This window comes from Setaria italica, chromosome IV (assembly GCF_000263155.2).
Source record: "Setaria italica strain Yugu1 chromosome IV, Setaria_italica_v2.0, whole genome shotgun sequence".
Lineage (NCBI taxonomy): Eukaryota > Viridiplantae > Streptophyta > Magnoliopsida > Poales > Poaceae > Setaria > Setaria italica.
The window spans coordinates 3,044,517-3,106,965 of NC_028453.1; the positions used below are offsets into that span (position 1 = coordinate 3,044,517).

Sequence of the window (62,449 nt, forward strand, 5' to 3'; positions counted from 1 at the left end):
TGATCTTGTGGTGGTAACTAAGATGCCAATTGAGTTCCAGCAGACTTTTGCGAAGTTGCATATGAGGAAAAGGTATCTCACTCGTTCTATCTTTTGTAGAATGCATAATTCACATGTGTATGATTCCAGGTCCATTTGCCTCCTTCTCAACAGATCACGTGTGCTGAGTCTATCCTTAAGCAGTAGCCAAAAGAATACCTTGTGCTTCATCTAACACCTAGATCTCCATAGCCACGAAAAAATTGGATGAACATTCATATGTCCAATCATAGCTTTATATGCCTTGGATGTAGAGAATGCAAGGTTGCCCCAAATGTAGGCCCATCTATTATCTCCTTAGAGGACCGTCATTTGTTCAATGGATTGTTGCAGGGGGATTAGCTGATTGTGCGCCTGTATTGAAATGGGCAGGTTGAAGTTTTGGCAAAGGAGAAGAGGTGAGGGCATGCTTGTGATTGTACGGAACTATTTCATAGGTCATGCCAGAAAAGCATCATGGATCCATCAGCAATTATAGGAGAGGCGATTCCTTTGTATGTATCCAACAATTTAACTGTGTCCCTCCACCAAAAGGAGCCCTTCCTTTGTTGTCCTGGCAGTTTGCCATTGTCATAGTAATTATCCCACACAAGCTTCACCCAGGGAATGTCTGCTTTGGTTTAAAATTTGTGTAGGAATTTGAGGAGCATGGCATCATTGTGTGTGGATAGGTTGGTAACTCTCAGTCCACCTTGTTTCTTTGGAACCGAAACCATGGTCCAGGCTACCTTGTGTGGTTTCTTAGAATGCAAGTCTGCTCCTCTCCACAAATAGTGTTTCCTATATTTATCGAATTGATGTATCACCCCCTTGTGGAGTTTTAATGTGGTTGCATAAAAGACTGCTGATGAGGAGAACACTAAATTAACCATCTCCAGTTTTCCCCCTTGACTTAGGAAGATTGAGGTGCTAGCAAGCCTTTTCTCTATCTTGTGAATAAGGGACAGAAAGTCAGCAATGTTGGGTTTAGTGGTGCCCAAGGGAAGGCCAACATAAGTGAAAGGTAGGGAACCTTTTTGGCATTCAAAGGCTGTGGCCAGGTGTTGCAGGGTTTCTTCAGAGATGTTTATGGGCACCATAACTGATTTGCTATAATTAACTTTCAACCCAGTGGAGGCTGCAAAAGTGTTCAGGAGGCCTTTGAGGTGCAGGAGCTGAGTTGGACAAGCCTCCATCACTAGGAGGGTGTCAACTGCATACTGGATGATTGGGAAGTTGGTTACTGCTCTTTCTGGAATTGGTAATTTAAGAAGACCTTGATCCTTGGCATTGTTAATGATGGATTGCAGTAGGTCGGCTACCAGAACAAATAAGAGGGGAGAGAGTGGATCCCCTTGTCTCACTCCTCTTCTGCAATAGAACACTTACCTGGCACTCCATTTAGAAGAATTGATGATGTCCCAGATCCTAAGATTGCCTGAATCCATTTGATCCATCTCTCTCCAAAGCCCTTGTGCTTTAGGATCTACAGAATGGCGTGGTGCTCAATTTTGTCAAAAGCCTTTTCAAAATTGAGTTTAAGGATCACAAGTTCCTTCCTAGTTGTTTTACAGATGTGCAGGTACTCAAATGCCCATGCTAGACAGTCATGAATAGATCTTGTTTTGATGAAGCCGTACTGGTTTATGTGAATGAGCCTCAGAATTACCTGCTGCAATTTGTCGGCTAGAATTTTGGTAATAAGCTTGATTATAGAGTTAAGAAGGGAGATTGGCCTGTAATCCCCTACCATTGCGGGGCAATCCTTTTTAGGGATGAGGGTGATGAACGAGGCATTAATACTGCTGAGATATATGTTTCCTTCATAGAAGTCTTCATAGAGTGTATAAAAGTCCTGACAAATTAAACTCCAACATTTTTTGAGGAATTCTCCATTAAAACCATCTGGCCCTGATGATTTGTTATTTGGAAGTTCTGCTATTATTCTTTCTATCTCCTCTTTGGTGAAAGGGCTCTCCAGCCACTCCAGATTGTTATCAATCCTCAGCAAAGAATCGAGGTCAAAGTACATATGTGTGAAATCTGAGACTCCCATTCTCTCTTTGTAGCTATTCCAGAGGAGTGTAGCTTTAGTGTCATGGTCAAAGATTTCTGTTCCAAAAGTGTCAATAAGTGAAGTGATTGTGTTCCTCCTATTTTTCATATAAGCATTAGCATGGAAGAATTGGGTGCACTCATCTCCCAATTTTACCCATTTGATTGTCCCCCTCTGTTTTTAGTAGATTCTTTGTTGGTGTAATAGGTTTTGGAGATTTGTTGTGACTATTTGTCTGAAATTCCATTCTTCTAGCATCAGATCCCTAGTTTCTTCCATAATATCAAGGAGTTGTATCAAATCCTTACAATTTCTGATTGTAGCAGCCAGGTTTGGTAGTTGTGCCTTCCAAGCATTTAAAACCCTTCGCAGATTCTTGAATTTTGCAGTTATTCTCTTAGCACTGTCCTTATGCAAATTTGGTAGATTCCATGCATGGTTCATTACAGGGATGAAGTTATCGTGCTGCAACCAGAAATTGTCGAATCTGAAGATTTTTGGTCTTGGGACATTGGTACTTGCTGAGATAAGATATGGTGTATGATCTGAGGTATCTCTAGATAAAGCTGATGCAAAGGAGTTTGGAAGTTCAGTAGTTCAAGAATTGTTGGTGAAGAACCAATTGAGTCTCTCTAGGAGGGGATTTTGCTATTTATTTGTCCATGTGAATTTGCATCCCTTTAGTGGCAGTTCAACTAGTTTTAGACTGCTAATAGTTGAGTTAAAGACCAACATTTCTTGGATATTGCCTCCTGGCTTATTCTATCTTCCGGCTTTCTCATTAGGTTGAAATCCCCAACAATAAGCCATTTTTCATCATCTGGCCTTCTGATGTACATGGCACATAGATGTTTGTTAGTATCCAATTACTTCCTGTCAAGGTGCATGAGAGTCTGACTGACTTAGCAAATTAGTTTTCGAACTCCAAAGCACTAGCAAATTGGAGGAGTTCTAGATAATTATGCTGCCTCCAGAATTCCCAATTGAGGGTAGGAACACAAAATCATTCAAATATGGGGGACAAAACTTTTTGATGGTAGCAACGTCGAAGAACTCCTTTTTGGTTTCTTGCAGACAAAGGATGTCGCATTTGGACTCATAAATTTTACTTTTAACCGCATCCCACTTTTCTATGGCGTTAATCCCTCTAATATTCAAGAATAGAATATTCCAAGTTCTTTTGTATTGATCTTGATTCATTGCCTTTGTTTGGGAGCAAAACAGATTGGTTGCATCATAATGTAGATAGTCCTCCCCGCGAAATTCCCCGGTATTGGAACCCAACCAAGAGGAGCAGCTCAGGTAATGTGATAGGCATTGATCATAAATAACCAGGGAGAGAAAAGGGGAGCTAAATCAACATCCAACCCCATGATATCACAATTGACCAACCAGAGAAGTATCGGGGGATCCACAAAAACCAACCCAACAGTGCTGCGGAGTGTTAAAATAGTCCACACCCCCAGAACATTACAAAACGACCATAGTTCCATAACAACCATTAAGAAATAAAGATAAGTTGAAGGAAGGTTAGTAGACATGATCTACTAATACTTGGGCTTCTTGATCAGCTCCTGGGACTCAGCCTCCTCCATCTTTCCCTTGGCTTTCTCCTTCTTGGAACTGATGACTTTTCTTGTGAGCTTGGGGCTGCCAATCACCTCTTTGCCTTTGCCTTTGCTGGTGAGAGTATTGTCTGACAGAGCTTCATTGCTAAACTTGCATAGATCAGATCCAATCTTCTTTATGGTTTTGGTGGATATGGTAGGGGGGTGGCAGCACAAGCAAGACGGTTCCTGTTGGCACAACTTGAATGCTTGAAGCCTTCATTACAGCTTCTGATTCTGGGGCTTCTCCTAGCCTCAGTTTCAATATGTGGTGTAGTGCTTTTAGGCTTATCTTGAGAGGAGCCAGGGGTGGAGCTAGACCTGCCCATTGTGCTGCTATCAGTGTACGAGAGGCATTGGACTTCTTGGCTGACTAGGCAGGAAGCTGGGAGAGCAAAAGACAGCGAAGAGAAAGTGGTGGAGCATGAGAGCATAAATCTCCAGGCATGGGAGTTCAGGAAGTTCTTGGCCCATTCGAAGTGTGCTAGTGACATGAGCATCATTACAAAGAAAGCTTCCCAATCTGTTGGGATCTGAATGACCTGGTCAGGCTTCCCAACTGGAGAGAAATATCTAGCCCATAGTCTGTAAACATCAGGACAAGTTTGGTTACAGCTTTGCTTCTGAGTCATCCTATCAGTCCAACCTGGATCAGCCCTTGTGTTGCTACTCATACTTGTTAAGGCCATGTTGATGTTGAGGTTAACATTGATAGGGCCCTCATTGATGTTGTGCTGCTGGAGGGCTGGAAGAAAGTTAGGCAAGTAGTCCTGGTCAACCACCATGTTAATCTCTTCATCATTCTCCACCTGCTGTAGAGCCATTTGCTAATCTTCCTGGTCCATGTCATCATTAACAATTGGAGCGGCCTGGTTATCCCCCTGTATTGGGTTTAGCTCCTACTAGGCTTGGATGGCCTACCCGTGGGCCTTCTAAACTACACTGGCTTTAGAAGCCTAGGATGCACTGCTATTCTCTGAAGTTGAATGTGAAGCTCTTGGTGCTGAGAGGCTCAGTTCAAGGTCCATTTCCTCTTGTTGATCTTCATTACCATCTTCATCCATTGGCTCTGCAGCCTGGTTCAGACCCTGATGAGCTTGTTCCTAGGCCTCTTCAATTGGGTCTTCATTGAGATCAGGAATGAGCTCTGCAGTCTGAATATGCTGAATGTGATCATCTTGCTGAAGCTGTTGCTGTTGGTGCTCTACTTGCATTGAACCAATCCCCGGGAAGATGAAATTATCCTCAAAGCCCGGCAGTGGGATATCCTCGTCTTGAAGCTGCCCTCCTAGCAGGTTCTGCTAAATGATCTCACACTGAACAGTGATGGAAACCCCCTCAAAATCATCCCTTTCTGATAGCACAATGTAGTGAGGGCCGTCTTCCAAATCTGTGATCCTAGCTTTCATGATAACTCTAGCCAGTATGCTATCTTTCTACCAGCAGATTAGCCTCCAAAGGACCTGATCGTATCACAAATGTCCTCTACATTCCTTGTATCAATCGGGTAGCCAATAAGCATGAGCCATCATTCTCTATTAAAGAGGACCCTCTGAGCATTCGGACCCCTATTATGATTGACCACCTTTATACTGAGATTCTAGAACTGATGCGGATTATGGTGTACTAATGCATCTCTGTTAGTGACCCTATTCATGCGAACATAAGCTTGTGCCCTATGGAATGGGCATCTCTGAATGTCCATCACTCGGAGTTCATATTGCCCCTCAAAAAGACCAAGGATGATATTCCCGACTTCAGCAAGTGGGATCTCACCAGGGGGAAGGTCGGTGATGGTGATGATCGCCAGGTCCTCATTAGCCAGTGTTGTCCTCTAATTGACCACCCTTGTGTACTTGGGCCTCCCCTAGATGAGCACCCTGGCGAATCCTGGCAGTATCAATGGTGCAAGGTCGACGTTGAGGAAGGCCATGCCACCTTGCTCGTGGGTATCACCGGCGTCGCTCTCTATAGTGGAAATGGGGGTTTTTTGCGCTGTTGGGAGTGGAAACAGAGGGGGCGAGGTAGCTGAAGGGTCGGGAACAATTTGTGCTCTCTGAACTGCTCGCCCAAGCGCCTCTAGGGAAGGGAAGACTGGTGGGCCTTGGTTGTTGGGCCGGGCATGCTACTGATTCCTCTCCCTGAAACAATGAAGCCCAACGTCCGAAGACCAAGCGGTGGTTGGAACTACTGAAGAGAAGTTACAGTTGGTGACGGAGTTAAACCGCGCCGTAAAACATTGAAGACTGTGAAAAGCGGCACACATCCTAAAGACGTGGCCTTCTTGATTGCAACACCAGCACCTGATCTAATTTGAGCACGCGGTTAAAGGGTGGTTGGGGGATAAGCAGCGCCTGCAGTTAATGAAAAAGCCTGCTACAGTGGGGCTTCGAAAAAGTTGGGCCTTCCGATCCAGCGTCCAATGTAGCTCTTTGATCCTTCCTGAATTTGAATTGATCCGGCAATACTGGATTAGGACTCATCCTTTCAAATACCGATTTACGGGAAAATTGCAATCTTGAGAACACCGAGCTGTTTGAGTTATGATTGCCCAGAATATTGGTTGCTGCTTTGCTGATGGGTTGATAAACTCTTTTTCCTAGAGGAATTCTGTTAGCACCTGAGAGGGGTGCAAGAACAGATTTAACAACATTGGCATAAGAGGCTTTAGAATTCCTAGAGCGAGGAAATTCCCAAGCATAAGCTGGGCCAGAGTCCATTTTGGCGAATTTGAGAGCCTTTTGAAAACCTCATCATTATACAAGAAGAAAGCCAGTTTGTAAAACTCACATTCAGCAGAATAGAGATCAGAAATCAGAAAGCCCACTTGCCAAGAATGAACTTTAAATTTGAATATTTGATCCTCCAGCTGCTCTACCATGAATTTTGTGGCCAAACCACCCAAAACTGATTGTAGACATATATTGACTGATTCCTCCGTCAATCGAAATCTATTTCGGCTGAAAGACACTAGCAGGGAAAAACCCATATCTGTTGAGTTTCCATCATCATTGATTCGAACACCCAGAAGAGCAAATAATTTTGCACTGAAGTTCTTTCCCAATTCAAAGTCCAACTTAGAGAAGTCCATAGGGGGGAAGGCCAAAGATCAAGAAAAAGACGTGGGGTGCTCAAACAATCCCAGCAGGGGGGTTAGAGAAGACATCCATGATGAATCAGAGAGGCTTATTCATCACCTAGCGAGGATAGATAAAGAATCTTCGCTGCCAACTCGGAGAAGAATGCACTGACTTGGGGAGATGTTTCTTGAGGAGGAGGCCGTCGCTTTAGCAGAGCTGGTTCAAACATCAGTGAAAGGTTGGGGGAGGGGAACGGTGGCCAGCGGGGTCGAGGTGGTCGTCGCCGGGAGGCAGTGGACGCCGGGACCGGGGTGGTCACCGGCGATGGTGAGTGTGTGGACGCCGGACCGGGGTGGTGACCGGCGGTGGAAGGTGGAGCTCACCGTGCTCTTCTGCCTGCCAGTCCTCCACTGAACATTGCCGCTCACAAAGCTGTCAACCTGGGCTTGGTACACGTAGCGTCCGTTTCGGCACCATGCTTTCACCGCTTAGCTCGGGGAAAGAGAGAGAGAGGGGACGCGGGAATCAGACATGACGACACTATGTACTAATATGTAATCTAACTTCCTCCCTCGTTTCGTGCAAAAGTTCATTTCATTTCACACTTGTTCGTAACTACTGCAGTCTCTATGGGAATAACGGGCATGTAGATTCTTTTTTTTCGTTGGGACTGGATAATGGAATTTTTGTTAACTATCACCGTTTCCATAACTATATTGTCGTCAGCTTGCTTTTAGCCAATTTTTATATTTTATTATTTATATTTTTACAAAGCCTTTTGTTATAGAAAGCCTCCATTTCTACCACTAATGAGGATTCGGCTACCAGGAAGGCTGACCACGCTGCCAGGCTTCATAGACGATCACCTCCATGGGGAGAACTTGGCCGCCTCACTATAGGTCTTAAGCCAATTTTGTACATCTAATCAGCCTACGTGCCCTTTTGGAGTTGTGCCCGGCCTGCTGTTCCTGTACTCACACGAGTGCACTGCTTCCCAGCGGGCGGCTTCTGCACCGATCGCCCCACGGCCACCCGTGCAAGGTTCCACTGTCGACATGTCTGATTCCCAGATGCCACGCATTCCAAGAACTCGTTGCGTGGTCACTTGGAGATAGCACTGTGATGCTTGTGTTTGTTGTGTTGGTCTACCGGTTGAAAGCTTCGGCTATGGTAAAGAAGTCGATCGGTTGGGTTGGATGATGTGTCGTAGATGGAGGGAAAATATGCTATGTGTGATCTGATGGATGGCACGGCCGAAGCCTTTGCAAAAACTAAGCGACAGGAAGAGAGATAATCCAACAATTGGACATTGGTGAGGGAGAAGCTCATGGTAGCGCGAAATGTATAAATAGGGTGGGAATGTGAAATGCATTATATTGATACAAATTGCAGACCTTTTGTTAATGCAACTCTCTAATGTCTCATGTGGTCATGTGTGGTCCTGAAGCTGCTGGAGGGCTTTTGTGCATGTCGACATCACCGGAGGCACTCGCAGACCATCCCATTATCCCTTGATACCTTGTCAGCATCAATTATCTTACTATTACTAATTGGAGGTTCCTTTTAAAGCCTCCAGGTGAAGCCACCTAGGATTCTTAGGTGGACACTCTAGAAAAAGAGAGAAATCCTAGAAATTCTCACAAAAAAGCAAAACATCTGACCATTGATCGATAGATTCAAATCATTATAGCCATTGGATCTATTATGTTTTAAAAAAATTACCCACCTATGCCATTATGAAAATAGACTAAAGTAACCCCCTAAATCTATATATAAATTACTCACCTCTGCCATTATATAAAATTAATTCAAGTAACCCCCTAATCTTCATCAAAATTACCCACTTATGCCATTATAAACAATATTTAAAATAACCCCCTAATTTGCAACTGAATTGCCTACCACTATTACTTAATTTTAAGTAACCCCTTAAATTTGCATCTATATTACCCACACATGCTATTATTAAAAATAATATGAGGTAACCCTACATTATTTTTCATTGGAGACTCCACATTAGTTCCCACGAGACAAGCTATAAAAAAGAGAGAAATTCTCATAAAAATTAAAAACATCAAACATCAATCATGTAAACTCTAATAATCATAGCCATTGATCTATTATATTTTCTAAAAAGTTACCTGCCACTATCATGGTGAAAATATTAAAAAATAAGCTCTAAACCTATATCTAAATTACCGAGCTCAGCTATTATAAAATAATATAAAGTAACCTCATAATCTTCATCCAATTTACTAATACACATCATTATAAAGCAATCATTCTAAAATTTTATCTATGTTACCCACGTACGTCGATATTAAAAATAACCTAAAGTAGACACCTAAATCTTAATCTAATTATTTTCATGTGCATCATACAAAAATGTCAAAAAGAAAATTAATATATGATTCTAAATTACCTATCTATGTCATTGTTAATATAAAAATACTAAGTTAAAGTATATACACATGATGAGTGCCACCATTTAGACCATTTATACATGTATGTGAGGAATCGATGAAAAATATTGATTTGTATGCTAAACATAATGTATGAAGGATTGGAGGTGTGATACAAAATGGAAAAAGTATGAATATGGATGAAAAAGTACATAGAGTAATTATTGATTAAAAAGCAATCACAATTGGACAAAGATACGTACATATCTATATAATTATTATGTTGAAGTATTGGAAAATAAGAGAGTATTAGGTAAACAATTTTGATTATTAGCTAAGAGTTTAATTTTTAAATAATTTTTATATGCAATAGCTTCCAAAAATATTAGCCTCCGTACGGATTGATGGACTAGTTAGCTTAAAGAAGCAAGTCGCTCGGCCTCTAGCATAGACTATAAACCCCATCTCCTAGTCACTCACGTTCTTTAGTTGGAGGAGAGTTTCATAAGTCAATGATTCAATCTTCACGCCAAATGCCTACTGAGAGAGAGGTGCAAACAGGTCATGATGACTCTTCAATTCTAAACGGAGCGTCCTTACAGTTCCAATTGAAATTCTGATTCGAGCGAGAAGACAGAGCGCAACCGTGAGGTACAGCCATGATGCGCGTTACACAATTAGACATTGAACCTCAGCTAACGCGGCAACTTATCGCTGACAGTTCTTTCTTGCACATCTGCATCAACTCGCAGGTGTCAACGAAGTTACAGTTATTGGACTTGCCACAGGATACGAAGGCGGTGCCGAGCCACTCGTTGCCGTGCTTGTAGGCTGCGGCTGCAGTTTCACTTCAGAAGACGTTCACGTCGTATCTGACTTCCCAATGCCGCGCATTCCGAAGCAGCAGCTCATGCGATCAATCAGTCATTACACGATGTGGATCCACCGATAGAAAGCTTCGGCAACGGCGTCAAAGGAGGCGGCGGCTGGACATGGTTGCCCATAAAGAAATGGTACGCCAGAAACCTTAAAAAACAGGAAGGAGTTGAACGATTGGACGCGAGGGAGAAGTTTGGAGGGGAGACAAATAAGGAGGCGCATGTATAAATAGGGTGGAAGTGTTAGGGCCTCGGAGTCATGGTGCATCACATGTATTATGCCAGAAGGTTCTCAGTAGTCTGGCTGGCCACTGGCTAGCAGTAACTCGTCATGTTAGTTGTTACACATATGTGGGCCTATCTCATTGCATACATATGGGTCCATTAAAGGTACACAAACTGTGAAAGGTGCTGCAGCCTCCAAGTGAAGTTATGTCGTCAGACCTGTTCATCACTTTGCATATGAAGGAGAAAAGAGAAATAAGTTTAGTTGCTTGTCTTGAGTTGAGTAGCTATGGATAGACCAATAAAAGTTGTTTCATGTTTGTTCAAGAAACTAGTGACATCGGCGAGCATGAGAGAGTGGACTGCATTCTGCACAAGCACTCATGGATGAAGCTGTTTGAGATTGAAGATGGACTACAATGCACTGAATTTCAGCAATCAGATTGTTGTATAATTATCTTGCGGTTACTTGTAATTCGAGTTTTGAAAATATGCACATTTTAAATTCGAATATGTTCCGTTTGAGAATACCACCCTTCACACTAAGCACTTATATGTAATCTAACTTCCCTCCCTCCTTTTCTGCGAAATTGGTGTCATTTCCCACACCTCATAACTATTGCAGTCTTCATACGAACATCAAAATTGGTTTGCCGGAAAATATGTGGTCGTTGGCTTTGCTTTTGGCCAGTTTAGTTATTTTATTCTGAAATTTTGGTCAGTTTTAAATTCTCTAATACCAGTTGTTGAATACTTGAGTAGTAATTTTGGTGTTCAAATTGCTGGCTATATAGGCGTGTAGCTTGTATGGAACACCAGAAGAAGCGTCCGTATTGCATTGCCGTTCAATCCAAAGTCAATTTATTTTTTCCATTTGAGTTCCTTTGTTTTATGCTCAAAATTGAGAACATGTTCCGTGATAAGAACATGCTTCTGCAGCAAAACACATTGTAGAATCGCTCTCAAAGTTGAATCTTCGATATGATAAATACATATTAGAGAAAAAGCAGCACAATCGTACAAACACTATTCCACACAGTCTTATCACTGCTGGGTCCAAATCCCCCTTTACCACCATTTTTTTTTGGAGGGGAGAGGCCCAAGAGGGGAATTTGGATTTAGGTTGGTTGCGATAACGTTGATTATCACCGTCAATTTGAGCCATGAGGCGACGGTGATAATCTTTTAAAAAATTACATAATCCTAACCCTAAACTCAAAGAAGGAAGTCGACAGTGCCATTCCGCACCAGACGCCCCACGGCCGGCTGAGCAAGGTTCTGGTGTCGCCATGTTAGATTTCCGGGTGCCACGCATTCCAAGCGGTTCATACTTTGATCACACAGTACATGTGTGATCTTATGGTTATGGATGGCAACGACCCAAGCCTTTGCACAATCTTGGCGACAAGAATATAGATGAACAACTGCACATGGTGAGTGAGAAGCTCACGGGAGGCAAATGTGCATAAATATATGGTGGAAATGTGACGAGCATTGATAAAAACATTATGTTGGGCTACGGAGTCACATATAGTGCAGCACATGGCAAAAAGTTGACGAGCAGGTGTGTCTGGCTCGCGACTCGCGAGTAACTCACAATAGGCTTGCGTGTAGCTGGCTGTATTCAGTCCTCCATTAGTCATCACATTAGACGCACCGTTTTTCTTCTTTTATTTTTTATTTTTTACTCGCAGCAACAGAGTTGGATATCGTCATGTTGCCTCATGCCCTCTTCTGACCATATATGAATAACACTTGAATTTTTGGGTTTGATTTTTCCCTTCATTTTCACAATTTTTCCCTTTCCGGTCAGACCACCAGTAATCTTGGTTCTCTATGAAGCCGTCTGGTTTTCATCAGTTCGATTCGATTGCATGCCCAGTGTGTTTAACCAGACTGGACCAGCGGAGTCTCCACTCTCCAGTTCTGTTTTTTTTTCCCTAATCGGACTGCCTGTCTGAATCGGTCTTGATAACTATAACCTTGTTAGTGCCAATTATCAGCTTAACGAAGAAAGTATTTTTGGACTTCAGCAAGAGTTAGTATTTCTAGGATTTGTACCAACTCCATCTCTAAATCACTCAAATTCTTCATTTGAAGGAGAGCAGAGAAATATATATTATTGTACGGAATTTTTATAAGTAAATAGTTCCACTCCCACGTGAACAAGGAAAAAAAATCATGTGCTTCCAAACAGGGACCTAATACTGCTTTTATGTTTTTTTTACACCATATGTACATACTCACACACACCCCTCGTACACATCCAGACGTACAACTACACGCAGTTGAAGATCGTGCCCCTTAAGAGATCAAGGAAACCATTACAGACCTCAGATGTGACGAGCACGTCACAATCCCCTTGTCACTCCACAATCCCTGATCACGTACCGTTGGAGCAATAGAGCGTGAAGGGAACCATGAGCTGCAAAGATGGAATGTTTTTTTTCCTTTTCCTGTTGAGATGCGGGGCATAATAAAGTTAGCATAACAAATTTACAGTTCCAGATGCAAATGATCATGCCTGACCTTAACAGCTTAAGACAATTCCAAATAGAGAGTTATTCTAATTATTTCACGCAGATCACGGATCCACGCCATGATATATCAAATTACTCAAATACACCCTGGAGTTCGGAGCACGGTAACAACATGGACCGGGTATCTCTCACCAGGCTAGACTCCGAGTACAACTTGTCATAGGTGACGAGAAGGTACGGTGGTGCCGAGCCACTGGTCGTACCTGTGGGCTGTGGGCGCTGTTGTTCCGTTCGATGGTTCGAGTGCTATAGCCATGTAATTTCTCGATGCCACTCATTTCGAAGCTTCTGATGCATCCATCACGTCGCAAGGAGAACTGGAGAACCGGCCAGATGCTGCATCGTGCGGATCCACCAATTGAGGGAGAGACAAAGGCGTGCATCCATGCATTTATAAATAGGTTGGAAGTATATGGCATTCAGATTTCTGTTAGGCCATGGAATCATGGTTAAGCACATGCGAAAAAAGGTTCAGCAGCAGGTCGGACTGGTCACTGTCTAGTAGTAACTCACAATAAGCATTTGCACCTAGCTTATTTGGCTGTACTTGTTGGCCGTTGCACACGCAGTACTAGATGTTACAAGCCATGTTAGTGCGTGTGCCGATCTCACCAGCCTCGTGTGCGTGTAAATAATCAGCTGTTCTCCACAAACCGTGGGTGTTACTAGGCGAAGTCGTACTGTCACACCTTTTACATATGCTTTGGTATGCATATGAATTGAAGGGAGAGGATAGGTCAGTTTAGTTGCTTGTTTAAGTTGAGAACAGCCATGGAGAAGGCAAAAAAGTTTGTTTTCATGTTCTTCATAGGACTAGTGACATCCACCAGCTTGAGAATGGACGACAACACATTATGTATAAGCACCCTTTAGGATGAAGTCCTCTGAGACTTAAGACTACCAAGTACCAACAGCACACAGATTTCTAGTGAATTAGATGGCTTTATACTTCTGCAGTTAGTTTGTAACACACTAAAAAAAAAATCAAAGGCCCAGCCAGCCCAACCTTTTCCCTGGCCCGTTGCCCCCTCCCATCTTATCCAGACCGGTCCTCTCTTCCTTCTCACGTTTCTTCCTCCTTCCCTACTCTCCCATGGCTTCCCCTCCCTAAATCCCCTCTCTACAGCAGCAAACCCTTGGGGGGAACTAGCAAAACGGATCGAGGACAACAAGAGGAGCAAGAAAGGTGCATCTTCCATGTAGATCGGTCCTTTCCCCATATCTTCCCGCTGCCCTAGGGTTTGGGCAACGACCAAGGTGAGGTGAATCCACTTTAGATCTGCTAATTGATGTTTTTAGGAGGTTCTTGGTCCTGAGGATTAGTGGATTTGTTGGGGAAAACACGGTTTGAAGGTCGATTTAAGGTGTGCTGTCCTGTAGCTCGGGCAGTGCTGCTGTCCTTGTAGTTTTGGTGACCTAAACGATTTCTCCTCCAAAAGTGGATCATACAAAAGTTGTAGAGAATTATGAGATGTAACTGCTGTCCAAGTTTCATATTTTTTTGGTGGAGTATACCTTCAGTTATTGAATATTGTTTGGACGCTGTTTCTGAATGTCCAGATTTTTGACAGCAGATGTTCAGAGATGTATTAGATGATCTTAAGGATGGAATTCGTGGAAACCCATAATAACAAAGTTTTAGGTTTCTCAGAGATATATGTCCTGACAAAATTTTAGAATTTTTGGACAAGGGGTTTGGGAGATATGAATTTTTGTATGCTGCTGCCCGAAATTTCAGACAGATTCTGTACTTCACATTCAACTGCAGTTTTACCCCTCTTTGGATTATGCTAAAAATAAAGGATCTGAACAAAGTTGTAAGATTTCTCCCTTAGTTTTCTAAGATGTATTTGCTTGCTGTCATATCTTTTGTAATTTTAAAGATACAAAAAAGTGAAGCAGCACTGCTGCGGTTAACCTAGGTGATGTTTACCATCGTCGCTTGTTTGACGGGTTGGGCTATATGGGTGCTTTACTTGCTGTGTGCACATGGTTGTTTGAGGATATGTTCTGATCTTATTGTGTCAAAACAGGTGGTAACGCTCCGGATCACGCTTAGAGCGGCTATCTCCTTCATTGGGAGGCAAGTAACGTAGCGGTGGTTGCTACAAGCTTTAATTTGCTATTTTTTCTACCTCCACTTTAAATTTCAGAATGATAACTTATCCAATATCATCCATACAATTACAAGTTTATGCACATCTTACTGTTGTTATTACATATGCCTTATTCTTTACTTTATGACTTGGTAATGGCTCTTGTTAGCATAATTATGATGAGGATTATGTTGTCAAATGAGGAGAGACTTATCTGGTATATGCGGTGTATACTCTCTTTGTGCGATCTGTCTTGGCATTGCATTTCATTGCATCACAATGCATGGCATATGGAGTTAATTCGCCGCTTGATAGCCGCGACCGTACCGGTACAGCATCGTTTATTGGGCATAACGGTGCAGCTTCATACTTTGTTGAGTATGAAGGCAAGAGACATGGCATTTGCATTGCATTTGCATTTAGGGTGCTATCGGTTTTCTATGGTATTTATTTGGCAGTGGTGGTGAGAAGTGAATTTTCTCCAAGGTTTGGTGACGAATTGGTTTTATTTATGTATGAGGGTGTTGGAGTTATTATTATTATTATTATTCATTGAGGAGATACACTTACTGATAATAGTTAAACCATGGTCTAATGAACTTGTAGTTTAAATAGCTTGTTAAAGCTAGTTACTTGCTGAGATTTTATATCTCACCCCTATTTTTTTTGTTACCCTCTCAGGTACTTGATGGATGGATGCTTTGCTTGGGGGTTGGGAAGTAGCAGCACGTCACACACTTCTCTTTAATCAAAATCCTCTAGTGTGATACTGTAATATTTAAGTCCTTCTCTATGAGAGTCTATTTGTTGCTTAATGATGGTTAAGCTTTGTTAAACCTTGCCTTAATCGTTTGAATTTCATGTTAGGATCTTTTATTTATGCTAGTGTGCTTTATCCATTTTCATATCTTATTGTTTCTTGCTTCCGCGGTGTTCCTGATTTAGGGAAGATGCTGTCAAAATCTGTCCCTTTTGTCCGGTGTGGCTTAGTAGCATCCTAAGGTGGCGTTTGTTTTTCTTGGGGTGTTACAGTTGGTATCAGAGCTTAGGTTAATTTAATCCTAGGAAAAAATAAAGTCTAATTTGACACACTTGCACTTGTAGGTTGGGTACGGGTACATTGGTGTGTATGGATTATTTTGTCTTTATGCATACTTTAAATTGTTGGAGCTTGATATTTGTGTTGGTTGTGTCTTGTGGTGGCTGCAGTTATGCCGCCTAAGAAGCAAGGTCGGGCACGACCAGCGAGCGGTGCCCAAGCTGATGGCACTAGTCAAGCAGAATTACTTGCCGCAATGCGTGAGATGCAAAATGAGATGAGGACTTTGAGGCAGGCTGCTCGTGCGGGTGCAGCACAACCTAATCCTACTACCTCTACTCAGGAAGTTGCTGCCCCAGTTGGCCCTGAGAGTGGTGTCTCGCTGAGAGAGTGGGTTGGCATGAAGCTCGATAGTTTTGATGGCAGTGGTACTCCTATTCAGGCTGCTGATTGGTTGTCATATGTGGAGGATAAGATGGAAGCTTTTGAGGTGTCAGCTCATGATCGTGTTCGTTATGGGGCACAATTACTAAAGGGTGAGGCACAGATTTGGTGGAAGGGTGTGCAGTCAGCTCGCACGGCTGCGCATGGTTCTTTAACTTGGCCTGAGTTTGTTAGGCAGTTTGAGAGGAGGTTTTACCCAGTGACCTTCCTGGACAAGATGAAAATTGAGCTAAATAACTATGTGCAGGAAAGGAAGACAGTGGCTGAGTATGAGGTGGGGTTCAACCAGATTGTTCGCTTTGTTCCACATGTGGCCCATGATGATGCAGAGAAAGCAAGGCAATTTCGTCAAGGCCTTAAGCCTTCAATTCGCCATGTGTTGGGTGCCTTTGAAGTCACAGACTTTCGCTCCATGGTAGAGAAAGCCTTGGGAGTTGAGATGCAGCTTCAGGTCACAGCTGATCTAAATAAGTCTTTGAGTGGTGACCAGTCTCGTGGTCAGGGTGACAAGAAGGTCCATTCTGGTGGTCATGTTCATAGGAAGGGCAAGTTTCAGCGTCACCAGCCGTACCGTGGTGGTTCAGCTCAGCCTCGTACTCCAGGAGGGAGTACTCCTCAGTATCATGCCATTCCCAAACCTGGCACGGGGATGGTGTGCTTCAAATGTGGAGATGCGCATCGTCTTCGAGAGTGCCGATGGTCCGGCAAGTGCTCTATTTGTGGTCAAGATCACAAGGACGTGGTTTGTAGGAAGAATCCTGATGCCAAGCTTCGTTGGGAGCTAGTGTCTTCTTCAGCTCCCAATGGTGCATTCCATATGATGGCGGCTGCATCTTCTACTCCTCACCTACCTGCACCGCCACCGCAGCAGCACCTACTTGCACCGCCACCGCAGCAGTACCTACCTGCCCCTACACCTCAGTACTTGCTAGCGCCACCGGTGACTCCATCAGCTGCCCCTACACTTCAGACTGGGGCTTACTGGATGCCCCATGCTACTCCTTCAGCACCCATGGTTCCATGGGCTCCCACTCCGACGGGTCCTACTTCGGGTGCCTCTTCTTCGTCTGGCGTTCCAGGGGCATATGTTATGCCTGCCACTAACGCTAGAGATCGTGGTGACGTGGTAACAGGTATCATCTCAGTTGATTCTTATGATGCTCATGCTCTTTTTGATTCTGGAGCTAGTTTCTCTTTCATCTCAGAGGCTTTTGTTGGTCGTTTGGGTCTTTTTGTTGAAAGGATTGGGGAGGCTATCGTTGTTAGTTCTGCTAGAGGGCTTGTTTCGAGTTCTATAGTTTGTCCAGGCTGTGTTGTCACTCTTGCGGATGAGGATTTTATTGCTAACTTAGTGGTGATTCCGTTGGAGCCTTTTGATGTGATTCTTGGCATGGACTGGCTCTCCCAGTATAAGGCCGTTATCTCTTGTTTCTGGAAAACAATCACTTTGCAAGAACCATCAGGACGAGAGATGATCTTTCAAGGGAGTGGTTTGAAGTACTCTATCTCCTTGTTGTGTCAGTTATTTCCTAATCGATGGACACAAAAAACTGGTATTCTTTTTGTGATGAGTGGTGATCAGGAGGTTCCCTTGCGAGTGGATGATATTCTAGTGGTTTGTCGCTATCCAGATGTTTTCCCAGATGAGCTCCCAGGTTTGCCTCCTGAAAGAGAGGCTATTTTCCACATAAAGTTGGTTCCTGGAACGCAACCTATATATAAGACACCATACAAGATGGCTCCTGTGGAGCAGGTGGAGTTAAAGAAGCAATTGGATGAACTTCTTGCTAAAGGGTTTATCCGACCAAGCACGTCACCTTGGGCTGCCCCAGTCTTGTTCGTAGAAAAGAAGGATGGCACTAAAAGACTTTGTGTTGATTATCGAGCACTTAATCAAGTAACAATCAAGAACAAGTACCCTTTGCCTCGTATTGATGCTCTCTTTGATCAATTGAGAGGTGCCAAGGTATTTTCTAAGATTGACTTGCAATCTGGTTACCATCAACTACGTATCAAGGAAGAGGATATTGAGAAGACGGCTTTTAATACCAGGTATGGGCATTATGAGTATGTGGTTATGTCTTTTGGACTAACAAATGCCCCTGCTGTTTTTATGGAGGCCATGAACAGGATGTTGCATGAGTACTTGGATGTTTTTGTTGTGGTATTCATCGATGATATCTTAGTTTACTCCAAGTCAGAGGAGGAGCATAAGGTTCATCTCAGTCTTGTCTTGGATGCACTCCGGAAGAACAAGTTCTATGCAAAGTTGAAGAAATGTGCATTTTGGCTTTCTGAAGTGAGCTTCCTTGGTCATGTCATTAATCAACATGGCATTAAGGTGGATACTAAAAACGTTGCCTCAGTGGTGGAATGGCAAAGACCGACCAATGTAACAGAAGTTCGGAGCTTTCTTGGGCTTGCAGGTTATTATCGGCGTTTCGTGCAGGGTTTCTCAATTGTTGCTAAGCCAATGACTAATCTCACTAAGAAGGGTGTTCCATTCATATGGACTAAAGAGTGTGAGGCCAGTTTCCAAACTCTAAAGAATAAGTTAGTGAATGCTCCTATATTGACATTACCTGAGAGCGGCAAACGCTTCACTTTGTATACAGATGCTTCTCGAATCGGGCTTGGTTGTGTGCTTATGCAAGAAGGTAAAGTGATTGCTTATGCATCAAGGCAATTGAAGAAGCATGAGCAAAATTACCCCACACATGATTTAGAGTTGGCTGCAGTTATTTTTGCTCTAAAGATTTGGAGGCATTATCTTTATGGAGAGTCATGTGATATATTTACAGATCACCAAAGTCTCAAATATATTTTCACACAAAAAGAACTCAACTTCAGGCAACGGAGATGGTTAGAATTGATTAAGGACTATGATCTCACTATCCAGTACCATCCAGGAAAGGCAAATGTGGTGGCAGATGCTCTTAGTAGGACAGGTGTTCCTAAGACAGTGATGTCCTTGATTGTTGATATGGATCGCATGGGGGTTTCGTTTTGTTATGCGGGCGTTGCACATCAAGAGACTCAAATGCTTATTCAGTCTCCCATAGTTGATCAGGTGCGTGAGGCTCAACAACATGATCGTTTGCTTCAAGAGGTTCGAAAGAGAATTTTAGGGGGTAGACCACGGGAGTTCACCATAGATGAACATGGTGCTATTCGCTTTAGAGGGCGTCTTTGTGTGCCACAAAATTCTGATGTGAAGATGGATATACTTAGGGAGGCACATCGAACACCTTACACAATTCACCCTGGTGAGACCAAGATGTATCGGGATTTAAAGAAAAATTTTTGGTGGAAAAGGATGAAAGTTGATGTTGCCAAATATGTAGCATCTTGTGGAATTTGTCAGCAAGTTAAGGCAGAACATAAAAAGCCTGCGGGTTTATTACGGCCTTTGGAGATCCCTGAGTGGAAATGGGAACATATCACCATGGACTTCGTGGTCGGGTTACCTCGCTCACCTCGAGGGAGAGATGCCATATGGGTTATTGTGGATAGACTCACTAAGTCTGCACATTTCATTCCGATGAAGTCAACTAGTTCAGCACCAGATTTGGTTCCCTTATACATGAGAGAAGTGCTAAGGCTTCATGGTGTGCCAAAGTCCATTGTTTCTGATCGAGATCCCAAGTTTGTGTCTAACTTTTGGCGAAGCTTGCATAGTGCATTGGGCACAAATTTGACTCTTAGCACTGCTTTCCACCCTCAGACTGATGGTCAGTCGGAGAGGACTATTCAGACCTTAGAGGACATGCTTCGTGCTTGTGTTCTTTCATGGAAAGGTAGTTGGGAGGATCATCTATCTTTGGCAGAGTTCGCTTATAATAACAGCTATCAAGCTAGTATCAAGATGGCTCCATTTGAGGCTTTGTATGGTAGGAAGTGTATTTCTCCCATATGCTGGGAAACTTTGGGTGAGAGATCTTTGATTGGTCCAGATTGGGTCCGAGAGACATCTGAAAAGGTGCGGGAGATACGACAGAATCTGTTGGCTGCTCAGAGCCGGCAGAAGAGTTATGCTGATGTGAGGAGGCGAGATCTAGAGTTTGCAGTGGGTGACCATGTTCTTCTTAGGGTATCGCCAACCAAAGGTGTTGTGAGGTTTGGCACCACAGGAAAGCTTAGCCCAAGGTACATTGGTCCGTTTGTGATCACAGCCCGTGTTGGCAGTTTGGCATATCGCTTGCAGCTTCCAGAATCATTGAAGCAAGTGCACAATGTTTTCCATGTATCTATGTTAAGAAAATATTTGAGGGATCCTGAGCACAAGATTGATTTGGAGCCACTTATTGTGGAGCCAAATCTAATTGTGGAATGTCACCCAGAACGTATCTTAGACTCATCCGAGCGAGTCATGAGAAAAAGGACCATCAAATATGTCAAGGTTCTATGGAGTAATCAGTCGGAGCGTGAAGCGACTTGGGAGCTCGAGGACCAAATGCGCAAGAAGTACCCACAACTCTTTGAGAGCGGTAAGTTTTAATTTATCAAGTTGGTATACCTTTGAGTAGTTAAATTCGGGGACGAATTCTTTAAAGGAGGGGAGAATGTAACACACTAAAAAAAAAAATCAAAGGCCCAGCCAGCCCAACCTTTTCCCTGGCCCGTTGCCCCCTCCCATCTTATCCAGACCGGTCCTCTCTTCCTTCTCACGTTTCTTCCTCCTTCCCTGCTCTCCCATGGCTTCCCCTCCCTAAATCCCCTCTCTACAGCAGCAAACCCTTGGGGGGAACTAGCAAAACGGATCGAGGACAACAAGAGGAGCAAGAAAGGTGCATCTTCCATGTAGATCGGTCCTTTCCCCATATCTTCCCGCTGCCCTAGGGTTTGGGGAACGACCAAGGTGAGGTGAATCCACTTTAGATCTGCTAATTGATGTTTTTAGGAGGTTCTTGGTCCTGAGGATTAGTGGATTTGTTGGGGAAAACACGGTTTGAAGGTCGATTTAAGGTGTGCTGTCCTGTAGCTCGGGCAGTGCTGCTGTCCTTGTAGTTTTGGTGACCTAAACGATTTCTCCTCCAAAAGTGGATCATACAAAAGTTGTAGAGAATTATGAGATGTAACTGCTGTCCAAGTTTCATATTTTTTTGGTGGAGTATACCTTCAGTTATTGAATATTGTTTGGACGCTGTTTCTGAATGTCCAGATTTTTGACAGCAGATGTTCAAAGATGTATTAGATGATCTTAAGGATGGAATTCGTGGAAACCCATAATAACAAAGTTTTAGGTTTCTCAGAGATATATGTCCTGACAAAATTTTAGAATTTTTGGACAAGGGGTTTGGGAGATATGAATTTTTGTATGCTGCTGCCTGAAATTTCAGACAGATTCTGTACTTCACATTCAACTGCAGTTTTACCCCTCTTTGGATTATGCTAAAAATAAAGGATCTGAACAAAGTTGTAAGATTTCTCCCTTAGTTTTCTAAGATGTATTTGCTTGCTGTCATATCTTTTGTAATTTTAAAGATACAAAAAAGTGAAGCAGCACTGCTGCGGTTAACCTAGGTGATGTTTACCATCGTCGCTTGTTTGACGGGTTGGGCTATATGGGTGCTTTACTTGCTGTGTGCACATGGTTGTTTGAGGATATGTTCTGATCTTATTGTGTCAAAACAGGTGGTAACGCTCCGGATCACGCTTAGAGCGGCTATCTCCTTCATTGGGAGGCAAGTAACGTAGCGGTGGTTGCTACAAGCTTTAATTTGCTATTTTTTCTACCTCCACTTTAAATTTCAGAATGATAACTTATCCAATATCATCCATACAATTACAAGTTTATGCACATCTTACTGTTGTTATTACATATGCCTTATTCTTTACTTTATGACTTGGTAATGGCTCTTGTTAGCATAATTATGATGAGGATTATGTTGTCAAATGAGGAGAGACTTATCTGGTATATGCGGTGTATACTCTCTTTGTGCGATCTGTCTTGGCATTGCATTTCATTGCATCACAATGCATGGCATATGGAGTTAATTCGCCGCTTGATAGCCGCGACCGTACCGGTACAGCATCGTTTATTGGGCATAACGGTGCAGCTTCATACTTTGTTGAGTATGAAGGCAGGAGACATGGCATTTGCATTGCATTTGCATTTAGGGTGCTATCGGTTTTCTATGGTATTTATTTGGCAGTGGTGGTGAGAAGTGAATTTTCTCCAAGGTTTGGTGACGAATTGGTTTTATTTATGTACGAGGGTGTTGGAGTTATTATTATTATTATTATTCATTGAGGAGATACACTTACTGATAATAGTTAAACCATGGTCTAATGAACTTGTAGTTTAAATAGCTTGTTAAAGCTAGTTACTTGCTGAGATTTTATATCTCACCCCTATTTTTTTTGTTACCCTCTCAGGTACTTGATGGATGGATGCTTTGCTTGGGGGTTGGGAAGTAGCAGCACGTCACACACTTCTCTTTAATCAAAATCCTCTAGTGTGATACTGTAATATTTAAGTCCTTCTCTATGAGAGTCTATTTGTTGCTTAATGATGGTTAAGCTTTGTTAAACCTTGCCTTAATCGTTTGAATTTCATGTTAGGATCTTTTATTTATGCTAGTATGCTTTATCTATTTTCATATCTTATTGTTTCTTGCTTCCGCGGTGTTCCTGATTTAGGGAAGATGCTGTCAAAATCTGTCCCTTTTGTCCGGTGTGGCTTAGTAGCATCCTAAGGTGGCGTTTGTTTTTCTTGGGGTGTTACAGGAGCAATACATGCCTTATTTTTAAAGTAAGAGTTTGTCCCCTTGGATCTTTCGTGCGAGGTCCCCTAACTTCCTTCCCTCGTTTAGTTTCACAAATGTTCAAAACTATTCCATTCCTATTGCGACATCTTGTAGAGTATTTCTTTTCTTTTTCTTTATAAGGACAGTAATATAGAAATCTCAATAATAGTTTCACCAAATGAACTCTATTTTTATATGGAGGGGTTTGATGTGAAACACATTGTCTTAGGCTTGCTTTTGGTCATTTTAATGTTATTCTGAAATTTTGGCCAGTTTTCTGGTATTATTCGGACATTATGATTTTTCCCATTTAAAGTTCAACTATTTTTTCTACGAGAAAAAGAACTAGCGTCTCATTGGCAATAAGCATGTTGTATTCCACTGAAAAGTAGTCGTATCAATGAGAATACAATTGGATGTCAAACCTAAGGTTTGATCCTTGGTAGTAGGCATCGAGCATTCGTCCTCGGTCTTAGTGCTGGTTGTATTTTGACCCGACATTAGTACCGAGTCCAAATTTGGAAGGCCTCAGAGGCCTTTTTAGTACCTGGTCATAACACCACCTGGTACTAAAGGGTCATTTTTAGTACCAGGTTATAACACCACCCGGTACTAAAGGGTCACTTTTAGTACCAAGTCGTGTTATAACCCGGTACTAAAGGTCCTAGAACTTTTAGTACCGGGTGGTGTTATGACCTAGTAATAAAGGTCTCTCCACGGATTACTTCAAAAGGAAAGCATATCTACCTCCATCACATGTGATGTGTAGGTGAGATGGTAAGAAAGGCTCGCGCGAGGCTTGAAGTCGTTGTTGGTGTTTAGATCCAGCAACCTACCGGGGGGTGCCCGAGGTAGTGTTTGATTTGTGGGGCTCGCTAAGATTAGGAACTCGAAGGTGAACACGAACACACAATTTAGACAGGTTCGGGCCGTTAGATTGCGTAATACCCTACGTCATGTGTGTTGGTTGGATCGAATTGCTTTGGAGGGGGGGTCCCTGCCTCACCTTATATTGCGGGGCTCGGGGTTACATGTCGGTTGATTTACAGGAATACTAGTCGGATTCGACTAGGCAAGTCCTACTCTGATTGCTACGAGTACTTTTCCTAATCCTCGACTAGTTCCTATCTTGCCATGTAGACTACGCGTCTTGCACCATAGCCTCCATGTTAAATACGTCTCGGTGTCCAGCCCTGTATTGGGACTGTCCAAACCTTCTGGTGGGCTCATAAATATATGTATGACAAGCCCCCGAGTACTTTTTAGTCAGATACTCAGATGTAGCAGTTCCGAGTACTTTTGTAGACTTCACCAACTAGTTTTGGTGCTCTTCAAGTACTTCATCGGGTTGAGTCTTCAAACATACACGAACACTATCATGCGACTAGAATGTGCTCAAGCCTCACTTAACTTAGTCTTGAATCCTTTAATCTTGAAATTTTATATGGTAGTGCGATGAAAGTCGCACTCCATATGGAGTAGCCCTCGAGCCTTAGGTTGAATCGAAGAATGAGACTGAGGGTCAATCTGTAATTTGCATCATTTTCCCCTTAAAACACAGAGAAAAAACTTTTTTGCCGATGGCACGTGGCACACATCCCCCGAACCTTTTACCGACTAGTTTGGTGGGTATAAGGGTCAACCTTTGGTCAGCGTGACCATCTCTGGACAGTAACCTTATCTCTTCCGAAAATAGCGGTAACTGCTAATCAGGTGCGTAATCTTCGGGTCCATTAAACCTAAATATTCCTTTATTCCCGCTATTGTTACTGCGTCGCGGTTATAAATAACGAAGGAAAACATCCCTTCCATTTTACCTTTGCCATCTGCTCTTTCAACTTCCACACTATAGCCCTAGCGCCGCCGTTGCCCGATCTTCGAGCGCTAGCGCCGCCGTCCCCCACCACTCAACCCTCGAGCATATGCGAAAGAAGACACTCGTGACAAAAAGAATGGGGAAGAAGGCAGCTGCATCAAGGGCGATTGAGGGCGGGAAGAAGAAGGTGGAGAAGAAGAAGGAGCTGCAACTGCTGACCCCCCAAGTATGGGAAGACAGATCAAACTGCACCGCCAACCCCTGCATGTGCTTGGAAGCGATTATCGTTGAAGGAAGAAGACATCAAGATGCGGGTAGCTGCCAACCTTCTCCAAGAGAAAGACATCATCGACTAGAGACCCGCCTACGACAACCCATGGCCACTGGAGGGGTACCCGGAGGAGACGGTAATCTTCATGCATTTCAATGAGCACGGTCTTCCATTGCCTGCCTCCGACTTCTTCCGGGGTTTATTGGATTATTATAAGTTGGAGCTTGTGCACTTGAATCCCAATGGTATTCTACATGCCGCAATTTTTGTGCATTTGTGCGAAGCTTTCTTGGGGATCCAGCCCTACTTCCAACTCTTCCGCAAATTTTTTCGGGTGAAGCCACAGCCTAAGAGGGAGCACACCGAGGTAGTGGGGGGCGCCAGAATTCAAATGAGGGAGAAGCTAAAGGGCCTCTATTTGGATTATGAGTTGATTGACTCTCATTCTGGATGGAAAGAGAAGTGGTGCTACATCGGCAACCATGACCCCAAGCTCCCCAAGTTAAATAGACATCGTCCAACCTGGAACAACAAATGGCTAGACGAGCCATCCCATGGAGACTGAACTCCTAGATAGGATAGCCAAACTCAAGCAAGAAGGATTAACAAGAGTCGGAGTAGCTTTTAGCTTCATGAAGTGGCGGGTTCAGCTCCTGCAACTTCGATGCCGCTGGGGCTACGAGCCACCGCCTATTGGAGACTATAAATACCCCCTCATTAATTACTTGAAAAAAGATTGGAGAGAGAAGAGAAAACACCACGCAAACACCATCCACCACCGCTAGAAAGAGGAAAATGGAGAGAAGATTGGATCTACAAGAAGCCACGCGAAGCAGAGCGCCAGAGAAGGGGAAAACCTCCCAAGCCGATTGGCTTGGAGGTGCCCGGTCTGGGGCCTTCCTGCCCCATTCATCGTTGTCTTCAGTCCAGTTGATTTACAGGGCGATCTTTACCCAGAATTGTATCAACATGTATAAGATCATGGGGTAAAGTCTCTGTTTGTCCTCAGGGTTGTATGGAAATCTTGATTTGTAATCGTTGAACTTCTTATTTAAGATCTATTTGTTATCAATCATATCTTGATGATGCTCTTTCATGTGATGGCTGGCTAGTGCTACTTTGGGTTGCTTATTTACTTACCTAGAATGATCATCATGTCGTGCTCTTATTATCCAATAATTGAGTACCCTTGTGTACTGACAACGTGCAAGAGGGAAAGTGTTGGGCATGGTTCACATCCACTCACGATAACACTTAGATCTAATTCTTTCATGCATGGCAATTGCATCTACAAGTGATCCTAAATTCCTAGGATAAGTGTTTTATCTATCTTGTTCGCATCCATACTCTCTATCTGCTTTAATCTAGATCGCTAGTTCTTTTGTTAGTTCAATCCTATTTTATATAAAGAATCTTCGGTTACATAGATTACTGCTTAGTTAAGCATGCAAATCCATTTGTTCCACGGATTGATAAACCTTGGGGGATTCTCTAAGGGAAGAGCTACAAATGATCCGTACGCTTGCGGTTCATAAATTGACGTGCTAACTGCCGTCAACAACCAACAAATGGTAACTCACACACAATAGGATCGACTTCGCAACACCTAGGTTGTTCTACTCGTCACAATAGTTGTTATAACTCCAGGATATGTGGGCCCACCTCACAGCCTCCTTGCAGAAATGAGGGCCGGTAAGGGTGTGTTTGGATGGAGGGACGGGATGGGATGGTCCCAGTTTTGCATGTGTTTGGTTGGAGGGACGGTGGGACGAGGACGGCATCAAAGTAGAATATTCCTCAAAAAAGTGGGATGGATCCGTCCCTAGAAAATGACCGGACCGATCCGTCCCATGCGAATGGCGCTAACATCATCTCGCGCACTAGCGCGGGGAAGGGGCGGCCGTGCGCGGGGATGGGGCGGCGGATAGGCAAGGCTGGCGGCGGCGCGTGGACGGGGTGGCGGCAAGCCCTAGCAGCGGAGGCGCAAGGGAGCGCGGTGGCGCGAGCCCTGGCAGCGGGCGCGCACGAGGTTGGAGGCGGCGGGGCTTATGGAGGCAGGCGGCGTCGACGGGGCTTAGGGAGGTGGGCGGTGCCGCGGCTTGGGGAGGCGGCTGGCGGCGACAGGGCTTGGGAAGGCGGGTGCGCGTGAAGCTGAGCAGCGAAGCAGGCCGAGGCGGGGGGTGGAGCTGCCGGGGGCCGTGCAGGCCGTGGTGGTGGGGGCTGGTGCTGCCGGGGCCAGTGCAGGCCATGGCGGGAGGGGCGGAGCACGCCGGAATTTTGGGCAGCTGACAGTGGGCCCATCCTCCTTTGAGTGGGCCCATCAAAGGTGAATGACAATTGGGACCCACAGTTAACGGCATGAAAACGCCATCCATCTCGTCCCTCGACCGTCCCTCCAACCAAACACGAACTGTACATCAACCGTGAAAAGTGCTCCAGCCACCTCTGGGTGAAGCTTTCATCACGCCTGTACATCACTTTGATTGGCTTTAATTTACATACGAACGGAGAGAAGAGAGATCATCAGTTGAGTTGCTTGTTTGAATTGAGTAGCCATGGAGAGGATAAAGAAAATTATTTTCATGTGTGTTCAGGGGAGCAGTCTAGGGACATCGGCAAGCATGAGAATGGACTGCCTTCTGCACAATCTCCCTTGTATGATGACGTTTGAGACTTAAGACTACTACAATGCACTGAATTTCACTGATCATCAGATTGTTGTAATTCTCTTGCGTTCGAGTTTTGAAAAAAAGATGTACATTCTGAATCCAACGAATATGTTCCCTTGAATGCCACCCTCCACACTATGTGCTTGTATATATAATATAACTTTCCTATCTTCTTTTGTACGAAATTGGTTTATTTCATTTCACACTTGTTCATAACTATTGTAGTGTCCATGGGAACATAGGGAATGTAGATTTTTTTGGGGGGGGTTGGGACAAGATAAAAGAAATTTTGATACCTTATACCCTTGTTCATAACTATGTTGTCCTTGGCTTGCATTTGGCCAATTTTGTTATTTAATTTGTTCTAAACTTTTGGAAAGCTTTTTGGACTCTGACAAAAATTATATTTTCTTTGCTTTGCTGCAACACCGCCGTCCAGTCATTCGAATTTAAAAGTCTTTATTTGGAGGAGAAGAAACACAATCTTCTGTGAATACATGAATCTCATATACCTGTAACAGTTCCTCATGGGCGAGAAAAAAACTTGTGCATTCCAATTAAGACCTAGTGAAGCTCCACGCAGGCATTCCCTTCCCCAGTACCTTGCTAATTAATCCCAGTCTCTAATGCCTCTCCAACTGCTCCATTTACCACAGGCTCGGTTAAGGCTACCAGGAACTTACTTAGACTTGCTGTCCCTCCGACTGCTTTACACCAAGTTCATGACGGAGGGAACAAGGCTGCCTCACCGAGTCGACCGTAGACAGTGTCGTGTACCTGGCTAGCCCATGCTCCCGCTAGAGGCCGTGCCCGTCCTACCTTTACGGTACCCGCACGAGAGAGCATACGATACCGTGCCCTAGCGGCAGCCCTCCGCACCAAGGACTCCACACATAGCCAAGCAAGGTTATGGTGTCGCCATGTCTGATTCCCAGGTGCCACACATTCCAATCTGTTCATGTGTTGATCATCAGAGGTTACACCATGATGCTTCATTGTGGTGATCCGTTGGTTGAAAGCTTCAGCGACGGTGAAGAAACCAATTGGGTTGGATGATCTATCGCAGACGGAGGGGAAATATGCTATGTGTGATCCGATGGATGGCACTACTGAAGCCTTCGCAAAATTGTGGCGGAAAGAAGAGGGAGATGAACAATTGTATATAATGGAGGAAAAGCTAGCAGGAGACAGACTGCATATATATAGGGTGGAAATGTGACATGCATTGAACACAAACACTATGTTAGGCTACGGATCAGAGTAATATAGTGCAGCAGCACATGGCAAAAAGTTTAGGAGCAGGTATTTCTGGCTCGCGAGTACTTCACAATAAACTTGAGGATAACAGCTGCCTGTAGTCAATCCTCATTCATGCCACATTCCATGTCCCCTCATGCCCTCTTCTGAGGATAAACTTGAGGATATCACCTTGTGTGGATGTCGACATCACTGGAGAGACTTGCTGCAGAGCATCTCGTTTTCCTTTGGTACCTTGTTAGCCCCAATTATCAGCTTGAACAAGAATATCTTTTGGATAATGTATGCAAAGCCCAGACTTTGTGACATTGCCGCAATTCCATCTATGAGTCACTTAATTTTTTTTTTTTACTTGAAGGAGAACAAGTATATTGTTGTGCATGGACGCTGGAAGTTTCATGCGCTTCCAAATGGGGAACTGAAGTTACGTTACTTACGTATGAGATTCCTACTGATAAGAGGGAATCATGAGCTGCAAACAGTGCATGATAAACTTACAGTTCCAGTTGGCAATCATGCCGGGAGGATAAAAGATCAAGCAGGCCACACAACTAAATATCTCATCGACTTCCCGGTGCAGCAGCAACAAGACGAATCGTGACACAGGAGCATTAGACCTGGTCTGATTCTCGTCGTCGTCGTGGAAGAAGGTGGTGCCCAGATCTGCGGCTGATGTTGCGTGCAATAGACAGTTCTGGTCATGTCTGGTTTCCAAATGCCCCGCATTCCGAAGCCGTTGATGTGTTCATCACGTCACATGGAGCAGGCCGAGCACCCAGATTTTCCATCGTGTGGATCCACAGATAGAAAGCAGCAGCAGCGGCGAGGCAGCTGGGATGGATCGCTGAGCGAAAACTATATGCTACCCATGAATGGTACAATCGAAGCCTTTGGGGAATCCAAAAACTAAAAAGAGGCGAACGATTGGAATGAAGGATCGGAGAAGTTTGGGAGATGCAAAGGTGCATCCATGCATGTATAAAAGAGATGGAAGTATGACACGTGGATTTTGTTAGGCTATGGAGTCATGGTGAAGCGCACAACTGAAAAAAAGTTGAGCAGCAGGTCTAAATTGTCACTGGCTGGTAGTAACTCACTCTAAATGTTACACTTTCAAGTCGATATGTGGGCCCATCTCAACAGCTTCACGTGCAGACATTTGGGCTCCAAAGGATCAGCTGTTCTACACAAACCGTAGGTATCTAGGTAAAGTCATACCCTCAAACCTTTACATATGCTTAGCTTTTGCATACGAATTCAAAGGAGAGAAGATCTAGGTCAGTTTAGTTGCTTGTTTGAGTTTAGAGAAGACACGGAGAAGGCAAAAGGTTTGCTTTCACGATCGTTCAAGAGACTAGTGACAACTGCAAACTTGAGAACGGACTCATTCTGCACCAGCACCAACATCACAATGATTTCCAGCGAATTACTAGATGGCTGCATACTTTTTTAAGTTATTTCTAAGAGCATATTTGAAACTAATGAATTTGTCCCCTTGGATCCTTTTTGCGAGGTACTACTTTATATATACTCTAAGTTTGTTCCCTCGGTTTGTCTAACAAATGGTCCTAGCTATTACATTGCGAAATTTTGGTCAGCTTTACTTGTGTTATTCGGACATTATGATTTTTCTATATCTCTGGTTAAAAAAGTTCAACTCTTTTTCTTCAGAAAAAATAACCGGACGCTGTATATCAATTCTTTTGCTGGTGACTACATAATCGGAATTGGCTTGTATTGAGCACAGGATGCAAGCTGTTACGTGTGAATCAAGTGACCACAGGAGGCCCTTACAGCTCCTATTGAGAAGGGACATGTCTCTCCAATGTCATTCATTTTATCTTGAATTATGTTTTTTTCTTTGCAAAACACAGTACAATCACAAGCGCTCAATGGACTCATATATGCACACCCTGCACGTATATTACCTACGTGAGCCCGCACTAATACTTACGAGAGATGGACAACTAGATCTTGAGATACCACTAAAAGAAGTAGCCATATCAATGAGACGCATAGGATGTTAAACATAAGCTTTTCAGTCCTCAACAACAAAACCGATCACTTTTAATTCGACCCTCAACCGTTCACACCCTATAAAATTTCATATTAGCTGCAAGAATCTAGCTAATATGAAATTTGCGAAAAGTACTTTTTTGCAAGATGATTATGGATTACGGAGAGCAAATTCATGCTTGAAGCCCTGCTCTGCAACTGTAGATTACATTATGGGAAACGTTTGTATTTTATTGTTATGTAATCTAACAACTCGATCCGTTTCTCCATTTGAGTACCTCTGTTTTATGCTCGTCAAGATTGAGTTCAATGTCGACAACTTCCTGGTGCAGTGAAATGCATGGACAGTTGGGACACATCTTGATATCTTTCTGAATCTTCAAGATGACCGAATACACACAAGTAGATAGAGGCGCTCTTCAAAAATACACACAACAGTTGTGCAAAGCTTCTATCAGTGGTTTCGTAAATACAAAGGAAGAGAGCTTCAATTCCTCCATGGCTCCTACACCAATTTACCCGATACACCAATTACTAGTAGCCAATGTCTGCATCTCCGATGACAGGGAGAACCATGTCCCCACGTCGAAGTCGATCTCGTGTGCCTGGAGCCCTGGACAGCCCATGTGCCTGCCGGAGGACGTGCCCGGCCTGCCGTTCCCCAATTTGCTGGAGTGCATCATGCCCCAGAGGCCGGCCACAGCACCGGCCGCCGGCGCCCAACGGCTGGCTGTTGAAGTTTCTTTTGTGGCCATGTCCGATTCCTGAGTGCCACACTTTCCAAGCAGCTCGTTTCTTGATCACACACAGAACAGGACGCAGCTAGCACCATGATGCTTCAGCTTGTGGATCCGCTGGTTGAAAGCTTTGGCGACTGTAAAGAAGCCGGTTGGGATTTAAGGTCTCTCGCAAGTAGCTAGGGAGGCGAAATATGCTAGATGTGATCCGGTTATATAGTAATTACCAGTCCACCTACATGCACTTTTCCATGGATGGCAGATGGCACATTGGCACGCAGAAGCCTTCACAAAGCCCTGGCAACGATGATGATGAGGGAGAAGCTTACGGGATTTGGGAGGCAAGCAAAGGTGCATAAATAGGGTAGAAATGTGTGCATTGAGCACAAACATTTTGTTAGGGTAACAAGTCATGGTGCGCCAGTGCGGCACATGCCAAGAAGTTGAGGAGCATGTTTGCATTGGCTCGCGAGTAATTCACAAGAGGCTTGCTCATAGCTGGCTGTACTTACCATCATTCATCAACATCATATTATTGGCTATGTGCCGTCGTAGTAGAGGCCGGAGACATTTCCATTTTCTAAAAAAATCAACGTCATGTTAAATGCACCTTTTTTACTTGCAGCAACAGGGTTGCGGATCATCATGTTGCCCCGTGCCCTAATCTGACCATGAATAACACCTCTTCCTCCAATAAAATCTCAGCTGGAATAAGAGCTAAAGCATGGAAATGAGAAATTGGTTGAACTGCTCAGCACAGTGCAGTCCGTTTCTAATGCAACTCTCTCTCATGTGTCCGTGTGCGTGGGCTGTGTGGTTCCGAAGGTTGAGGCCTGGTGTATATATGCCGACATCGTTTGAGAAACTCGCGGACAATCTCACCATCCTTTTGGACTTCAGCTAGGGATAGCCTTTCTAGACTGTGTAGCAAAACTCCGTCTCTGAGCCTCTTAAGTTCTTATGAAATTCGTAATGCGAGGAGGGAACCATGAGCTGCAAACAGGTTAACAGGGCATGATTTTTTCCCTTCTTGTTTTGAGATACAGGGCATGATAAATTTACAGTTCCAGCTGACAATGATCGTGCCTAACTTAAACATAGCTTAAACAATTCCAAACTGAGATTATTCTAATTCCATGAGGATCAATTATTTCACGGAATGTATACCACCTCAGACCCTGTTTGGATAATAGTGAATTGGAGTGGAATGGGAGGGATTGGAGGGGTATTTTTAGACTCAATCCCCTTCGTTCTACTCCAATACCTTTCTATCCAAACAAGCCCTCACAGATGTGTCACGCGTATTAACAATTTGGTTTTTTAGTGAATACTAACACGGTAGGGTTGGAGGCTGAACAATTGGGCTTGAAGGGAGAAGAGCATTTTTGAGGAGACAAAGGCGCATTTGTAAATAGAGTGGCATGCAGTTGAGAGATTCACTAGTAGATACTAACATTTTGTTAGGCTAGCTGTATGGAACAATATGAGTACTCCCATGGGCATCCAACTGTAATTGTTAGTTTTTAATATTTTTTCTTTAAAAAGCAATCGGTTGTTGATTCTGATGTAAAATTTGCTGGTTACGTAGTCAGAATAAGCTGGTACGCCCGCGCATACATCAGGCTTCCAGCTTCAGAACCACACGGTAACTACTAACTAAGCACTTCTTTCCGGGAACTTTCAGTGACAACACGAGTGCAGATGAAGGGGAATTGAAGGAGGTGGCACGCTCTGGCAGCTCTCGTTCTTCCTCAAGCTTCTTCCCCTTCCGGTTCTTCTGCTCCTCTGACAAGCTTTGGTTGCTACCCCGCTAATCCCAACTCGCCAGGTCACGCACTGGTGTAGATGAAGTTCTCGACGGAGAGAACCCGGCCGCCTCACCATAGCCAATGTTGTCTGCTTGGACAGCCCACGCGCCCACCCGAGGCCACGCCCAGTCCACCGTTCCCATGCCCAACCATGTCCGAGCAGCGGCCTTCCGCACCGAGCGCCCCGTTGCTGGCTGAGCATAGCCCCAACGTTGCCATGTCTGATTCCCAGATGCCACGCATTCCAAGCAGTTCGCGTGTTGGTCACACAGAGCTACACCATGATGCTTTGTCGTTTGGATCTGGATCCGCCTTTTGAAAGCTTCAGCGACGGTAAAGAAGCCGGCTGGGGTGGAATGACTTTCACAGATAGGAGGAGAAATATGCTAAACATGTATGTGATCCAATAGATGGCACGACCAAAGCCTTTGCAAAGCAAAATCTTGGCAACAAGAAGAGAGTGCACAATTAGACATTGGCGAGTGAGAAGAACACCGAATGCAAGATGCATAAATAGGATGGAAATGTGACATGCATTTTTTTGAATATAAAGATTATGTTAGGCTACGAGTCATATTGCAGCACATGGCAAAATGTTCAGCAGCAGGTCTGCCTCGTGAGTAACTCACCATAGGCCTGCTCATGGCTGGCTGTACTCATCCTCACCTTCTTTTTTTTTTTGTCTCGCAACGACAGTTGAGTATCATCATATATTCTTGTTGCCTCAATCCCTTTTCTGACAATGAATAACATTTATCATTCAAATAAATCTACAGTTAAGGTCAACTCCCATGAGTGCTCGCAAGTCTGTTCAGCTTCTGTCAATGCTCACTAAAATGATCACTTATTATTAGTGAGTCCAAATGATGAGTTGTTTCTTACATTGAAAAGTAGACTTGATTAGCTTTCCAACCATGTGTATCATGCACCTCAAAACATCACTTGTTGGTATATACTTAGACGAGAAGTTGAAGCACTGTGTAACCCATCGTGTGATTCTGGTAACCCATCTCAGTGTGCGAAGCAACCTTGTTTTCCTTCATGTAATCCCTTCTTTCCTTGGCATAACCCTGCTCATCTTAGGAAGTGTTCTCCAGGTAACCATCAATGTCCTCCATGTAATCCTTCTCCAAGAGAGTAACCTTCATCTTCTCATATGTAAACCTAAGCAACACCAATGTAGAATGTTTCTTAGCTCGGCTACATATAATTAGTCTAAAGTTTACTTGTTCACTTGGTTGGGTTATGTCTTTTATGATAGCTTTGTCATGAGTTTGCATATCATGTTCTTGGTTTACATGGTATATATGGTGCACGGCGGCTGGGATTGTCTCATCAAATATACTATCAGGGTCTTTGCGCTTGCGATGAAACAGATGTTGACATATAAATAAAATGGATCCTAGCATAAACGTAGAATACAGCTCGCCGTTCCTTCTAGAAAAATAGGTGTGACAAATTTGTTGCTAGCTACATTAGGCGGATTTGGTTTGCATGGACCAATAAGCAAACGCTCTGTGCGTTGATGTGTAACCCAACAACCGAGCAACACACTCAGTCTATTTTACCATTGAGATCCTCTCTTTTGCATTTCCTTCTATGACGGCATCAACATGTCATGCAGGTGCAACAAAAACAACTAATAAAATAGTTCAAGAATTAAATTTTAGGATGATGAATACACGTAGGGAAAGAGAGGTACAGTTAATACAAAGCTCAATTTTTCCGCTCCTTCACGGCTGCATAATCCTTCTCCGGGGCCCATTTAGTTAATCAACACAGAAATAACATGCAAACGTCTTTATTGTTGCTGTGTAAACTCAATATGTTTCACCATCGGAGTTCCTTTGTTTTGCACTCAAAATTGAAAACATTTTCAATGATGACAACATGTATGCAAATCCAATGAAATGTAGCACGAAAATTGTTTCAAGAATCGATTTTTTGAGATGGTCAAATTAAGCAAGATAGAAGAGCAATACTGTCATAAACGGCTCGGTTTCTTAAATTTAATAGAGCTTCCATTCTTCCAGAATCCTATAAGCTAGCTCCTATACGACAACCCCACACAAATGAACTGAGGGAGGGCCATGAACTCATTAGTAGTATCCAGTGTCTCAAGTCTCCTTCAGTTACTGTGATGTCTAATTTCCTAATGCCGCACATTCCGAAAGTTGATACGTTCATCACGTCACATGGAGCACCCAGATGCTAGGTCTTGTGGATGATCCACCAGTGGAAAGCTCCGGTAGTGGCAAGGAATCCGGCTGGTATGGTTTGCTGAGCGAAAATTATATATGCATTAACATCAATCTTCCTACCCATGAACACGCCCAAAGCCTTTGGAGAATCCCAAAATAAGAAGTGGTGGACAATGCTAGATGAGGGTGAAGCTGGGGGAGACAAAGGCATGCATGTATAAATAGAGTGCAGTGTGATATGCAGTAGTAATGAACACTAACATTTTGTTAGGCTGTGGACTCATGGCGAAGCACATGGCAAAAACCACTAGGTATTACTAACTCACAATACTCTCTGCAAGAGAGTCGGACAAGACCATGACTTGCAAATGGGGCATGATAAACCTATGGTTCCGATTGACAGAGCGGGCCTACGTAGACGTGAGCAAGGACACATGTTATCTCTCAAATTTTTTATGCTAAGGTAACCAATAAATTTTCACCATGTTTAAACTTTCTAAATTTAGTTGCTCTTAAGGTGTGTAAAAGATTTAGATAGGGGCATCACTGCTGACTTCGGTCAAACAGAGATTTGCATAGGTCTGTCATGCCAAGTGACAATAGACAACCATGCCTCACCATGATAGCTTTACATTTCTAGACAAAGTGCCAACCTAATTTCGTGAGGATCAAGCATGCTACACGTCAGGTGATTAATTGTGTCTCTCCACACATATGCCGCAACAATGCACCACAGTTGCTTAGTTGATTCTAAGACTCTCCTCGGTCATCATGGTGGTCTTCGCCATGTTAGATGTTGCTACTGTTCCCTGAGTTTGTCAGATTTGTTCGCATCTAATTTCCCAATGCCACACATTCCAAAGCAGATTCACTCTAGCGTGGACAAGAATATTGCAGAGTGGATTGGGAGATCTAAACGACAAAAAGAGATGAAGAATTGCTTAAACATGCCTGTGTGTAGCCAGTGTGCTCTTCATTGCTTGTCACAATATTAGATGCCATAGTCCAAGATGTGCGGCCAAGTCTTCCCTCAAGAAGGATGCGCGTTCCATCCAGGAACACGTGGAGATCAGTAGAGGGGCAAATGCATTTCAGCCACTCGTGGTTGACTGATTGTACGGCAATTTTGGAGCTGAATTTGCCACGGGGCAGTTCTGCTCTGTATTGTGCTGATTTGAAATTCAACAATGCACTCGATCCGCTACATATGGCTATAGTGTTAGAGGAGGGAGGCTGCTGCCTGACGGGGAGGAGATTAATTGCCAATGGCTTAGAAAAAGGTATGGGGAGGTAGGGAATTGAAGATCAGTGGTGATGGCGAGATGGCAGCAGCACTGCATGGTTGATCGCTGGACGTTAAGGCAAGAACATTGGTGTTGTGTAATATGCAGTCTCATTCATTGCCAAATGATGTTAAATAGACAATGGTGAGTTGCCTAGAAAAAGAAATATTACGAGTTGCATCATTGCATGAAAACAACTCATCCAATGGTAAGTGAGTGAGTGATCTCATAGTCCAAAATTTTGCTTCGTCAGACAACCACTTTGTTATTTTCTCATCTCCCTTTCTCTTTTTCATATCATTAAAAATCATACGTGGAATTGCATAAGACAACTTATAAACTTATAAGACTGCCTACTTTTAAGGGCGATAGATGGCAGCATGAGTGAATGTGATGGTGGGGACATTGTCGCAGAAAAGGGTAGAGCAGGGTCTAACGCCATAGGATTTGGGCACGAGGGAGAAGACAAACAGTACTGATTGGAGATTATGGATGACGCTCTGATCGTCCGATGCAGATTCAACGGTTGAGTTTGGTAGCTAAAGAAAAAAAATACAAAACTAAAGTACCTGAACAATAATAACATCACCATTTTACATCTACAATGACGGCAACCGTACAAGTGCAACGAAATGAAATAGTGAAAATTGTTCTGAATATTTGAGTTATCAATAATGTACAAGAGGTACAAGAGGTACAAATATGCAAATAAAGCTTCAATCAAGCTAGCCACACAGTTAAACAAATGACATGGAACGCTGCAATTTCTGGTTAGCCGCTGATCTCCTCATCAGATCATGTGCAACAACACAGGCATTGTAGGATTAGACGCTGTCGACTCATCGTAGGATACCAAGGTTGTGCTGAGCCGCTGATCACCACACTTGCGGGAGGTGGCTGCTGTTTCGTGACATGGATGGGTTTGGTCATGTCTGGTTTCCCCATGCCGCTCATGCCGAACTAGTTCGTGCATTCATCACATGGAGCATGCAGATGCTCCCACGATCTAATTAAGGGTTTGGAAAATTTCAACAAGAAGGGATAATAAACTGGCTTGAGGGAGAAGCACAGGGAAGGAGACAAAGATGCATGTATAAATAGAGTGGAAGTTGATATGCAGTACTGAACACTAACATTTTTGGCTATTGAGTCATTTGGTGCAACACATGGTAGAAAGTTCAGCAGCAGGTCTGGTACGCCACTGGATAGTAGTAAGTCGCAATAGTAATTGCGCCTAGCAAGCTGGCTTTACTGATTAAAGTCTGAATTCTGAAGTGGTTTGCTGGAAAGCATGTAGCAGACTTCACCTTGGTTAGTTTTATTATGTTATGGTCAATTTATTACTCCGTATCGATGTACGGACATTTTTTCTTATAAAATAGAATAACCTATTATTATAATTGACACATATCGAGATTTCAAGTATTGAAAGTGAAACTTCCGTGGATATTTTGACCCAGGCTGAGAGCAAGTTTTTGAGAAAATTGGAAAGCCTAATGCATCAAAACTGATTTGAGAACGAGTTTTGATAGATTATTCCAACTCAAAATTGGGGCAAGACCTCCGATCCCACCCTATAAATATAAAGAGATAAAGAGATGTGACTGAATGAAACATAAGAAATTCCAATCATGTGGGAGTATCCAATTTATCTAAAAAGTGAGCTCTCGGGTTAGACTAAAAATTATTATATTGGAAGTTCTTGGGTTGGAGGATTCAACCAAAAATAGAGCTCTTGGGTTGGATGGTTTTACCTTGTGTTTTTTATCCTCTTTTCCTACACTTTCTCAAACCTCTATCGATATTCATCTTTCATCTCTACAGTGGAAGAGAATGCCAATATTTGGATATGTTGGCATGTGCCCCATTTAGAATGTGCGTTCGATAGAGTTTCGGGGATATTGGAAGTTTCAATCCTAGGTCAAAAACTCCGATTTGCATTTGAGGTGCTCAAGTGTGACCGACGTAAGACGCTTTTTCACGTCAACACGGATAACAAATCATGATACTGAATTTGCTCACGAATACATCAAGCAAATTTTTGGCTTGTATTGAACACAGGAGCAAAACATGTGTATTGTTGCTGTGTAAAACTCGATCCGTTTCTCCATCTGAATTTCCTTTTCTTTGTTCTCGAAATTGAAAGCATTTTCAATTACGACAACATGCATGCAGGTGCCACGAAAATGAACCATGAAAATCGTTTCATGGATTGAATTTTCAAGATGGTGAAAAATCGCAAGAGTGAAGAGCAATATAATGTCGAACACGGCTTCCATTCCTATCAGAGTGAAAGTACAACAGAGCTTCCATTCCTCCATAATCTTATCAGCTGCTACACGCCTACACAAGCCCCCACACAAACGAAATGAAGCAGGCGCAGAAATGAACTACGGGAGTCGGCCGATCCAAATCGGGGTCCGTATCCAAACGATCGCTGATGCATCGGCCAAATATTGGCCTGGCAGTTTGGGGCCGGGCATCCAAATGTACCCATTGTGCATACATCTCGTTTTCCTCTTTCTGTATCAAGGGTGACAAACTCTGAATATTTTCGCCAAAACAGAAGCACTGTCGAATTGGCTACACGATACAACATGCATGTCAGATCAAGAGAGCCTGAAAAAGGTTAAGACCATGCCATGAAAAATGATCAAATTATTTCCAATTATGCCAGCTGTGTCATTGAACATCCATTGGTCAGTCAATCAGTCAAGAGTCTTGATCTGTATATGCGCTTTCTGGAGGAATCGTTTATGGAAAGCAGGAAAGGAAACAGTATGGTTTTTATAGCTAATATAGTAATTTGTACGAGTTAGGATGAAAAAGAAAATTACCGCTAATAAATAGAGCTATCTGGTTCTAGAACTTTTTTTCTGAATTTATTCAGGGTCACTTTTCAATAATAACAGAAAAAATAAGACCGGTTTAAAACATCATCTATTCTTGACTGGAGGTAGTGATAAAATAACAACAAAAACATCAAAGTCCTCTCAGTCACGGACAAAGAAGATTGCCCCTGTTTTTGACCGCTACCCCGTTGGTAGTCCATGCAATTTTATAACAAGTGCTCCACGTCACAAGATAAGCCTAGTCACATAGCCATTGGCATTCGATTAAGGAGTATTATCAACCAACAACTGTGGTGATAATGTTTGTGAGGTAATGGCTGGCCCCACCGAGCCCAACGAAGCAAGAGATGGCGTGCGGCGGAAAAAAAAACATTAGCGGCGTGTTGTGATGTTGCCCCCATATTCTTATGATTGGACTTCTACTGTACTATAATTAATGTATCATGCTAAGTGCACTCTTCTGTATTCTCCAAAAGAGCAAACGCTTTTGAGACCACAAGTTAAAATTTAACTTTCCAAAACAGGGAAAAAAAGAGAGGCCCTTTCGCCGCCGGGGCGGGGGGGGGGGGGGGTGCATTCATGAATAATCTGATTGCATCAATCTTTTGTTGCTAAACCGCAGCTAATGGTCCAAGTTTAAAAAGTTAGACTTAGGAGTAGGACAAACCTAAAACTATATATATTTGTGATTGGAGGGGATACTAATTGTCAAATTAAAAAATTGACTTAGAATTAAGAAAAATAGACTTACACTTAGTGAAGGTAGTATATTCGAAATGAAATAAATAGCAGAAAATATCCAGGTAGTTATAAAGTATTGATAATAGTAATGGAACAGTAGATGCATTCAAATCAAGCCCTTAATGTGCCTTTTCTGTATGCATATTTACTTGTAAAAGATGCTATTTCCTTTGACATGAACAGGCCAGCAGCAACCCAACCCTCGGGGTGCACCAAGCCTAACCTGTAACCAAAATAATTGACAGCTTTGGCCTTTTCCCACATATGATTGACATCTCCACCCTGCTCCTCTTCCATCAACAATTATGTGCTGCCAAGTACCAACACCTTCCTTGTTTGAGTCCTACAATAAAATGGCAGTTGTAGGTGCTGCCATGTCCATCTTCTATATATGTATTCTTCTCAGCCTAGTGGAGGCCCCATTTGTAGTTTGGTGAACACCTTCCTTTCCTCACTAGAAACCAAAATGGCAGCCAGGATGCCTTGCCATCATCACCCTTCTTCCACCTCCTCCTCCATGGCCATGATCAGCCCATGGTCTGGCACAAGGAAGTCGGCCTTCAGGTTCAGCACCTCTGCTCATGGCAGCAGTTCTTCATCAAACCTCTCCTTTACTGCTGTGACAGACAAGAAGAAGGTATGCGTGTCGCAGCAGTTCTTCATTGAAAATTTGACATGCAGGGATACATGATCAAGGAGGTATGCGTAGTGGTTTGATCTTGTTCTAATCTGGTCCTGTAATTGGTAGGTTTATGAGGATCAATTGAGAGGGATCATCTGCTACAGAGATGACAACGGGGAGATGATCTGCGAAGGGTATGACGAAGGCCCCAGGCTCGGAATCCGGTTGCCGGAGAAGGCCTGCTTCCCATGGTGAGCATCTGAATATTCTGCATCTTGGTTCTTGGCGTGTTGGCAAGAATGAGAAAAAGGGTGATCTGTTCTCTGATACGGTTGAATCTTTGTTCTGATACAAATGATCCTCATGCTGTGATTTCTGAAACTGCAGGCCTGTGGGAATTCAGGTCACTGATTTCATCCAGCTGGCGACGCTTCAGGTTTTTGAGGATGTCGATGTTCTTCAGCTCAAGGATGATCAGAAGAGGAATCTCTGAGCATGTAACTAATCATATAGGCATAATTGTGTCAAATGATGCTATAAAAGAATAACTGCATGTATGCAAGGTGTTGCACTTAGTTACTGATAGTAGCTCGTCAGATTATGTTCAGAGTTTTGGGTTTTATATAAAAAGAAGTAGAAATGATATTGTTCTCAGCAATGTACTGCTGAAAGCAGACTTAATTGTTTGTACATAATCACTTTCTGCAAGTATTAGAACGTTTATAGCATAACTCCGTATGCATATAAAGTGAGGAAAGGAGACCTCAATATCTGATCAGGGAATGCCATAGGCAACAAGTTTGATGGATTGCAGGAATACAGTTTCGATTCACTGCAATTTTTGACCTCTGTTGCTCATCTGGCTGTGATTAGCTCCTTGTACCGATGCGTTTCTGGCTTCAGCCGGCAACAACATTCGCTAATTGATGGGAAGTTGGAAACACACAAGCAGGAAATAAATTACTTGAAAGAATGGTGTTTGATGTTGGTTCATGGCCAGAATTTTTCTGTCCTTTGTTAATGCCAGACCCTCATGGGCCCATGTGAGTCTGAAGCTGGAGGCTTCGTGGATGTCGCCATCGTTGGAGACATCGGCGGGCCATCTCATTATCCCTTCATACCTTGTCAGCATCAATTATCAGTCTCAAGTGAAAGCCTTCTTGACTTTACTGAAGATTAGGCTTTCTATACTTGCAGGAATTCCATCGTTTAGTCATTAGAATTTGGAAAATTATGCAGGAACGTATAACTAAATCCTGTTTGGAAGATAGGATTTCAAGAGTACACAGTTCAGCAGTCTGGTTCAGAAAGTTTTCACGAGTTCCAGACATGGCCATGGCCTTCCTGAATGGAAGATGCAAAACCACATGTTCATTCCTATCCTATGGGAATCATAAGCTGCAAGCAGAACAGGGCATGAAAACTTTACAGTTGAATTCCCAAATGAGAGTGATGCTCTCCCAACAGAAGAAAACATTCCAGCTCTGAACAGGAATCCATTCCAATTCCACTAGACAAAAAACACAAGGAAAACTTACTAAAGACTGATGGATACGCATAGCGCACACAGTAACTTTGTGACTAACCGCTGCGTTCTTGAGATTTTACAGAGCAAGGTTAATCAGACGTCGTCGTCGTAGGGGAAGGAGGTGGCGCCGAGCCACTCGTCGCCGTAGATGAAGTTCTCGACGGCGAACTGGGCCGCCTCGTCGTAGTCCATCTGGCGCACGCCGGCCCAGCCCACCCGCCCCTCCGTGTCCGCGCCCGGCCCGCCGTTCCCGTACTCGCCGAAGAACACGGTGTCGCCGCGGCCGGGCTCCGCGCCGGGCCACTCGGCCCACCCTTCCCGGTCCACGATCTGGCCCAGGTAGGAGTCCATCACCACGGCGCGCGCGTAGGCGCCCCACGGCCGGCCCAGGAACGTGCGCGTGCCGGCGGGCATGGAGGCGGCGGCCGAGACCGTGCAGTTGTGCAGGGCGATGCCGGTGTCCTCGTTGGGGTCGCCGCGCCCCTGCGCGGTGAGCACGACGAACTGGCCGGGGAGCGGCGCCCTGGCGAGGAGGGCGCAGCCCTGCAGCACGGCGGCGGCGTCGCCGAAGACGGCGTCGACGGTGCCGGCGACGGCGCACTCGCGGTAGAACTGGCGGAAGGAGTGCGCATACAGCGCGTCCTGGTGCGCCTCCACGCCGCAGCGGTAGAAGGCGGCGAGGTCCGCGCCCACCCGCAGCGCCACCGCCTGCCCACCGGCCGCGCCCGCCGTGTTGCGGAACGTGACGTCGCGCGCCAGGAAGCCCTCGCCGGACACGCCTGCCAGGATCACATGCACATTTTTGGCGTTAGCTTCGCGTAGCGAGCAGCCGAACACGATGGCACGGAGCGCTAGTCCTATTCGGTGATTCCGTCGGTCTGCGCCGGTGCCGGCGCTCGTGGACATGCATGGCCAAAAGGAGAGCTGTTTTGTCAGCGACTCGTTGTCTAATCGAATGGGCGAGTGATAGCCATGCCTCTTAGCCTCGGCGATAAAGGTCAGCATGGCTATGACCCATGAGCACGTCTCGGTCTCGCCAACCGAACCGAACGATGGACTAGGAGCGACGGCACCACATGTTCACGTGATCTGTTAGGAGAAATATCTGACTCAACCTCTCTGGAGCCGGACCCATGCATGCAACCCTGCTCCCACATCGATCTAAATCCTCTGTCACTATCAGACTTAGGGGCTAATTTGGAAGCCGGTTACTAGTTAATCCCCACCACCTGCCACTGTTTGGGAGATGGAGGAGGTCTGCAAGGGACAGGTCCAGCCAGTCAATCACCTGTTCTATATTTTTGTGAGCTCAACGGTGTTCTATTTGCGCGGTTTGTTGCATCGGGAATGGCTGGGACAGTGGTGCTCCACGGGAGAGCGACCATGGCGGGCCGACGGCTCGGGCGGCCATGGAACTCGAATCCCCAGCAGGGAGGAGCTCGGTTGGGCCTCCAGTGACGTCGAGGAGGTGGTAGGTGAGGTGAAGGATGTGGGGGTGCGGGCTATTGGGCAGCAATGGTGCACGGCCAGAGGATTAGGCCGGCGGGTGCTCAGGGCGGCAGCGGTCATGGCGGGTCGCGGGATCTCCAATCCCCGGCGGAGGAAGGCACGACGGAGGCAAAGGATTGGTAGAGGGGTAGCTGGGGATGTGACGGAGGTGGGAGCGCCGGTCATTGGATGGAGGTGGCAGGAGTTGGCCGGCGGCGGGAAGGCGGAGGAGCGGTGGCGCCTAAACGGAGGCTGGGTTACAGCACCCGGACGGAGGCGGAGCGGCGACGAGTGGCGCTAGCTCCCTCGCATCGCTTCGGTCGCAAAGACGCTCAGAGAAGCACCGTCCGGATCCTCGAGGTGGAGAGGGCTCGTCACGTGAAAAACTTGCGAATCGGGTTAGGCGCCCCCATCTCGTGTTCTCCCAAATGACGGGGTAACTTGGCCTGTGGCTAGTTCTCCGCGCGGGCTTCAAGCCTCGGGACAACAACGGGATTCCCTCGGGGTTCAAGGTTCCCAAAGGAACCCGATGTTAGATCCCATCCCTAATCTGGTCATGATCCATGGAAGACCATTCCTATAATTTACTCGCATTATCTAGCAGTCTGAAGACCACATGTCGTCACACTGACGCGTCGACCATGCATCGCAGAGACGCCATGCGTGCATCGCAACAAAGTTCACGGGGCGTTTGCAATGTAGCTGCTGTGCCGCCGGCGCCGGTGACTGACGGCACTGTCGCAGTGCGCAGCAGCAAACTTAGTATACTACCAAGAGACGCTTCGGAATTCGCGACTCGATCGATCGCGAGGTGAATCTCGGTGCATGTAAAATGTGATAAAAAAGCGCTAGCTAGGATGTTTGATGAAGTTGGATTACCGAAGGTGGCCGTGCGGAAGGTGGTCCAGCCGCCGCCGGCGCTGCGGCTGCCGGTGATGACCGTCGCTCCGCGGCCGTCGCCGACGAGGGCGATGTTCGTCTTGTACGGCGGCACCTCCACGTTCTCCTCGTACGTCCCGGCCTTCACCCGGATCACCGTCCTCGTCCGGCTGTTGTTCGGCGCCGCCGCCACCGCCTCCCCCACCGTCCGGAAGTTCCCCGTCCCGTCCTTCGCCACCGTGATCACCGTCACCGCCGGCCGGTCCGCGTTCCCACCGTCGCCGTCGCCGTTGCTGCTGCTGTCATCGTCCCCGCTGTCGCCGTTGTCATCGTAGTCGTCGTCGTCCTGGAGCAGATGCCGGTGGTGAATTACCTTGGCCACGGCGTTGGCGAACCCAGCGACCGACAAGCCGCCGCCGGCCCCCCGGGCGACGAGGGCGAGCGAGTTGGAGACGTGCTCGTAGGCGCCGTCGAGGGACGCGAGGAGGCCGGCCACCCCCGGGCCGGACGACGCGCCGGCGAGACCGTCGAGGCAGGTGGCCTTGTTGGCGAGCGCGGCCGCGAGGTGCGCCCGCACGGCGGGGAGGCCCTCCTCGTTTCCGGGCGCCGCGAGCAGCGAGGCGGAGCGCGAGAGCGAGGACAGCGAGCCGGCGTGGAGCTCCTGGCAGTCCTGCGCGGCGCCGCGCCGGAGGGAGGCGCCGCCGGCGGGCGCGGAGAGCGTGGAGATAGCGGGGGAGAGCGAGGAGAGCGCGGAGGCCGCGCCGCGGAGGGAGGCGAGCACGACGGAGAGCAAGTTCGGCGGGAGGAGCTGTACGGAAACAGCGGACGCCTCGACTGCCTTCGCGCTGGCGACGGCGACGGCGTCCGGGTGCGAGGCCACGGCGGCGAGGCATGAGACCGGGTGCGGGGTCTTGTGGCAGATGGCGTGGTGGGCGGTGTCGGCCGGCGGGCTGGCGTCCGCGGCGGCAGCCTTGTTGGGCCTCCTGGTTCGGTCGGTATGGTGGTGGTGGCGCTTGTGCCCGTGGCATTGGGTTGTGCCGGCGGTGGTGAGGAGGAGGACTGCGAGGAGGAGGAGCGGCGGCGAGAGCGAGACGGCCGCCATGGTCGTGGACAGTGAGTGTGTGGCGTGGAAGTGTGAGAGAAAACATCCAAGATATACGAAGTACATATAAGGTTGGGATTTGGGAACTATATGACCCATCTAATAACAATAAGGTCCCTTTGGTAAGGACCATTCAGATAGTTTTTCTCTAGGAACATAAGAATAGCAGATTTTGGATATAAACGTACCTGGGTTTGGAAGCAGAATCGGAAATGTTAGGATTCTACGAGAGACTAGTGCCTGTTTGGGAGCACTTCACTTCACCAAAAATCACTCCACTCCACCAACTCCAAAAAAATCGCATCCAAACGCGTTCGGCTCCAGCAAATCCGGCTCCAGGAAAAACGTGGAGCAGGGGGGTAGATCCACGTTTTTGGTGGAGTACCTCAAGGGGTGCTCCAAAAACCTTGAATACAGACCTCGTCGTGGGGTTCGTAGTTATTTACCCACCATGCCATCCGTTACACAGTACCCCTTCGATTCCGATCAAAAGAAAATAGAAGAGCAGACCCATCCGCTACTCATCTGCTGCGCCCGAGCCCATAGCCTCCGCCGATCCGCCGACCGCCGCCGGCGCTCTTCCGGCGAGATGGACGGGGACGGAGGCGCCGGACTGGGCGGCGCGGCGAGGGAGACGCCCGCCGGCCTGGGCGCCGCGCCGAGGGAGCCTCCCACCGGCCTAGGCGCTGCGGAGATGGAAGGGCCCGCCGACCTGGGCGGCGCGCCGCGGGCGGCCCCTGCCGGGCTAGGCGTCGCATCGCGGGCGGCACCCGCCGACCTGGCCGCCGCGCCGCGGGCGGACCCCGCCAGCCTGGGCAGCGCGTCGCGGGCGGCACCCGCCGGCCTGAGCGGCGCCTCGCGGGCGGCACCCGCCGACCTGGCCGCCGCGCCGCGGGCGGACCCCGCCAGCCTGGGCAGCGCGTCGCGGGCGGCACCCGCCGGCCTGAGCGGCGCCTCGCGGGCGGCACCCGCCGGCCTGAGCGGCGCCTCGCGGGCGGCACCCGCCGGCCTGAGCGGCGCGCCGCGGGCGGACCCCGCCAGCCGAGGCAGCGCGTCGCGGGTGGCACCCGTCGGCCTGGGCGGCACCCGCCGGCCTGGCCGCCGCGCCGCGGGCGGACCCCGCCAGCCTGGGCGGCGCCTCACGGGCGGCTCCCGCCGGCCTGGCCGCCGCGCCGCGGGCGGACCCCGCCAGCCTGGGCAGCACGTCACGGGCGGCACCCGTCGGGCTAGGCGGCGCGCCGCTGGCAGCCCCCGCCGGCCTGGGCGGCGCGCCGCGGGCAGCCGCCGCCGGTCTGGCCGCCGCGCCGAGGGGCGGCCCGGCCGTTGTGGGTGGCGTGACCGGCGCGACGAGAGAGGCATCAGGCATGGAGCAAGATCCGTCCAGGGGTGATTTCGGGGCCGAGGATGATGGTGACCAAGGTCTGGCCGTCTGCGGACGAGGTCGTGACCGTGTTGGCAATTTCAGGGGTGGCGGCCAAGGCCGTGGCCGTGTTGGCCAGGGTGGCGGCCGTGGCCGTGGCGCCGGGCATGGCAGCGAGAAGGCATCAAAGAGAAACGCTCCTGACACGGTAATGGAGTGTTCTCAATTAGGTCAAGCTTCGAGTAGTGTTGTTTTAGATGTATATAAATTTATCAGTGGCTTTGAGATTGTCTAGGAAGATTTTACACGTCGTGCATTTAGTTCTGATAGTATAGATACTAGCTGGCTTGCTGTAGTGCCATGACGAAGAATCAGAATATTTTTGAATTTTACATGAATGGGTCAAAATGATAAATCCTGAAATTTTGTCACCTATGGAAAAAAATTTCTGAAGCTCTCGTTCTCTTTTTCATGGGAAAGATGCATGCTTATTATCCCTTAGTAGCTGAAAATATATGATCCTTAGACACATGAAAGGTTAAACAAGCCGCACAGGTCACAAGGGCCGAACAGGCCAGCAGTTTTTTCACTATGGTTGTGAGGGACGAGTTAGTTAAAATAAATAGTTACAAACCTTGTATGATCCTTAGACATACACGAAAAATCAAATAAATAAAATATAGCAAAGATAAATAGTTTTGATTTACCGTGTGCCTAGTATCTATCTATCTAGCTACAAACCTTTTAGTGCGCAAAGTTTGCAATGGTGTTCGTACTTCCTAGGCATCATGTGGTGCATGCTAAACTCTCCTGAATAACAATTGTGGTTTTATCAACGAGGTCAGATTACTTTGAATGCTTGCACTTCGATGGACTGTCATATGTTATTCAGGGTGATTCAATTGAATAGACTGATGCAAACACGACGATCATATGTTCGTTGTTTGCCAAACAAGTTAAGAAAGGGAATAGACCGAACACTCATTTGAACTCAGTAGGCTATGATGAGGTCAGCAATGAATTTTTCAACCTCACTGCAATTCGTTTGACCACGCGGCAAATGAAGAACAAGTGGGATAAGTTGAAGACCGATTTAACGACTTGGAAAAAAAAACTCAAAAACACCACGAACGGTACTGACGGCCCGGTTACTGTAGCAGCGTGGTTACTGTAGCAGCGGGGGAAAAATGTAAACAATGCTAAAAACTCAACCGATCCAACCACCAAGGGCAAAATAGAACATTCCCACCAAAAACTCATATTCCTGGAGCTGGAGCACAACAATATGCCAAACACGTTCAACAACTCCATATTTTTCTGGAGCTGCAAAAGTGTGAAGCTGGTGGAGTGGAGCTGATTTCTAAAAGGTGGAGTGCTGCCAAACACCCCCTTATTATAAGTACAAAACTAAGTAATATTCTTATGCAAAACGATATTTGTAAAACACATGTATGATGTGTTACGGCCTTACGGGTAACGCATGTTCATTAGTTGGGTGTGGATTTTGTTTTTGGATGTTTGATTTATTCGGTCAGGCAACAACAGGTTTTAGCAAGCTCATATCAATTGGTTTCGTACCATAGTGCACGATTATTTGAGTTGGAAGATAATGCATCAACAAAGTCCTAGGAGTTTGTACCTTGTTAAATTCCACGTGGCATCAGCTAACACATTCACATTACCTTCAAATTTCAGTCTTGAACCCTACTTTTTAGTCCTGTAAAACTCATTTGCTTTGGATACAAGTAGAGATGTCTCTCTTTTTTTAAAAAAATCCAAAATTTATTTTCTTTCACGCGGGAACGCCTTCAGTAGCTTTTTACTCCCGTTGGAGAGTAAAAAAAAGTCAAAACGAATAGTAATTTGGTTGGAGAGTAAAAAAAAATTAAAACGAATAGTAATTTGGTTGGAGAGTAACACACGAAAAAACCAAACGGGAGTCCTACGCATAGACCGCGTGCACCTAGCGTCCGCTCCGTCGGCGGGCTGACTGCTGCAGCCGGCCAGACCAGCTACGCCGCACCGCACGAATCTCCAAGCAGATCACGCGCCATTAAGAATCCGCTGGAGGAATTAAAAATTCCCCACCCCATTAGACCACCACCCTTGGCTTGGATTTGCTTTGCTTTCTCCCCTCGCACCGGGGAACGCGGCCGCCGATCCGCTCCCGATCCCCTCCCCCTTCCCGCCGCCCGATCCCACCAAATCCGCTCCCGCGCTGCCCCCGATTCGATTACCTAGCTCGATTGGCCCCTCCCGATCAGCCGCGGCACAGGCTGTTTCTGGTTTGATTGGATCCCCGTGCGGAGCTGTGGATCCCCAATTGAGCAGCCGCGTGCGGGCGGGAGGATTGCGCTAGGGTTTCGGCGGGCGCGGGCGCGGTCTCCGTGTGGGCGGGCGGGCGGGTAGGGTTTTGCCATGGCGGAGAAGGGCTGCCTCAAGCGGCTCCAGAAGGAGTACCACGCGCTCTGCAAGGTGAGCTCCGGTTGGATTGGGGGTCGATTGGCTGGGATGGGTCCGATTGGGCTGTGCCGTGGCTCGATTTCTGACGGGTTTTGGTTTCGCTGGGTTGCAGGAGCCGCCGCCGCAGATCGTGGCTCGCCCGCTGCCCAACGACATATTGGAGTGGCGTAAGTAGCCTCCCCTGACCCTACCAGTAGATTTGGGGCCTTTTTCGGTCGTTAATGTTCGGAGTGAACTGGCTGTTATTACACTTTATGTTGTCGGAAGCGGTGGTGTATGCGAAACGCATATCGCTTACGGTTCATGTTGTGGTAGCAAGCACTTTTTGAGCTTGGTTTTGTCGGAAGCGATGGTGTAGGCGAAAAGCATGTCGCATACGGGTTCATGTTGTGGTAGCAATCAGTTTTTGGATGTTTCTGTATACATGGGATTGCTCTGCGCATTGCATGACATACTCGTAGCAATTTATGGTTAAAATTTTGAATCATGGGATGTGAGCCTTAGTTGTGCGTAGTGTGTTGAACAGAGTATGAGCATATGATAAGCGGTAGTTCCTGTCAGGATTGATTTGTTTTGCTGATTCCCTGAAAATCAGTTGATACGCTCAACCTTCTTTAAGCTCGTAGTAGGAGAGGCAGGCTAAGGTCTTTGCCCATAGGGTGCTAGCCTACTGCTTGGCATCTAGTTAAGCTCTAGAATTTAGAACATTGCTTTACCGCTTACTGTTAACTTATATGGACTAGCTCTTGACATTACTGCACATTAGCAAGATTCAAATGTTCCTACTGGTTGTAAGGGTTGGTCATTTTGCGTGTGACTTAAATGCTCTGCAAATAGGGAACAGTTATGTGATTGATCTTTGCTTTGTTTTGCCCAAGGGCATGCGCATAGAGTTTGTCACCTGGCATGCTGGATGTCCAATACATATTTTTGATGCATTTGCTAGATATTTGTTTAACAATCATTGGAATATCTGATTTAGCTGCGCCATTGTCTCGTCTCTTCATGGAAATATTGCTTTTTCTGCTTATGGTACATGGCTCTGGACCCCCATATGTTTGTTTATATTTATATATTGGTCAGCGTCAGGATTTGCATTGACATAACTGCAATTATCTAGTGCAATAGTAATGGCCAGCGCTATACATGCTGAAAAAGGTTCCTGCTAATTATGTGCACCAACCTGTCAAATAGTAATAGATGAGATATGTTCTTGGTTAAATTTACTAATGACTAGTTGAGCACCATTGACAACTCATAGATTACAACTGCTGATGCTTATGTGCAGTTTTTAGTATAGTCCAAATCCATATGGTGCCTCAGATTGTATTTATCATGCTTGTTCCTAATGCAATGCCAATCTTTTTGCTTACTTTCAAGGCTATATATTGGTACCAACTTATGTGCTTTCTTTACTTTGTATGCCAGACTATGTTCTTGAAGGAAGTAAAGGCACACCCTTTGAAGGTAGAGATCATGCAATACTGTACAGCATTTTCTTTATATTATCTACTTTATCCGATATTTGTTTCATTACTTAATCTCTAACGATGTTTTCATGTTCCAATTTTTCCCTTGCAGGTGGATATTACTATGGGAAACTTAAATTTCCACCAGATTATCCTTTTAAACCTCCAAGTATCAGGTGCAGAAACATTTAATGAATTGTGTTTTAATGACATGGTGCTTCTTATTAGGGTGTGAGGGAAAACTGTAGCTAGAAACTTTTATAGATATATAATTAATGCAAATGTTAATTATTCTGTTTTTGTTTCTAACTCATTTCATTGTTCAGCATGACAACCCCTAGCGGTAGGTTTGCGCCACACAAAAGAATATGCCTGTCAATGAGTGACTGTAAGTTCTGAACTGTTTCTGGATTATAGTTGCTTTTGCATCACATTAGGTATGAAATAATACTCATTATTACTATGCTTTGCAGTTCATCCTGAGTCTTGGAATCCAATGTGGTCTGTAGCAAGGTATGCACATACTGATAACTAGCTTTTTAGCTTTTTACACGTGTGATGCGTTTTTGGAACCCAGAGCATGCTTTTCATGTTTCAGCTACTGTACAGTGTACAAACTCTTTAACAACTGCTATTCAAATGTGCTCTGTGGTAGTCTGTAATTATTTCAACTTCTTTTTGCCATGAGATGGGGGAACTTGAAATGGTAAATCGAGGTTTAGTTCTGCTGTCCCAGATCACTTTTCACTATGAGTCATCTATGTTTTTCAGTTCAAACTGTTTGCATTTTCTTTCCTTTGTTGATCTGACATGTAAAACTTTGTGCTGCAGCATTCTTACTGGGCTCCTGTCATTCATGGTAAGTTGTTCCTTGCACGCCATTATGGGTTAGCCTTACCAAAAAAGAATATCTAATTTCAATCAGAATTTCTAGCGCACATAGAGATCTTGCCATGTTATAAGGTTACTTGTTGATCAGGGCTAGCAATTTAATGGTGACTGCCCAACATTATTGCAAATGATGCTTGGCATTTCTCTTGCAAGAACTCCCTTGGTTTGAGGTTTTATTTCTCAATATCGATAATTCTTGTAATTTCAGATGGATGATGCTCTGACAACTGGAAGCATCAAGACTTCAGATGCAGAAAAGAGGCGCTTAGCAAAAGCTTCCCTTGCATACAATTGCGAGAGGTAGATTAATTTATTTAAATGCTAATTCATTCTGATCGTGCTCTTATTGTAGAACTGAAAATATTTTTTACAAACTACCCCTTTAGAAACAGGGCTGAACAGATCCTGTTGGAAATTTACTTTTACATGAAAGTAACGACTTAATTTGGTCAGGATGCTGTGTTTTCCAAGTGCAAGGAACTCACATTGACTGTTAGGTTCCTTATTAAATTGTTAAACTATCACGCCACTTGTATATCTAACTTTTAGATACTGGCATTCATTTGCTCATAAGTACTATTTGTCCTATTCATATAAGTGCTTCTCTTTGCAGCAAAAACTGCCCACACTTCAGGAAGCTGTTCCCAGAGTACGTTGAGAAGTACAACCAACAGCAACAATTGGAGAATACAGCTGCAGAATCGGAGCCCCGGGAGAATCCTGCTGCACCTGCTCCATCTCCTGCAGTCCAGCAAGCTCCAGTTGTTGCCAATAGAGCACAGCCAGTGGCAGAGGCGCACCGCGAGAAGAACCAGAAGAAGGCAGTGCCCTTCTGGATGGTGCTGGTCATGTTTTCAGTTTTTGGTGCCGTGATGGCCTTGCCCCTAATGCAACTTTGACAATAATAAAGGACTATGAGAAAAGTGTGATACCGGGGCATAATTTTGTATAGTTTTCCATTGGTTTGTGTGACTCAATTGTCCTCTTGGAGTCATGTCGGTGAACATGTGATGGTAAATCTGTAGAACCGTATTCTCACTCTTGACAAGCAGCATCAGAAGGTCGCTCATTTTCTTTCTTCTGTTTATTTTCTTCCTTTTCTTGCGTCCTCACTAGCTGTCGTGCTAACTTAAAATAAGTCATTGTCTCGTCCTAAATTTGCATTACTTGCTCTGGATCTGCAATTTTGTATTTGTTCCAAGCCAAACTTTCTTACTTTTTGAGCTTACAAGAGACCAACATTTACAACATAAAATTAGCTTCATTTGTTTCATTATTAAATCCACCATAAAACGTGTTTTGATACTGTATTTATTTGGTACTGAATTATAATTTGAAATGAATGAAGTAATTTGTATGCGCCACCGCGGGTTGTTGTGGCGTCGCACGACCTTTTTCGGTGAGCGATTCCTGTCCTAGATTATTTCACTCATACATTCACCATGTGGTCTAATTTCAAGCTAGATAGCTTCTCACTAACACCATGACAAATCTCAACAAACATCATTAATGGGACCAGCACAGCAAAGCGACCTAAAACTATGTTTCCAACCACAACCCAGAATCAGGTTGGACGCCACAATTGAAGTAACGTTTCATCAAGGTTATAAAAGAACGTTTCATCATTCAACATAAAGGAATGAGACTTCATCGACATTGCACCTACTACCTTCAATGCATTCGATCTAGACAGCATGGGGATGGTTCATTATTAGCATCTCAATTCATCTTAGCCATATGGCAATGTCAATATATACATTCTACACCCAGCTTAGGGCAAAAGGATGGAAGAACCCGATCTTTGCCAACAGAAGCGTCTATGCTTTGCTTGACCCAGGGCAATGCTAAACTGGTTTGCCTCAACCAGCATGTAGCGATGTTCACTCGCCAGTCCCTTACTAAAGATAAGAAATGTCCTAGTTTGCGCTGACATCTTTGAGTATCGGAAATAAAGTTGTATTCACCCCTAACATGTTTCTTCATAAATCAAGCAATAGGAAGCACTTGTTGATCTCAAACAGTGCTTCTCACACCAGAAAAGAATGTCAGCTCTCAGTTACTACCCAAGAAAGAAGTTTCTCCTCCACTTCTTCCCAGTTGTGGACCTTGGTCACCAGCGGATGCGACTCGTCAACTCCAGTTTTGCACCAAGGGTATGAGTTATCATAATCGAAGAGCAAAACCCTCATGCCATCATTAGCACACTCCATAGCATATCTTGGGTTGTCATCTATTAAAACCTGAGCGCCAAAAGATCTGCAAGGAGGAATTGCCATAGCAAACAAGTTAAGTCTTATGAGCAGAAACAACTAAATGGTTTAACAGTTCTGATCAGACAAGATATGCAAAATACTGTTGAGGCATGCTGCCTCAAAAATAATCTAAACAGAAATGCAAAAAGGGACAAGCCTGCCACAGTTCTAATCATTGCTGTTCTTTTAGTGTATGTGGAGCCGGATTACAATGCTACTACAGTCTCTAACATGATTGAGAAAACTACCCTCCCTCAGTGAGCCAGTGTTTTACCTGCAAATCTCTGATTTTGGTCTTGACTGACCCTCCAAAGCGAAATGATTACCGAAATGTATCTGCTCAAATAAGCCTGGATAATACCTCTCGATCCAATCTAACGTGTGACTCTTAATTGCATCCTGCCGAGATCTTTTCAGAGAAGGACACCATTAGGTAAACTCATATAAGGCAAGGCAAATTGAACGTATCTCTCAAATCTTATGAAGGACTTACGTTACTACTGACAAGCTACAGAAAGAAGAAAGGTTTTGGAGAGCATCTCGAGCCCCAGGGATGGGTTGTATACCATCTTGGAAGTAATGAGTTGTGAAGAACTCATGGACAAGAAAATTAGCTGCAGTGTTCAGAGCAGTGCTTGATTTCATATGGTGAATTGTATAGTTAAAACGACAATAGATGTAATTCAAAATGAAATAAAGGTAAGTAGCATCAGGATATACCTCTTTCTCGAGAACAGTTCCATATCTGGATAGATTGAAAAAAAAAAACATATTAGAACTCCCTGGTGGAGAAAACTGAAATGGAAATACGACTAACTAATGGATTTGAATATCTTTTACGGAAGGTCGGAGTGCATACTATTACTCACCCTAAAGAACTCGTACACATGGTATTCAGATACTGTGTGATTCCAAGAATAACGATCAGCGATAAATTTGTTCAGTGCTGCAAGAAAGCTTCCAAGAACTGCAACAAGATACAGCAAACAAAGTGGTAAGGAAGGATCAATTATAAGAAAAACACAAGTGACGTTACTCCCTTGACCTGTACAAGACAAGGCATGAGGGGACAATATTGTGATATTATAAGTTGTGGTCATGACTACATGTATGTTTTGGCCAAGATTGTTCAGTTCATTATTTGGTTCTAGACTAACCACCACATTGGCAACAACTCAAACAGGAACCAGTAATGCAACCAGCAGGGATAATCAGCTACCCAAAAGTGAGGTTTCAGAGATGAGCAGACTTGCACTTGAGATAGATTTCACAGTACCTTCATCCACATCAACAGCAACCACCATCTTAGCCGCCACAGCCTGCTCCGGGAACCCCAGCGGCTTCCCTCGCCGGCACGCGCCGTTCCCGCTCAGGGTCTTCGCGCTGGCGGCCGCCTCCTCCAGCGGCAGGACCTCCGGATCGCGCATCAGCTGCCGCTGCCTGGTGAGCACCTGCGCCTTGAACCCCGCCGCCTCCCCGTCGACCCTCCTCTTGAACCCGCCGCCGCCGCTGCCGCCGTCCTGCCACCCCAGGCACCCCTTCAAGCTGAGCGCGCCGCTCGGCGCAAACCTCCGCCCGCCCGCTAGATTAAGGAACCCCATCTTCCCCAGCGGCGTCGCGCGACCCTCGTTGTGCGCAACGGAATGGCTGCACCTGCAGAGGCAGGGGCGGTTGACGGCGGCCGGCGGCATGGCGGGGCTAGGGTTCTGCTTCCACCCCCGAGGTGGTGGCCGGAGACGATCCAACAGCGACCGCACGGCTCCGCGGCTTAGCATGTCGCCACCAGCATTCCTTCCCCCGGCCAGCCCAAGAAACCTGCACGCCTCGCATTCGGCAAATCAGATTCCGTCACAGCCCAACCGAGAAAAAGGAGGAGAAAAGAAACAAAGCCAGATGCAATCGCCGGCGGAATCGCTTGCCTGAACACGCGAGATCAGGATTCAGGGATGAGGACGAATCGAAACCCCCGGCGCGAGGTCGGCGCCTCGGTCCCTCCCTCTCCTCAGTCCTCACACCGTTCTTGTGATCTGGGGCATCTCTTTCAAGCGAGATCGCGGCGAGGGAAAAGCCTGGGGAAATTTCGTGTGGAAAATCTCGGGGTATATGCGGAAAGGAGATGGCAAAGCGGATTTCTTGGTTGCCTCTAGTATTTTTGTCCCTTTTTCTCGTTCTTCGCTTTTAGTATTTCTCTAGGGTTTGGGAATTGGTGTGCGATTTTTTGTGTACGTGGAGTGACGGTGGTGGTGGGCCGCCTCTTTTTCGGGAAAGGGAGCGGCGCTCATCATAGGGGTTGTGGCTTTTTCGAAGAAGTCCACACCGTTGCAAGTATTTAGAGTCTAAGGCCCCTCCAACTTCGGGTGGAGCTGCTCCACTCCAGAACTTCAGGTGGAGCCAGCTCCACTCTAGAACTCCATAAATAAAATGGGGTGTTTGCCTAGATGGGTGCTCTCAGCTCCAAAAAAGACCGATTTCAGTGTGAATTGCCATTGTTACCCTCCAATTCAGGCCCCACTTGTCATCCTTGCTATCCCATCTCTTCTTCTTCCCCTAGATAGTTTTCGCACCGGATAGTTTTCGCACTACGCGTATCTGGGAAGATACCGGAGCATACTAGAGCTTCCCGATGGGGAAGATGCTGCGGATGTCGGCGGGCGCGGACCGCACGCCGAGGAACGCGTCGTTAGTGAGGCCGCCCCCGGCCGGCGGCGTGACGAGCACCTGCTGCAGGATCTTGGCCCCCAGAGCCACCAGGCTCTCGTCCTGGACCGCGATCCCGGCTAACACAGGCTGGAGAGCAGCATGCCTTCGCGGGAGGTGGCGACGGCGTCGCCGGGCCTCGCGATGGAGATGGGTGGCGTGGGCGCCACGGCGTCGACCCCAGTGACACCGCTGGGGAGGACCATGCGTCTGCTGACGAGGACAACCGATTCCTCCGGGCCGCAGAACTCCTCCGCGACGTCGACCCAATCGTCGTCCGGTGGACCTCTCCGATGCGCCCGACGACCGGTGGGTGCCGACGCCGCCCTAAGCTCGCGACGCTCTCCTGGGCACCCACCCGCTGCGGCCGTCCCGCCGACGGCCGGCGCAGGGGGCTGGTGGTGGGGCGCGGCGGCCACCGGCGGGCGTCAGCGGTGGGGCAAGACGGCCGGCCTCGGGCTTCGGCGGCAGGGTGAGACGGCCGGGCGAGACGGCCGGCGGCGGGCTTCGGCGGCGGGGCTTCGGCGGCGGGCTTCGGGGGCGGGGCGCTGCAGCCGGCGGCGCCCTTCGGCGGCGGGCGCGACGACCAGCGACGGGGCGCGTCCATATGCGGCAGGAGGCGAAGGTAAGGCGACCGGGCGGGGCTAAAGCGGCTGGCGGCGGGGCTCGGCTGGCCTGCGGCGGGGCCGGACGGCGGGTCTCCGGCCGCCGGCAGGGCCTACGGCGGCGGCGCAGGGGCGGTCGGCGCAACCTAGGCGCGGCCGGGCGTGAGTACTCGAGAATGAAGAAGGAACAGAGGCGCGAGGCAAGAAAGAATGAAACGTTATCTTGTGTAATCAGTGGTAGTGGTGGGTAATTACCCACCAACTCCACGAGGAGGTTCAAAAGAGGACGTTTTGGAGCAGCAAAAGGGGTGCTCCAAAACTCCAGCCCCAATTGCACTACAGCTCCATGGAGTTTTGGAGTTGACGTGTTTGGCTAGATTTTTTGCTGGAGTCGCTGGAGTTACGGAGTGGAGCCGTGCCAAACACCCCCTAAGTATTTAGGTCTGTTTGGTTTTTTTTTACGAAGTGGTTGGGTTGCGACCCACTTATATGGGCTGAAGTAAACCCATCTCATGTGTTGGATGAGTGGGTTGGAGCCGATCCAGTCTTTTGTATGGTTGAGAAGATTGAGAGGGTTGGGATGGATGTCCTTTTAACACCGTTAATTGTGGACCCCACCTATCATCTGCGGGCCCACATGTCATCCTCTTCTATTTTTTTCCTCCGTTGCATCTTCTTCCTCCCGACTTCTTCCAGCAAGACCCTCCTCCTCCCGGCTCCTCCTTGCCAGTGCACCGGGCCCTGCCGGCGGATCCTCCCCGGCCGCTGCTGCGCCGGCCCCTTGTGGTGGATCCACCTCGGATTAGCTTGATTAAACATGGTTAAGTCGCCTAACATGCGACACTCATGCCTTAGCCAAGTTAACACGAAGTGCCGTCGGATTTCATCCGATTTAACCACTTGAATAGGACCGAGTTAGCAAACTCACACGAAGGTGAGTGGTTCCAGAGAATACAACAAGTCCACTGAGTTAAACAACTTAGCCATTTAGTTCGGCCATAAAACCAACATCAGAGTTTTACAAGGTTCAAAAGAAAACAACCGAAGGTAAAACAGCAAGCGAAAGCTACTTCGTCGGGGTCGGACATCTCTGGTGAGGCCAGCCAGGACGTCAGTGATCCCTCTCCTCGCCGTCCGAGGAGGGATCCCACTCAACCGTCCAACCCGGAGGGAGTTGGGGCGGCCAAGTGCCAACAGAAGAAGACTCGGGAGCAGCAACTTCACCTGAAAAGAAAAAAGCCACAACAAGGCTGAGCTACTAAGCTCAACAAGACTTACCCGACAGGAGTAAAGCTACTCCACCTTTCTAGACATGCAAGGCTCTTGGGCTGAGGGGGTTTGTTTGCCAAAAGTACTATGTAGATTCCTATTTTCAAGTTTTAGCTCAGGTTCTAAGTTCATTATCCGGTCTAGGTTAGCAACTTACTCTAAGCAAACATAGAACCAAACAGAGGGTATATAACATCATCAAGACCAAGTTATCATCAGATTTCATCATTACTCAGGGTAGCATAGCGATCAAGCAGTCTCAAACTGTGAGAGGCAGACGAATCGATTCGAGTTCTTTAACCATGCATGGTGAACCTAACCTCACGACATCCGCGCACCACCGAGGGTCGCTTCCTGTGTCGGCCTTCCCCATCAATTCCCTAACTCGTGTCGGGCCCATTTCCTTTGGTGCAAGGTTCCACAGACCTGGCCTCTGCCGTTCTGTGACCACACTTGCCACCACGTGCGACAGCTAGCAGGGGAAACTCCGTTCCAAGGACAATGGGGCGACCGCTCACGTCTAGGTTCAATCCGGTACTCGGCTTCCTCATCCCATAATAAGTATGAGGTTAGTACTTTCAAACACTTGATCACGAACACCACCACTGTCGGGCCTTAGCAAGTTTCATAGACAGACGGGGCGATCAACCGTCCACCAAAAAGTTAATCAAAACCCTGCCCCGTCCATCGTCCTTATAGTTGTGACAGGAGGAAGACAACCAAATCCTACAACTCGCGAGTGACAGGAAATCACTCGACTTTTACCGCTTCCTATTTAAGCAAAGCAGCTACTCGGTCCAACAGCTAGTGTTCAGATCATGGGATCTAGTTATATATCTAGGGTTGCAAACAACTCCTATACGTAAATGCACGAACAAGATGCAGAAGGCATGCGCAAGTTTTGGGAACATAGGGGTTTCATGCACCCGGGGCTTGCCTTCGAGCAAAGAGGAAGGGAACTGCTCGACTTCTGGGGCAGCTTCGGCTTCTGGGGGCAGGAGCTCAGCTACACCGTCGTCTTCTGGCGCCGGGTGCAGCTCGTAGTAGCCCTCGGCGAGACGCAGCTCTACACGAATGCAATGCATTAGTTAGCGTAGACGGTTATTTCAACAGCAATACTTGCAAGTCTGAGCCCAGAAACTTGCGACAAGTTATAGGAGGGTGGGGAGGTTCAATGGAGTTGAGGGAGGTCAAGAGGTAAGGGTCGGAGGAAAGGAACTTATGATCTGACCCTTAATCTAGAGGATTTGGTGTGCTAGGGGTCCTCAGACTCAACGCTGACAGGTCCCCAAGTTTTACACACACACCCTCGGTTCAAAGAAAAAGATACAGCCGAGCCCTCGGGCGAGGCGGAAAAGGGTCGGCGGAACAGATAGGGTCGGGCGAGACGGAACCGGGGTCGGGCGGATAAGAGGGGTCGGGCGAAGCGAACAAGGGTCGGTAGCCTACCTTCATCTTACAGAGAAGGCTTGGGCGGAAGGACTAAGGGGCTTGGAACAGCGGCGAGGATGTCCGGCGGTGCTTCTTGTGGATCACAAGCAAACTCTTGGGCAGCACTGAAAGCAGGGGCTGGTAGATTGGGGAAAGGTGGTGTTTGAGCGGAGAGGAGAGTTCCTCAGATTTTGGTGGTGGCGCTGTGAGCACGAACAGGGAGCAAGAAAGAGGGCAGCGATGGCGAAGGGGACTCCGGCGGAGCTCTGGCATTCCCTTTTTATAGTTGCGCGGAAGAGAGAGGGTTGGAGCGGCACGAAGACCAGAAAGAAGCGATGGAGTGCGCTGCCACGGCGGTGATTGAGCGGCGAGGGCGGTGGAGCAGGACTTCGGGGATGATGCCTTCAGCTATTGGGCACTGGAGACAGGGCGGTGCAGGCGTGGACTTGCCGGTGGTTGAGTTTTGGCGGAGGCAGGCGTCGTCGTTCGGCGGATCTGATGGAAGTGACCGGGGGAACGGCGCTAGAAGCTAGGTTGCTCAGGTGAGAAGACACGTGGGCTGCGGCTGCGCGGGCGAGCGCGAAGCAACAGACCGTTGGAGCGCAGCACTGACAAGGCGGGAAAGGAGCTGTCGCGACCAGGGCCGGGGTTGGCGGAGGAGGAATCGTCGCGTAGCGCGGACCTGGGCGGCGCGACTGTGAAGGGGCGACGGAAAAATCGGGAGACCTTGGGCCTTGCAGCCGGGGGGGGTCCGGCGAGGTGATGATGGGCGCGAGCAGCGAGGCGCTGCAGAAAAAGTTGCAGAGGGCTTCCGCTGCGATTGGGGAAAGGGGCGCGGGAATCCATCTGGTCGCGGCCGACGACGGGGCGGAGCGGCGGGTGTCGGAGGAGTTGAGCCACGCGGCGGAAAAGCGCTGAAGCGAGCATGCCACTCGAGTGCGTCTGCACCAGGAGATCTGGGAAAGATGTTGTGGGCCCACCGGTCAGATTGAAGGAAGGTGTTGGGGGAAGACTTAGAAGGATCCGGCGGCGAGTTGGGGTCGGCGGGGTCGGAACTGGAGGCCAGCGGAAAGGGGTCGGGTCACAGGGGTCAGGACCGGACTGGAGGTTGAGTACTTAAACTCGGTAAAGCTGAGACGGGATTTGGGACTTAGTTTAAGATTAACTCGAGAGATTCGGGGTCGGTCGTCACACCCCTGCCGGCGGCTCCTCCCCGACCGACCTCGCCCCCGGTTTCTTCCCTAGCCACCCCCGGCTTCTCCCCGACCACCGGCGAGCCCCACGCGCCACCTGATCCTCCACAGCGCCGCCGGCAGCCATCCTGCGCCGCTGGCCGCCACCTCCCTCCGCGCGCCGCCATCCCACCCTCCTCCCTCCGCGCGCCGCCCCTGCCGGCCTCCACTCCCCCGCCAACGGCTCCTCCCTGCTTGACGACGCCGACACCTCCTTGCGCACCGGCGGCAATCGAGGGAGGTGCGCTCGGCGATCGAGGAAGGTGTGTGGGCGAGCGCAGACGGAGCTGAGGGAGGCGCGTGGGCGAGTGCCAAATGGAGCGCACGGTAGCCGTCTGGGTCCGCACGGTCCCTTCTTTTTGGAGGGATCGCTCCA

The 62,449-nt window shown here is 46.6% G+C and overlaps 6 protein-coding genes across 6 annotated transcripts; 3 read left to right on the plus strand and 3 right to left on the minus strand.

Annotated features, from left to right (window-relative positions):
• The first annotated feature begins 41,054 nt into the window (after positions 1 to 41,054).
• LOC101755809 lies at positions 41,055 to 42,184 on the plus strand. Its single transcript, XM_004964547.3, has 3 exons — positions 41,055 to 41,422; positions 41,534 to 41,658; positions 41,795 to 42,184. Exons 1-3 carry the CDS (start codon positions 41,177 to 41,179, stop codon positions 41,898 to 41,900), a joined length of 477 nt encoding a protein of 158 aa, XP_004964604.1. The 5' UTR covers positions 41,055 to 41,176; the 3' UTR covers positions 41,901 to 42,184.
• Positions 42,185 to 42,651: 467 nt separating this feature from the next.
• On the minus strand, positions 42,652 to 46,468 carry LOC101755401 (pectinesterase). Its single transcript, XM_004964546.3, has 2 exons — positions 45,303 to 46,468; positions 42,652 to 43,714 (listed from the first exon to the last, which is right to left on the minus strand). The coding sequence occupies exons 1-2, from the start codon at positions 46,402 to 46,404 to the stop codon at positions 43,029 to 43,031; spliced, it is 1,788 nt and encodes a 595-aa protein (XP_004964603.2). The 5' UTR covers positions 46,405 to 46,468; the 3' UTR covers positions 42,652 to 43,028.
• Positions 46,469 to 46,993: 525 nt separating this feature from the next.
• Positions 46,994 to 47,794, plus strand: LOC101774599 (S-antigen protein-like). Its single transcript, XM_004966601.1, has one exon. It carries the CDS (start codon positions 46,994 to 46,996, stop codon positions 47,792 to 47,794), a length of 801 nt encoding a protein of 266 aa, XP_004966658.1.
• Positions 47,795 to 49,844: 2,050 nt separating this feature from the next.
• On the plus strand, positions 49,845 to 53,674 carry LOC101754991 (ubiquitin-conjugating enzyme E2 34). Its single transcript, XM_004964545.2, has 9 exons — positions 49,845 to 50,239; positions 50,340 to 50,394; positions 51,656 to 51,694; positions 51,809 to 51,872; positions 52,023 to 52,084; positions 52,170 to 52,209; positions 52,528 to 52,555; positions 52,796 to 52,887; positions 53,201 to 53,674. Exons 1-9 carry the CDS (start codon positions 50,183 to 50,185, stop codon positions 53,484 to 53,486), a joined length of 723 nt encoding a protein of 240 aa, XP_004964602.1. The 5' UTR covers positions 49,845 to 50,182; the 3' UTR covers positions 53,487 to 53,674.
• Positions 53,675 to 54,273: 599 nt separating this feature from the next.
• LOC101754581 lies at positions 54,274 to 57,077 on the minus strand. Its single transcript, XM_004964544.3, has 7 exons — positions 56,759 to 57,077; positions 56,116 to 56,654; positions 55,709 to 55,806; positions 55,560 to 55,584; positions 55,333 to 55,453; positions 55,114 to 55,248; positions 54,274 to 54,843 (listed from the first exon to the last, which is right to left on the minus strand). Exons 2-7 carry the CDS (start codon positions 56,612 to 56,614, stop codon positions 54,633 to 54,635), a joined length of 1,089 nt encoding a protein of 362 aa, XP_004964601.1. The 5' UTR covers positions 56,615 to 56,654; positions 56,759 to 57,077; the 3' UTR covers positions 54,274 to 54,632.
• A 372-nt stretch (positions 57,078 to 57,449) lies between these two features.
• Positions 57,450 to 58,143, minus strand: LOC101774993 (neural Wiskott-Aldrich syndrome protein-like). The gene is made up of 2 exons (XM_004966602.1): positions 57,895 to 58,143; positions 57,450 to 57,599 (listed from the first exon to the last, which is right to left on the minus strand). Exons 1-2 carry the CDS (start codon positions 58,141 to 58,143, stop codon positions 57,450 to 57,452), a joined length of 399 nt encoding a protein of 132 aa, XP_004966659.1.
• Between the last annotated feature and the right edge of the window lie 4,306 nt (positions 58,144 to 62,449).

What these genes read in the sequence shown, in the direction of transcription:
- LOC101755809 (XM_004964547.3), top strand. Translation starts at nt 41,177, where the DNA reads ATGTATTCTTCTCAGCCTAGTGGAGGCCCCATTTGTAGTTTGGTGAAC. An exon ending in CTGTGACAGACAAGAAGAAG is followed by an intron (nt 41,423 to 41,533) that starts GTATGCGTGTCG and finishes TGTAATTGGTAG; the next exon opens with GTTTATGAGGATCAATTGAG. An exon ending in GAGAAGGCCTGCTTCCCATG is followed by an intron (nt 41,659 to 41,794) that starts GTGAGCATCTGA and finishes CTGAAACTGCAG; the next exon opens with GCCTGTGGGAATTCAGGTCA.
- LOC101755401 (XM_004964546.3), bottom strand. Translation starts at nt 46,404, where the DNA reads ATGGCGGCCGTCTCGCTCTCGCCGCCGCTCCTCCTCCTCGCAGTCCTC. An exon ending in CTTCCGCACGGCCACCTTCG is followed by an intron (nt 43,715 to 45,302) that starts GTAATCCAACTT and finishes TGATCCTGGCAG; the next exon opens with GCGTGTCCGGCGAGGGCTTC.
- LOC101774599 (XM_004966601.1), top strand. Translation starts at nt 46,994, where the DNA reads ATGGACGGGGACGGAGGCGCCGGACTGGGCGGCGCGGCGAGGGAGACG.
- LOC101754991 (XM_004964545.2), top strand. Translation starts at nt 50,183, where the DNA reads ATGGCGGAGAAGGGCTGCCTCAAGCGGCTCCAGAAGGAGTACCACGCG. An exon ending in CAACGACATATTGGAGTGGC is followed by an intron (nt 50,395 to 51,655) that starts GTAAGTAGCCTC and finishes TTTGTATGCCAG; the next exon opens with ACTATGTTCTTGAAGGAAGT. An exon ending in TTTAAACCTCCAAGTATCAG is followed by an intron (nt 51,873 to 52,022) that starts GTGCAGAAACAT and finishes TTCATTGTTCAG; the next exon opens with CATGACAACCCCTAGCGGTA.
- LOC101754581 (XM_004964544.3), bottom strand. Translation starts at nt 56,614, where the DNA reads ATGCTAAGCCGCGGAGCCGTGCGGTCGCTGTTGGATCGTCTCCGGCCA. An exon ending in TGTAGCTTGTCAGTAGTAAC is followed by an intron (nt 55,249 to 55,332) that starts GTAAGTCCTTCA and finishes TTCTCTGAAAAG; the next exon opens with ATCTCGGCAGGATGCAATTA. An exon ending in CCAAAATCAGAGATTTGCAG is followed by an intron (nt 54,844 to 55,113) that starts GTAAAACACTGG and finishes TCCTCCTTGCAG; the next exon opens with ATCTTTTGGCGCTCAGGTTT.
- LOC101774993 (XM_004966602.1), bottom strand. Translation starts at nt 58,143, where the DNA reads ATGGACGCGCCCCGTCGCTGGTCGTCGCGCCCGCCGCCGAAGGGCGCC. An exon ending in CGGCGGGACGGCCGCAGCGG is followed by an intron (nt 57,600 to 57,894) that starts GTGGGTGCCCAG and finishes ATCGCGGTCCAG; the next exon opens with GACGAGAGCCTGGTGGCTCT.